Source organism: Dipteris shenzhenensis, chromosome 5 (genome assembly GCF_047967505.1).
Source record: "Dipteris shenzhenensis isolate YYH24624 ecotype China chromosome 5, Dip_SZ_1.0, whole genome shotgun sequence".
NCBI lineage: Eukaryota > Viridiplantae > Streptophyta > Polypodiopsida > Gleicheniales > Dipteridaceae > Dipteris > Dipteris shenzhenensis.
This window is the reverse complement of record NC_141600.1, coordinates 39999376-40071464: the sequence shown is the minus strand read 5'-3', so window position 1 is coordinate 40071464 and position 72089 is coordinate 39999376. Positions and strand designations below refer to the sequence as shown.

Here is a 72089-nt window from a genome sequence, read left to right as displayed (position 1 = left end):
GCTTGCTTTAAGCCATAGAGACTTTCCTTAATATGGCAAACCTTATTCTCCCTTCCTGGTTCAACATAACCTGCTAGTTGTTGCATGTAGACTTCCTCATCTAGATAACCATTGAGAAATAAATGCATTCTTGACATTGAGCTAGTACACATTCCATCTATTGAGTGTTGCTAGTGATATCAAGAACCGTATGATAGAATTCATCTTTGCTACTGGAGCATAAGTCTCATCATAATCTTGATCATTTGCTATGCAAATACTTTTGAAACTAGTCTGGCTTTGTATCTTTGAATACTTCCATCTAGATTGTACTTCACTTTGTATACCCATTTGTTTTCTATGGCCTTTTTTCCTAGTGGAAGGTCGCATAATTCCCAAGTATTATTCTTATACAAAGCATCCATTTCTTCGTTCATAGCAGTTTGCCATTCTGGCTTGTCTACTACATCTTTGAAGTACATTGGCACTTCTATAGCCATGATGGTAGTCATAAGAACATAGTTGGTGGTTTCAACCTGAATTTCTTTGCCTTTCTGAGCATATGTCAATCTGTCTGGTGGTCTGCTTTCCTTGGTAAACCATCTAAGATGTTGTGGATCCACTTGGAGTGTTTTTGGCAAATCTTGCTCTTCTTCATCAACCATTTCTGTAGAGGATTGTAAAATCGATGCATGTATCTCTTGTGTATTTGAGGTTTTCCATTTTGATTCCTCATCAAAGATTACATCTCTAGAGATAATGACCTTTCAGTTGATGGGACCATACAACTTGTATGATTTGCTTTCTTCACCGTAGCCAACCATGATGCATTTGTGTGACTTTGCATTTAATGATCATCATGTATGTGGGCATATGCTATGCAACCAAATCTATAGAGATGCCCAATGTGTGGCTTATGTCTAGTGAATGCTTCATAAGGTGTCATACCTTGAATCGATTGGGTAGGAATCTGATTAAGAAAGTAGTTTGCTATGGCTATTTCTTTTACCCAATACTGATTTGGAAGATGCTTCTCACTAAGCATTGCTCTAGCACTATCTGCTAAAGCACCATTCTTCCTTTCAGCTCTTGCATTCTGCTTAGGAGTATCTACACAAGTGAATTGTCTTTGAATGCCGTGACTTTTGCAAAAGTTCATGAATGTTGAAGAAATATATTCACCTCCTCTATCTGCTCTCATGACTTTGATGTTTCTGCCTGTCTGGTTTTCTACCATGGCTTTGAGTTCTTGAAATCTAGAAAACACTTTAGATTTCTCTTTCAAAAAGTAGACCCAACAATATCTGTTGTAGTCATCGATGAAAGTCAAGAGTAAAGTAAACCATTGATGTTGCAGGTCTGGGCATAACCCCATACATATGTATGTATCAAATCAATAATACCTCATGCTCGAGAGGCGCTTCTGCTGAAGTTGGTTCACTTTTGTTTGTCGAAGAAGCATGCTTCACAAACTTTTCCAAGAAATTGTAGCTTTGGAATCCCAATTTCCATATTCTGATTCCTGAGATCTAGTAAGCTCTTAAAGTTGACATGACCATATCTCTTGTCCCATTTTGCGAATAGTGGCATCTGTTGTGGTTGAGCTTACATGGCATGCATACTTGGTACTATAGCTAGCATTTTGTACAAGCGTCCTTCCTTGACACCTTTTCCTACTAGTAGCTGAAATCTTCTGGATTTGTCTTTGATAGTGCATTCATCTCCGTTGAAGATGACTCATTAGCTGTGTTCCATCATTTGACCTACTGACAAAAGGTTCTTGCTGAGCTTCAGAACATAGAGTACATCTTTCACCAATCCTTTTGTACCAGTGATATTGTTCATAGGGATAATGCCTATCCCTTGAATTGGATTTGGGTATTATCTGCTATGTAAATGAAATTCTTTTGACCTTCTAATGGTTTCAACTCTGTGAACCATTCTTGATGATTTGTCATGTGAGATGATGCATCATTGTCGATGTACCAAGGATCTTGGCCTGGTTGGTCAACTTGATAGTTGAAATCCTCTTTTGGATTGCAATCAGTGTCTAGGTACATTGTATCAATATTCCGCATTTCCTCATTTGCAAGAAACATATTCCCATGTTCATTTGCAAAATGATTGTGACTAGAATGTCCACCACGATGATTTCCTCTACCGCAAAAATTCCCTTGATTACTATTGGATTGTCCTCCTTGGTCGTATTTCTTCTTGCAACAATCTCTTTCATAGTGTCCAAACTTATGACGGTAGTTGCACTGGATGTTTGACATGTTGGTGGATGCATTCCCTCGTCCTTGGAATCTTCCTCGATTGGAATAATTTCCTCTTTATTGATTCTGATGTTGTTGAGGATGATGTTGATGCTGATGCTGACTTTGCTATTGATGACCACTTCTCTAGAACGATCTACCTTTTCCTTTGCCTTTGCTTTTGTCTAAACCTGTGAATGCCTAATCATTAGAATGACCTTTGCGTGCATGAATGGCTTGAGTTCTGAGTCCTTCACCAAGTAAGACTGACTGAAGTTCTTCCAGTGTTGGAATTTGCTGTTGGATGGCAATACTCTGGATTAGATTCTCATATCCCTCTCCTAGTCCATTTAGGATGAATTGAACCATTTTTGCTGGATTCATAGCCTCTCCTGCTACTTTGAGTTGATTGTTGTAGTCTTTGATCCTAAGTACATAAGCATGACCGGTTTCACTATTGCTATTGTTGCAAAAAATCTGGTTGATTTGGTTTCTCAGTGTGAAAATCCTAGATGTGTTCTTAGACTCATGGAGAGTTGCGAACATATCCCATGCTTCTTTTGATGTCTTGATAGTGTTGAGATGTCCTAGCATGACATCTTGCACATTCTGCGTGATCAAATGATATGCATACTTATCTTTCTTATCCCATTTTACCTGAGCTTGGGCAATGGCACGATCTTCTACAAGTGCAAAAATTATTTGTGTAGCTGGAGATCCCTCTGGTGGTGCTGTGACAATAGGTGGAGTAGAACTACTACTGGCTGGATCATCCAATGAAGAAGGAAAGAGTTTGAGGGGAAGAGAGCGCTCCTACGCCCATCACTACAGCTAGCGCTTAAGGCGCTAGCTGCAAGCAGGTGTAGATCCATCGACATACTCCCATTAGTCCTGAAGTACAAGAATGGTCTCCATTTTGTATTTCCATGTGCCATAATTGGAGTTGTGTAGCTTAGCAAATGCCTCCAAATTAAGGTTGCTAGTCATAGACATGGTGCAAGAAACATACTCAAAGTGTCATGAAAATCATTGTCTGAATAAACTGCAAAATACTGACTGTGGAAAGTGAAATTTGAACTGTTGTAATGAAGGTAGTACTACAATATATAATCCAATATGAATTACAAGGCTTGTGGCAAATTATTCTGGGAATATAAGAGGCTTTTCAAGGTTGAAATGATGTGCACAATGCCGTGAAATACTTGAATAGGTTTTACAATGATGGCATGTGTGTGTGAAATCAAATCATATGTTATCTACCCACCACTGATCAATCAATAATGCCTCTGAACACTCTAAAGTCTACTCATCACTGAGCTGATGAACATCAGGTTTCAAGTAATGTGATGATGTGAAACCATATGTAAGCGTAGGGACTGACCCGAGTAGGAACTAATCGAGAATTTTGGGCATGGCTTAGAATGGCAACTTGGGGAAATTCAAAGCGTCCCCTCTATGGCGATATAGTCCACTCTGATCTAGATCTATACCAACCATCGATCGATGAAATAAAAGCAAATAATTTCTTTTCTTTGGTTCTTTTTATGTCATAGGTCAGATGCGTCAATGTAGAGGCTGATGTGCATGTAGAAAGTGGTTTTAGTGAGGCTTAAAAGTAAGTGATACTTGCATCAAAATATGTGTGTGATGTGACGAGCTTGTAGAGCACAAAAAATCAATCGATTTTCCTTTTTGGAGTGCCCTCAAATTCTTTTTGGATCAAGAGATACGACTTGATCTACGTGGAGGGGCAAAAGGAGTGCAAATGTGCTCAATGATGATGTGGCAGTCAGGGTCACCTGCAGGGGTGTGCCTGCCAAGGGATGTGCCAGTGGAGCATTGATGATGTGGCACCTATGTACACATGTAGTGCTAGTGGAGCAGCAATGATGTGGCAACTATAAGAAAACAATACAACGTCTGTGCTCAACAGATAAAAGGATCTCGTATGCAAGAGAGAAAAGCAAATAGTATGGAGAATCAAGAATTTGATTACTGTAAAACTGATACACTAGATGGTGCTGCCTCCCAGCCATGCACTCCTGTGAAAGAAGCTTCAATGGCATGCTGGAAACAGTAGAGGACGGAGGCTGGATGCTAAAAGGAATCAGGGTTTTTGTAGCCAGTGATGAAATGGGCTTCATGGGCTTGCTCTTATATAGCCACCAGTCGTAGTCGGTTAGACCCAATTGGGTGACCGACCTAGTCCACCCAAAATGGCCGATTGGGGGTCGACCAACCACATGATAGGACCGGTGCGCAAAATAGAGCAACTAACCTACGATCTCCGTTCGGCCCAGAGCCATCCGAGATCATCTGAGGCTCCAAACGGGCCCCTCAACCCGAGAGTGGGCTATCTTGGGAAATGCTCCATCTACCCTTAGTGCGGTCAGTCATGGGATGCCTTCCCGCACTTGCATGTAGCCTAGTTGGCAGTGTGCCAACTCTGTCCAGCAGCCATCAGGCCACACATGGCCCCCATCTGGTGTCCAAACCAGGACCTACCGGATAACCAAGCTACTCAAATGCCTTCTCCTCATATGGGGGGATTACAAGTAGAGTTATCTGGTTCCCGCCTAGTTACATGAGAGTGGAGCATTGATATCTAACACCCCCCCTCAATGTCCACTCGCAAGTGAACTTACTTTTTCGGCCTAATGCCAAGTTGATGAAGATGCCTCTCTAGCAAGTCTCTTCCAAGAGCCTTTGTGAAGATGTTCGTAGTATTCTTTGTAGTCGGACAATACACCAAGTCGACTTCTCCATCCATGATGAGCTCGCGTACAAAGTGATATTGAATCTCAATGTGTTTTGTGCGAGCGTGGAACACAGGGTTCTTTGCAATCACCATGCAACTCTGATTGTCACATGATAACTGCATTGGCTTGTTTTGCACCCCACCCATGTCCCCTAAAATCCTCCTCAACCATACTGCCTCGCAAGAAGAAAAGCATGCTGATTTGTACTTAGCCTCAGTAGAAGAAAGAGCAACTGTGGGTTGCTTCTTGCTGACCCATGACACAGCTCCAGATCCAAGTGAGAAATAGTAACCTGTCACTGACCTCCTGCTATCCACGTCCCCTGCCCAATCTGAGTCATAGAATCTGGTCAAGATGTTGCCCTTGGTATAGGTGATGCCATAATCAAGTGAGCCTTTGATGTATTTCAACAGCCACATCATTGCCCTCCAATGGTTCTCCCACGGCTTATTGGAAAACCTGCTTAGTACACCAATCGCAAAGCTGATGTCCGGCCGTGTGTTGCACAAGTAAATCAAACTGCCCACAAGCCTTCTCTACTTCACTTCGTCCACTAGTGATGATGAATCCTCGTTTGAAAGCTTCACGTCAACCTCCATAGGGATACCAACTGTCTTGCACTCAGTCATGCCAAATGCCTTCAGTATCTCTCTAGCATGCTTCAGCTGTGAAATGAAGATCTCTTTTGGCTCTTGCCAAACTTCAATCCCCAAATAGAAATGCATTAGCTGTCATTTCAAACTCTCTTCCTATCAAATGCTTTGTCTGCAAGATCTTCTCTTCACGGTTCCCTGTTATGACAAGGTCGTCCACATAAAGGACTACAATCATACACCTGCCTCCTTCTCTGAAGATATACAAATTTGCATCAGATGGGCTCCTCTTTAACCTGTTTTGTAGAAAGTAGGCATCAATCCACTGGTACCACACTCGTGGGGCCTGTTTTAGCCCGTAAAGTGCCTTCTTCAGTTTACAGACTTTACCTTCTGAATCGGGGATCACAAAACCTAGTGGTTGTTCCACGTATACCTCCTCCCTGAGATCTCCATTCAGAAAGGCATATTTTACATCCATCTGAAACACAGGCCAACTTCCCTGGGCTGCTAAATCCAAAACACTGCGAATTGTGGTTAGTCAAGCTGTGGGAGCAAAAGTATCCTGGTAATCAAAACCATGTACCTGTGCGAATCCTTTTGCCACGAGCCGAGCCTTGTACTTATCTAGCATGCCGTCGGACTTGTACTTGGTCTTGTACACCCACTTGGTGCCGATTACCTTGTGTTTTGGTGGACGATCCACAAGGTCCCAAGTGTTGTTTTTCATTATGGAGCCATACTCCGACGGCATAGCCTCCATCCACCTGTCATCACCCTATGCCTCTTCAAGACACGGGTTCATCAGCACGAATCACCTCTGTCATCAAAGCATAGTTGACCAAGTGTTCCTGCGCCCTTCTTTGCTCCTCTAATCTCTTGGACCGGCCGTGTTTGGATGGTTCCTCCTCAATAGCTAAAGGTTCTCTACCATCCAAAAGCTGCTTTACCCACTTCGGGAATGGCCATTACTGTTGTGGTTCTGCAGGTCTTCTTCCTGTTCTTTATCTTGAATCCTCCCAAGCACCGTTGGGGGAGTTCGGTCTGCTATTGGTGGTTGTACTGGATGGATATCCTGGTCCTGGTTGTCTGGGAAGGAAGCATCCCCCTCCAATTGATACAGCTGTTCTGAGAAGACCACATCGCGACTTACTATTACCTTCTTGGTAACGGGGTCATAGAGACGATAACCCGTTGCCTCTTCACTGTAGCCTAAGAAAATACACTTTCGGCTCTTCGGTTCCCATTTGGTCCTGTTAGCATCAGGGACATGCACAAAACAGTCACATCCAAAAACTCTGAAATGTGTAGCTGAAGGTTTCTTACCAGAAAAGGCCTGCAGTGGAGTCATCTCATTCACAGCCTTCATGTAGCTACGATTCAGAATGTAAACTTCCGCGTTACATGCTTCAGCCCCGAAAGACTTTGGCAAATCTTTCCCTTTCATCATACTCCTGCCCATTTTGTAGATGACGCGCATCTTGTGCTCTGCTACTCCATTTTGCTCTAATGTATGTGGCAGGGGTTTTTGCCTCTTGATCTCGTGACTTTTGCAGTAACTTTTGAATTCACTTGATGTGAACTCTCCACCTCTATCTGATCTCAACTTCTTCACCTTCCTCCCCGATTCTTTCTCGACCATTACATGCCATTCCTTGAACTTACTAAAAGCCTCGTCTTTAGTCTTCAGGAAGTATATCCATATCCTTCTACTGTAGTCGTGGATCAGCGTCATGAAGTAGTAGGAACCACCCAAAGCTTCTGTCTCCATCTTTCCACAGAGGTCCGTGTGAACGAGCTCTAGAGGAGCCTTTGCCCTACTGGCCTCTTTAGGAAAGGGCTGCCGATGCTGCTTGCCCATCATGCAAGCTTCACATACATCGGGCAGTAGATCTATAATTTCTGGTAGGTCTGCAATCATTCCACTTTTACACATCTCCTTTAAAGAACTAAGGTTTAGATGACCAAACCTCTCATGCCACAGCTTAGTGTTCTTCACATCGGCTCGAGCACTGAAAGCTGAGAGTTCGTAGATGTTGTTGCGCTGTGTACCTTTACCAACGACCTTCCCTTGAAGATCCAAAATCTGTGCACCATTCTTATCGAAGTGAACTTTGAGGTCTCGATCCGTGATCATAGAAACGGACAAGTTCCTCTTGATATCTAGCACATAAAGGACATCGGACAACTATTTTACAACTCTATCTGACTTGAGAGCAATTGTACCTTTTCCTTTTGCTGGACATTTTGCATCATTGCCGACTGCTACCAGGATGTCATTCCCTACCGGATGTAGAGAGGTATACTAATCCTTCCGACTGGTCATGTGGCATGATGCACCACTGTTAATAATCCAAGGTTCATTCGCAGGTACATGAACTGCCTCCGTGCAAATCTCCTCAATTGCTACGAACAACTCTACTGGTACTGCCTACATGCTATTGTTGGACTCTTTCTTTACTCCGTTCTTCTCATCTGTAATCTTCTTCCGGCACTCATTTTGCTTGTGCCCTACCTTGTTGCAATAGAAGCACTTGATCTTCTTCTTTCTCTTTTTATCATCAGAAGAAGATGGGTTACCAGAGTCCTTACCCTTACCTTTCTTTGATCCAACATAGAAAGCCGAATCTTCTCCAGTCCTTGTCTTTTGATGCATCTCCTCCTCCAGAAGCATTGCGCTGAAATCCTCAAAGTTGAGGGGCAGATTTTTGTTTTGTGTATTCAGCGTCGTAACAAGACCGTCGTACTTTGGTGGGAGAATCCGTATGCACCTTCATGCTAGATTCTCACTGGTGATGGTGATGCCAATTGTAGTCATTTGATCGTGCAGATTCTTCACCCTGGTGATGAACTTCTCTACTAGTTCAGACTCAGACAGTTTCTCGTTCACGAGTTGAGTCTCCAGATTTTGAATCTGCATCTGATTCGTGGTCTCATACTGATTTTTCAAGACCGTCCATGGCTCCTCCACTATGGTGACATGTTGAATTAATGCCACGACAGAATCACTTACACTGCAGACAATAGAACACAACACATCTACATTTCTTCTTGTCCACGCTAGAATCTCATCCACAATTGGTACTATCTGTTGTCCTGCATTGGCTAGATTCGGTCTCGCAACCGGCCTCACGTCCACCCCAGTAGCAGTATCCCAAAGCTCGTATGTGCTTAGGATGGTCTTCATCTTCAAGCATTGGACTAGTTCAAAAAGATGCAACTTGATGGTGTCTCTCCAACTACGGTCATATTTGTTCAAATAGTAGGTAACACACACACACACACACACACACATTTTTTGGGTGAAACCACTAAATTTATAATAAGAAAGACTTTTTACAATGAGAATAACTTTGGAAAACAGGCTATTCTAAAAAATCAAATGTAGTGGGAAAACACTCCCGCCTAGCCTCTCCCTTGCCTAGCCTCTCCTCCGCCTAGCCTAGCTCCCTCGCCCATGCCTAGCCTCTCCCCCACCTAGCCTCTCCGCCCACGTTGCTACTGTTGGTGGCACCTCTGCTGCAGCTGTTGCTGCCTCGTCACCAACGCTAATGCCGCTGTTGCTACTACTACCCTGGGTGACCCCCGCTCAATCCTCCATCAAATTTAATATTTCCTCCTACGTTTAATGTGCAAGACAACATGAAGATAGCATTCTACTAGGAGAGTTGATGCCTTACTTGCTACATCTTGAAGAGGCCAATGATGTGCAATTGTGGAATAATGGCAGTGATTGGATTCTTCCCATTAAAGATATAATTTGACACAGTGCATCTTTATTGCAACATGGTAGAATGGATGAATCATTCACATTCACCACTGACTCAATGACGATGGCTAACATTACAAGTATATGTTTGTTTAGTAACTAAATTATAATTTGGTTTATTTAAAAATATATTTGTTGACATTTAGAAATAATCAGGTCCAAGCTCCAATGACACCATAGTTATTGGCCAACTTGCTAAAGATGGCATCTTACCTTGGGTGAATAAACTATTCTTTTGTCACTTTATTTTTTTTGCAATAAGTGAGATTTATTTCAGCTATGTATTAGTGCGTAAGATCGATTCTATTTTTTCTTATAGATTCATTCCCGATTCAACTTTTTTGTTCAACTCTAAGTTTGAGATTGTGTTTTTGGGGGATACATGCACCAATAATATTATCATATTGTTCCTTGACGAGTTGCAGGTGCTTATGGACCACAAAGGATCTTTTTGTGCTTCTTGGGATATGAAGAGCAGGTAGGATGGCATGAATCTTTTCTTGGGCTAAATGGAGATTACACCTATTAATTGAGACAATTGCTGCTCCCCCTCCATAGACTTTGAAAGTCGATAAGGGAACTTACTTGGAGGTGTCAAGTCCGGAAGTAGATCGATGCGATGGTCTTCCGGTCGGTTGGGAGGTAGCTGGGGTGGCAGATCGTCTCGGAGCATGATGTCTTTGAACTCTTGGAGTAGATCCACCATTGCTTGCCCCATCGGAGAAGCGGATTGAACTGCAGTGATCTGGCACTGGACATAGACAAGTGCACACATGGCACCCTTGCGGGCAGCGCGACCTGCTTGAATATGAGAGATTAATGGAATCCTTGGTATGCTCCGATCACCGTGTATCACGGCAGGCTCAGGTAAACCTTCCACAATCGTGAAGGTGTCTTGCCGCCAATCAGGTGAAGGAACATGCTCACGGAACCATTGAATCCCGAGTATCATGTCACACCCCATTAAAGGAGTCAATATAAAATCCCATGTAAACATGGCCTTCTGAACTGAAAAAGTGAACTGGATGGCCTTATACGTGATGTGTGCGGGCAAGCTGGGTGTGAACCCATCCACTGCAAGCTCGTGAGGCACCAAGGTGCACCCCACTGTCTTGGCAAGCTGAGAGGAGATGGCATCTTCTGAACTCTCCATATCGAACATGACAATAAACTGATACCCGTTAGCTATGCCGTATGCTCGAATGAGCACCTTCTTTTGATCTGAGAAGTCACCCTCCTCCTTGCCTTGAAAGACCACTGTGGGAACGGCGTTCAGAGTAGGGAAGATGGCATTCGTAGCTGAGGATGAAGGCGGGGCTGGAAGAGCCAATACATTAGCGACGGATGAAGTAGGTGCTTTCGCAGCCTTTTCGGCAAGCCACTTCGGACAATCCTTCTTGCCATGCCTAGCGATGTGGTGGCAATGAAAGCAGCGATGTTCTTGGTGGTACTGCTTTTGCTCGTCGGGTTGTAGATAGCCTCCCGTAATACCCGCTTTAGCCTTCTCATCCGGAGTCATCTGTGGCTTAGACTCCTTTTGACCAGAAGCTTGGCTTGGAATCTTTCGGGACCTACTTGAGCTTTCCCTGGTTCAGCATAATCTTTTGATTCTGTGCGAGAGTCAGTGCCTGCTCGTAATCCGGCGGGTTGAAGTTCCGAATGGTAAAACGTATGTTCGTGTCCAAACCTCGAATGAATTGCTTCATCTTGGTGTTCTCCGTCACGCCCAATTGTTGCGCCAGTGTGATGACCTTATTACTGTATGTCAACACAGGCAAACCATGAGATTAGGACTAGAGAGAGAATGTAGATGACACCAGAGTGGACCCAAATAGGGAAGATTTTGCTTTATACTTGGAGAAACGCAAAAGATACAAATGACACTCCTTCATAGAGCTCAGGATGCAACTTTGAGGATGACTCTTCGATACAGAGAGCTAATCCACAAATGTCTGAGAAGCAACCCAATCTCGACCAAGACCAACGCTACCGACACGAAAGATGTGGACCATTGTGCAAGGCTATGGAAACTGCACGATTAAGAGAGGATAGTTAGTGCCGTCCAACTTTCCGCTTTCGCCGAACGGTGGGATTCGCAGTCTTGTGGGCTGGGCCATCTCTCACAATCTGCTCGCAAACAGAAACACACTACCAAATCTTCTTGCTAAAGTCCAGGCTCTAATACCATGTAAGAAAACAATACAATGTCTATGCTCAACAGATAACAGGATCTCGTATGCAAGAGAGAAAAGCAGATAGTATGGAGAATCAAAATTTTAATTACTGTAAAACTGGTACAATAGATGGCGCCGCCTGCCAGCCGTGCGCTCCTGTGAAAGAAGCTTCGATGGTGTGCTGGAAACAGTAGAGTACGGAGGCTGGATGCTAAGGAATCAGGGTTGCTGTAGCCAGTGATGAAATGGGCTTCACAAGCTTCTCAGGGGGGTCACTATGTATAAACCCTCTATATCATGTGCGTTTAAGGCCTATATTTAAAATCTCTTATCTGTAAATTTTTTCATTAATAAAATGTACCCCTTTTCTATACAAATCTGTAAATTTTTTCCAAAACTATTTTAAATAGTCTCTTATGTATATTTATTTTTGTAAATTTTAGAAATAAAAAATATCCTTCTGTTGAACTCACGTGATAGGGTTACATATGATGAGTGACCCCCCCGAGATGAGCTTGCTCTTATTTAGCCACCAGTCATAGTCGGTTAGACCCAATTGGGTGACCGACCCAGTCCACCCAAAATGGCCGGTCCCGAAATAGGCCATCGATCACACGATAGAACCGGTGCGCAAAATAGAGCAACTAACCTGCGGTTGCCATTCGGTCTAGAGCCATCTGGGATCATCTGAGGCTCCAAACGAGCCCTGCAACCCGAGAGTGGGCTGCCCCAAGAAATGCTCCGTCTACCCTCAATGCGGTCAGTCATTGGATTCCTTCCCGCACTCGCACGTAGCCTAGTTGGTAGTGTGCCAACTCCGTCCAGCCATCAGGCCACGCATGGTCCCCATCTGGTATCCAAACCAAGACCTACCGGATAATTGAGCTACTCAAATGCCTTCTCCTCATATGGGGGGCTTACAAGTAGAGTTAGCCAGCCGCGTAGTTACACGAGAGTGGAGCATTGATATCTAACAGCAACTGTGTGCACATGTAGTGCACAGTGTGCTTCCAAAGGGATAAATGTGCTTGCAAGGAGTCAATGCTAACTGGGCAACTAAGGTGGCACAAGCTGACTAACCCCAAGGTCTGGTTGACTAACCTAGGGTCTAATGATGTGACAGATGATGATGTCAATAATGATGATGTGGTAGATGATGTGGATGTTGAGGTGTTCTAATGACATGGCATGCCATCGTGGTAGATGATGTGGCAGTGTTGACTAGATTGCTGACATGGCAATCGATTGCCACATGGAAGATAAGTGATGATGTGGCCTGTGGATAAGGTGTGCCATGCGGCACTAAGCTGACCAAACCTTAGAGTGTGGTAGCATTGACCTTGTGGATAAGATATCCTCCACGTGTCGATTGTGTGGAGATCGAAATCTAATGGGATTCCATCGATGGAGGATGGAGCCCATTTCTGTGGAGTTGGCTGGAGTTCGTGTTGGACTGCTGATGGAGCTGCGCTGACTGGCTCATTGGCCGAGTTGTCTGCCACTAATAATCGGGTTATGGAGGGCTCATCCGTTGCTGAAGGTGTCCAGCAAAGCCTGGCTGTGAGCTACCTGATTCTGGAGGGCTGACCTAAGAGACCGCTCAGAGCGCTCCCCTTTGTTGTAGGTCATTGAGGTGCTACTGGGTGGTCGACTACGTGCATAGATTCAAAGAGCGTGTCATTGAGGCGAGAGCCGTGAAGTTGCAAGCATTGATGGAGGAGCCTGTTGTTGTTGGGCTGTTGTAGTTTTTGTAGGTAGATGGAACAGAGCGCTGACGGAGTGATGAAGGCTTTTCGTTGAAGGTTGTTGGAAGGAGCGTGGATACGTAGTTCGTTGGTGGTGGCATTGCCAGAGCTCAGATGGGCCATCATCCGCAGTAAATGGCACCGTTACGTGAAGGCTTTGGAGCCAAGTCATCGTGGCTCTCAGTAAGCCGAGGTCGATGCTGCTCTGTTGATGTTTAGGAGCATTGGAAGGCACTATGATGAGAGGCGCTTAGTCGTAGGAGTGGGCACTTGGTTGCGTCTTTGGTGGCGGCGACTGGCGAATGGCTGTGTTATTGAAGGATTTCCAAAATATCGACGGCGATGAGCCTTTTTGTGTGATTAAAAACTCTTTTTATGGGCTGGAGTCTAAAGTCTACAAAGTGCTTCCAAAATTCAATGCGATAGGTCCTTTGTTACCATCAGCTTTCCTGGATGAGGGAGCACTAGGGCTTTGGTGAAGCTCCCATTTGCATTTTTGATGGAGCATAATGGTGTAAGGCTACTAGAGCCTTTTGTAGACGGTGCTGTCAGCCATCTTGGAGTGGCTCAAGGTATAAAAGCTTTGAGCCCATAGTAGCTGAGAGTAGCTGGGTGCCACAAAGCTCTCTCTTCCAACTTCTCGATGGAACAGAAGTGTCTCTTTGGAGACTCAAGATGCTCTCTCTCTCTTAAGCTTAAAAATCTCATACAAAAGAACCTTTCGCTCTTCAAATGGGAAGATGAAAATCCCACAAAGTGAAATCTCTGAAGGGTCCCCCTCTCATGAAAAATTTCCCCTCTCTGAAAGAACCTCAAGAATGAAATCTCACAAGAATCTCAAAGGAAATCTCACACATGAAATGAATGAAGTTCTGTCAATGGAAGAGAACATTCAAGATCACTCAAGACTACTCTCGATCTCTTGATCACTCTCACTCTCTCAAGAATTGCAATGCCTTAGCAGAAGGCAAGGGAGCTTTGATACCATGACAAAATATGAAGGGGGGAGAGGAGAAGAGTGGAGATGAGGAGAGAGGGCACAGCTAGAGAGCACACCACAAATGACTAACTGTACATAACTGTACACTAGATGTAGTTGAAAATGTAGAATAGATACAAACCCATTTAGGGTTGGGGTTAGGGCATCTAACCCTTTCCTTTATAGCACTCTATTGGGTTAGTTCTATGCACATATAATCACATGATGTTGAGCGTGATCTCTCAACAACACTGTCACATAATGAAAAAAATAAAGATGATATAATATATGTGGAACCCTAGGTGGGTTGCCCTAATTCATAAAGACTATTCACCAAGGAATTAGGATCCCTCTAGAGAACTCTATGATCCTAACAATCTACCCATCTATACATCATATGAACATATATCCACCATATATAGGTCGGTGAGACAATCCCAATGACCCATACACTTCAACACTTCCCCGTGATTGGATGGTCTCTGTGTCACAAAGAAATAAGTAGGATTTGAACTTGTCAAACTTGTCACTAGGCAAGGCTTTTGTGAATAAATCTATTTCATGGTCCTTGGAGAAATAGTGAGCTGGATAAATAGTTCTTCCAGTTGATGTCACATGAATGGTAGAAGACGTCAATGTGCTTTGCACTCTCATGATCATTTGGATCCTTTGCCAATGCAATGGCACTTTGGTTGTCACAAAAGATCATGGAAGCACCATCTTGCACTACACCAAGATCCTTCAAACCCATATTGCTTCACATGCACACCATGCAAGAGATATCTACTCAGCCTATAGTGTAGATAGTGCCACAGTGGCTTGCTTTTTACAATACCAAGTATACATGAGGTAATACATTCAAAATTTGTCTAAAGAAAAGACTACAAAGCTACATATACAAAGAAAAAACCAAAAAAATTGATTAATGGGAATTTCTATATTAAGGGTATTAAGATGGAGAAGCCAAATGTGCATAACACTATGGATAGTATCGTTATGGCTGAGGATGTTGCTGATGCTGATTTAGACAATGTGAAAAATAAAACATTAGTTCCTTACGATCTATGGAGTAGTCTAGCAAGTCTATGGTGGATGGAACCTATGTAAAAACACGAGGAAGAGAGCTCTCATAACATACAACTCAAGTTAATTAGGTTCCAAAATAGATGATTTTTTACCCATAAAAATAATCCTTAGTGAGTACAAAGTGCTTGATTGATATTACTTTCAAATGAGCCTCTCTTTTGTAGGACTGGATACATACTTCCATCTACTTGCTCACATGTGGAATAAATCCTCCATGCCATGATGGTAGCATTCTCTTTACACACCTTCCCCCCCCCTACATATGTGCTCATGGCACCACATCTCTCAACACATCCCCTTGGTGTCTCCTTGGTGCCATGAGTCCATTGGCTACTACAAGGTGATTAGATGTGAGTTTACACAAGAAATATCCATCACCTCCCCTTCATGCATACTTCTACTTAAGGTGGTCAATTGTGGTATTACAACATGATCAATACCTCCCTTGGTGCTTACATAGCTACTCTCAGGTGGTCAATCTAGATAATTCAAATCAAGGTCTACCTATTTGGAGACCTATACAAACATGGTCTAAGGTGGTAATATTTACTTCTTAATAAATTCTATTGTAACTATTATTCTTCTCATTGCTTGATGGCGACTCCTCATATTTGACTTGTTAGCGCTTCCATCTATTGTGTTCTCCTTTGTGTCTTAGCTTCTTATGATGGTTATATTTTGGCTTGCTCTTCAATTTGCAATGACTTTGATAGTGACCCATCCTTCCACAATGGTAACACTTCTTTGTTGATTTACTAAACAATGCTTGTTCTTCATGATCGTTACTATGTATTGATGTAGATGTTGATGTAGATGTCTTTAACTCTCTTTCTTTCTCAAATATAGATGACAAACATTCCTCAAATTTTGGATCCGTAAGATTCTTTAAGGTTGTTGTCAATGCATTGTATTATTTAGCCATACTCTTGAGGAGAATTGCAAGTGCATTCTTTTCTCCTACCTTTGCATTTATGCCTTCCAACTAGGTCATGATTCTTTGATCTTGTTCACAAATTGTGCCATGGATTCATTAAACTTCATGTTAAATCCATAGAATTAAATGTTAAGATGAATTTGTTGGTTCTTTTCCTTCTCTTAAAACATAGTGTTCAATTCATTCCATGCATCTTTCCCATGACCTTTAGAGTCTATGTGATGGATTCATTTTGGATGCACATAGGTTCAAGATTTTGTCAGCCACCTCATTCTCAATGTGAGCTCTAGCCACCTCATTCTCATTGTAACCTCCTTATTAGTTCAAGAACTTGTCAAGCATGCCAACAAGTCAGCCAGTTAGTGGTTCAACTATTGCAAACAAAGAAGAAGTGCATTTGGGCTAGAGAGTGCACGTCAATCGAAGGGATTATAGCCCAAAAGGCAATTGTTTATTATCTCTCTCCCTCTTCCCCCCCCCCCCCTCTCTCTCTCTCTCTCTCTCTCCCCCCCCTCCCCTCTCTCTATTGCTCTCTCTTTCTTCTTATTTTTTGAATTTGACCTCTGCATATGACTTTTGTGAACTGCAAAAGGTGGACGGATGGTCTAGTAATAGGGAACATTAGGGATGTGAGTAGTAATCAAGTGTTGTACGAGGTGGAAGGAGGCTACAATAAGTAAGTTCCCTTGTATTGATTTGTTTTTTTGCTTCACATAGATTGTTGAGATAGTCGATCGGAAGCTCCTCTTCTTATTTTTTGAGTTTTTCCTTTGAGCCATGTGAAGCAAACATGTCTCTGAAGAAAAACCTAAAGTTGCCAAGAAAGATCATCAAACCCAAGAAACAGCCTCAAATCCTCTCTCTGACAAAGAGAACTATAACAAAGGAAAAGGGCAAGGGCAAGGAACTTCAAACCCTCCCAATTCCAACCTAGGTGATGCCTTGGTGGAAGTTTTGCTTAAAGCTAGGTCAAAATTCTACCACAACATGGATAAGTGGATGCAAGTGCTTGGAGCACCCCAAACAAGGCAAGCCAACGAGGCTAACACATTGGAAACCTCAAGAAAGAATTTGATGAAGACTTTATTTCTTTATATAGAAGGATATACTAGACTATCACAGTCATGAACAACGAGGTGGGCACTATATTGGTGCAAGCATATGCTGCATGTATTCACATCACTAAGGTGGATTGGGATGATTTTGTCTACCATCAAGAAACCAATGTGAGGAATGCTAGTCATGACAACACTTGTATCAAATAGAATCATGCTGCTATAAGAATCTCATTGGAAAACCTTACAAAGGGACACCCTATGAAGATGGACCTGAGTACTACATTGTGTGAGACACTAACCGATAATCCGTAAGTGGTCTTATTTGATTGGAAGAGAATGGTAGGGGAGGAAAAACAAAAATTGTAGTTAGACTTAGAAATGCCTACTGCACATGAGTCAAAAGCCACAAAACAAATTGACTCTATGAAACACATAGCCAACTAGGTTCGTACCAAACTCAAAAATGGCAGTAGCATCACGCAAGATGAGCTGTTAGCACATTTAGAAAAACTAGAAGCAGAGCTACAATGCACCATAAAAAATTTTGATTTGGTGAGTATGCACCATGTCTGGATCGCTGAGCAGTTGGAGGCAGTAGTAGCTACATCCAACATTCATATGTAGCCATTGATGGAGCAGCTAACAAAGCATGGGTTGCTCGGGGGGTCAATCACCATATGTAACCTTGTCACATGAGTTCAACAAATCAGTCTTTATTAATTCCATTACTTACAATTTATATATACATAAGGAAGTAAAGTAAGGCCTAAATGTTAAAATACAAAAGGGTAGTGTAAATTACAAAAGTCTCAAAAGCTTGAGAGAAGCTCCAAGCATGCAACATGGATATTTGCAAACTCTTTAGGAAGAGTGGTTAATGTCCCGTGACATAAAATCAGACCAAAACTTTAAAGAAGGGTTGAAATCCCTACCTTGTATTGTTTTGGTGATATGTAGTCTTTAGGTTGTGTCAAATCAGTGAAATTTTCCTCTTACACTGTTTCTATAGGAAGGCAACATCCAGGGAGGTATTTTTTCATTATTTGCATGAATAAGCAAAAGATTTATATGTCTTGAAAAAGTTTTTATCAATGGACAATGGATTTTTATGTTCGTATTCAGTTGATTCATCTATGGAGCTTGTTGTAATTTGGTATGAGTGTGCCATACTAGTTAATTTGTTGTGGATGCTGAGGGGTTTAGCAAGATAGTTCTAAAGTAAGCCTCATGATGTTAATTAATGGATTGTCAAGTCTTCTTAGTAGATTATTATGATCATATTGAGTAGACTCATATGCAATATATGTCATAAATAGTTGGGTGCATTGGCAATTGCATGCAAATCAATCTTCTAAGAAATCCACACTTCACATATACATAATTTAAGTATATGCAATGAACAAAAAGTAGCTTTGTAAACTATGAAAGCACATAGTTGTAGAAACACCTCAGATTGAAACCAAAATACTTCTATTCATTAACAATTGACTCAACCACTAACTACACATCACCTCTATCAAGTTTTTTGGCTGTTGCAAAGCTTATAGACTCAACTGTGGACCCTAACAATGATATGCAGTTGCTCTACTAGGACGTTTCTTCTATAGACTTAGGCTCACAACACTCTAGATCGTGGCTTTGACAAAAGGACCGATTACATCGTTGAGACAATATTTTGTAGGAGTCATTTGGATCTAAGGCTCACCACCATGCATCGCCTTGCCATGAAACATCTAGTTTCTTCTTACCACACTGCCAAGTGTCAACACGATACTCAACCCTCCAATCATGTCTCACTTCATGCATGTGCCAATCACAAATTGTTGGCCAGCACATAACAACCAATCCATGCACACCATTCAAATGTTAGTCACACTAATGCCCCTATGAGGATCATTCCTCCAACACCCTCCCTTGATCTGAATAGAGAGAATCTCAAAGAGAACCAATTCAATGGACATCATAGTCCTTAACAAAACCAAGCATCATAGCCCAACAAAAAGCCCGAGCATCGTCGCTCACTATTTGGCATCAAAACCAACACACAAAAACAATATTACTGAGACAACTACCAAATTGCTACATAGTGCACTTTATGAAAACCAAATCTGATTTTAGAAAGACCAATCTGGCAAATTGTTTGACACAAGCCCCACCATTTCATTTGGTCGTGAAGATTCCACAACAACACATGCTTTGTTCTTCTCTTTCTTTATACTCTCATCCTTTGGCTTCTTGGCATAGAACCTCTTGGTGTGGCCTAACTTGCCATGGTAGTATCTGCTCTCAACTCTATGGTTTCTTTTTGTTCATCTTTTGCCATATAAGTAGTATCACCAGAAATTAAATTCCCTTCATGTTTCTCCTCGCTCATGAACAACCTGACACAATCAATAAAGTCAACTTCATCATCTAATCTCATAATTTGAGTAGTATCGCTGTACTTGGAGGGGAGACTCTTCAACATTATTGCTTTCTAATCCTCATCCTTGGCCTTGGAACTGAGTTCATGGAGCTATTTCAGCAAGGCTTGCATATGGATCATCAGAAATGTCAGTAGGTCTTCATTATCATTCACTCATCATTCATAAAGTTGCTTCTTCGAGTTTGCCTTGGAATGACACGTCTTAATGTCGAACAAGGATTCTAAGATTGTCTAGTTGGCTACTGTAGACTTTGTGACATCTAAATGGTGAAAATAGTCTTCTCCTAGGGCTCTACCCATCATCGCGATAGCTTTGTCACCACTATCCTTCTTGCACATGTGTTTCTCAACTTCACCGATAGTTGTTTCTTTCTTCATGCTAGAAACAATTCCCATAAGCCCTTTTGTGCTAATGCAGCCACAACGAGGAGGAAAAAGCCATGATCAAATAATATATTTATGTCCTCTTGGAAAGGCACGGTCAAATATTTCAGAACAATAGATGGTAAGAAAGGTATTGAGGAAATACTAGTCGAGCATGTATATATGCAGAATGAACTTGTGCTACATGATTATCCATATTATCTTCCATGGCACATGTCCAATTGTGAGTTTTTAACCCTTTCAATTTTGGAATGGTAGTTTTGAACATTTCTATTTTCAACATAAACTAAAACGTGTTTTGGTTTTCAGATCTGTATCCATCATCATATGAAGAATGGCAGTTGGTGGAGTGCATTTTGGGATTCTTGGATGTCTTGCATGGAGCAATACAAAAATTACAATATCAAGGTAGATTTGCAACTCAATTAGCATAGACAAGTATCTTCTTCTATGACCATTTTTATGAATTGTTGGACAAAGAAAACACTCCCGGTGTGTTGAGGAAACAAGATCTTATGCCATGGAATACGATAGAATGGCCAGTGCCCCCTAGTAGTGTGACAGAGACATACAGGGCTAAGATATTCACATAAGTTCAACAATATTTACATCCAAGCATTGCTACAAGAATTGTAAAAATCAAAGTATGCATGCCAATCACTGTTTTTGTTGACCTATGTAACAAGTATCCATTCAAGGTATGCAAAACAATGCTTACCTACAAAGCAACTGGAAATAAAGAGAACTTTGACTTATTGGATGATGGTTGGGATAAATCAATATTGAACAAGGTCTACTGTGAGGTGGTGCCAAGTACAGTTACCATTAAGTATATGATTGCAAGCCATAATTTTATATTTTCTTTTTTCTACAAACACAGTAGGTCCATTGCGGATAAATTAGTTCCAATGGACCGAGACCTTAAGTTGTTTGTCCCTGAAAACAAAGTATTGGAGATCAAGGTCTATGAACATGGAATATTGGTAAGTGTAATCTCAACAGGAGAATGTTGTACGCTAGCCCAATTGCATCATGACATTCATATGGAGATAGAGGACAATATTTCAAAAGAATTCTCATTCATTATCAACAACAAAAACGTGCATAGAATGCTCTCACAAAGTGGTTCTTTTGTATCTTCATTTGTTATATTTACATGATTCATTCATTGTCTTCATTTGTTAGTAACAAAACATACAATTATTGTGTAGGAGGGAGAGCACAATTCAATGCAAAAGCATCACTGGAGAGACTGTTTATATTACTTCTCAATAACAATGTATAGGATTTTGCATGATTTTTGTACATGTATAGTACTTCTCAACAATGACTTAGTGAACAATAGCCACACTGATCTTAGTGATTGTATACATGTGTCGATATCTACCACGGTCCAACTCACAGAGAAGGCTGATCCTCATTCGCAGGCCACTTCTTTTCTAGTTCTTGTTCTAAATGCAATTTTTATTGCTGGCAGCGATGGATACTTTTAGCTTCTACTATACCTAGACATTCCTCAAGACGACTCCGATGCAACTAGAGCATGTGATGCACTTGAACAATCCTCTATCGTCTCCTTATGCACCAACTCTTCCTGTACCATTTGCTCCTCTAACATCTGCTTCAACATCTCATCGTCATCTCTTGTTGAGCTATTCGAGAAGCAACTAGAGAACCTCTGCTACTAGTCTAGCTCTGTACTCTCAATTATTGGGGAAACATACTAGAGAAGCTATGCTACTAGTCTAGCTCTAAGGCTGTATACATAGTTTGCATTGTAACATTCCTCCTTTAGTTTAAAAAAATAGTAATGCAAACTGAGTTTTTTGATCCTATATGAAACTTTTTTACATGAATTATTCATAATGGAAAGTTTATGGCTTTTACAAGTGATAAGGTCTCGATCTTTGGTAATTTTACTAATTTTCCATATGCTATCTTTAAAGCCTTGTAAGAAGTTACCCTGGATTCTTGATTTGAATTCATGTTACACTAATGCTACATCTTATATGCACTGCAAATAAGAGAGAATAATTCTATGTAAAGAAATCATTGAGAGAAATCAAAACTCATATTACATGTCAATTGTATCAATACAAAAATTAGTAATACATCAGCAGAGACATCCCAAATGGGATTGTTTAGACAAATAAAAACTCATATTACAGGTATTGTACAATGCAATGAGTGTGTCATAATCAAAATCTAAAGTCCAACTATGATGATAATATGTAGCTACTCCTATGCAGATGAAGTCAGAGGCTACTATGAAGGTTGCTCACATCAGGATGCTCTGTGAAGAAGGCTATTGATCAAGTTGAGGCTGCTCATCAGGCTACGACTGGTCATTAGGCTACTATGAAGGATAAGGTTGCTCATCAAGCTGTTGTAAAGGCTGAGGCTGCTCATCAGGCTGCTGTGGATCCTCATTGAAAATCTTATCTTCCACTTTGGGATTTTCCTCAGCTATGATGGTTTCCTCACCCCCCTGCTCCTTCCCTTCAATAAACAGTAGTAGGCTCCTTGCTTCTAGAAGCACTAGCTTTATATCTCACTCTGTGTCTCCCTTGGGATACTTTATGAGAAAAAGTTAATAGCTTTTCGATGACCATGGATCTATATCCATTGACATACACTGATGTAAAGCTATCCTCTGAAACTTGCAATCAAGAAAAATAATAAGAAAGGTTAGATTATATTTTGTTTCACAATGGCATTTGTACAATAGTCATTATGAATATATAGACTTGTATACTTACCCTGTCTAGTTGTTGCAGATCTTCAAATTCATTTTCTAACAAATACTTGGCATGGATTATTGTCCTCCACACACATGAATGGGGATCATCCTGTTGTGGTGCTTGCACAAACTTAACAACCTTAGGATATGGTTTATATAATTGAGGCCAAAAACATCATTGAACATCCACAAATGTCCTTACTTTTAAGTCAAAAATCTGAACACTATCTAGTAGGTCCACATTTGGAGGACAATGATCCAAGACATCCAATAACCTTTTTAGGCCTCTGCAAGATAAAATTCTATTATTAGCAATGGTGAAGTAACAACTTGGAGCTTTAATTATATAGGGCTACATTAAAGAATGGAAACATATAGATCAAGGTTTGTATGTGTTCGATAGAGAGAATTTATATGAAAGACTTGTTTTTGTTAAAGATCAATACACACTAGGCTCCAATGGTTGCTGCAAAAAGAAGACAGATACATCAATCAACATTACAACAACAAATGATAGAAGAAATGAAGTAAAATGTATTATTCACTTACTCAAAGTGGTAAGGTAACAGGATGAGAGTGATCAAGTGTGAAGATAGTGGGAGAGAAGGAAGGAGTCTCACTTGCGGCTTTCTCACATACACAATGGGGGAATACACACAAAGGTGGAGGCTGAAAATAGTTTTCCTCCTCTTAGTTGTGAAAGCCAGAAGAACTCTAGTACAAAGAAATAGAAGAACCCTATATGTGGGTCTTAAACCAAACTCAACTAACTAGGGTAGCATACTAACTGAGCCACGAACTAGAGTACATAAGGATAGCTGTCATCTAGCTATTATTCATGGGCAGTGTACCAACCGCATCTGCAGCTAACAAGTCGGTGACATAAATGCACAACGGTCACCCTGGCATATCACGAGTGGAGCTCGATATCTCAACACTCCCCCTTGAGCTCAATCCCAATTCCTGCACACCAAGACATAGCTAAAATCTGGCCTGGTAATAGTCATATAAATCAAACTTTCTACTATGCATCTGTACATAGTAGGGTCTTCCAGAAGCTCACCTGCATTTGCACTCAACTTCACATTCTGCTCCAAAGGAACTGAAATAGGCTTACAGCCTGTCATCCCATATTTGGACAGCATGTCCAATCCATACTGCCTCTGCAAGAGCCGTATCCCACTTGGTGATCTAATCACCTCAATGCCCAAGAAATAACGCAGCTCTCCCAAATCCTTCATCTCAAACTTCTGCTTCAATAGCATTTTCACATTAAGGATATCTTCATCACTATCACCTGTGATGATCAAATCATCAACATAAATGACAAGCAGCATAATACCTTTGTTTTTCTCACATAAAGTGAGAAATCTACCTTGGAAATTTGAAAGCCAATAGTGACAAGATACTATCCTATCTTGTCAGACCATGCTCCAGGTGCTTGCTTCAAGCCATACAAGGCTTTCTTCAACCTGCAAACAAACTCAGGATGAACAACATGAACATAACCTGGTGGCTACTCCATAAAGACCTCTTCTTGCAAATCACCATGCAAGAAGGCATTCTTTACATCCATCTGATGTAAAGACCATCCCTTTGATGCAGCCATAGCAATGACTGCTCTTATTGTTTCCATCCTTGCAACCGGACTGAATGTCTCTTCATAATCAATGCCATATGTCTATGCATACCCCTTGACAACTAATCTTGCCTTGTATCTGTTCACAGAACCATCTGCATTGTGCTTCACCTTATAAACCCACTTACAGCCAATTGCATTCTTGTCTTTAGGCAAAGGCACCAATTCCCATGTAGCATTTCTTCCAAGGCATCCATTTCTTCATCCATGGCTTTCTCCCATTTTTCTTTTCCCATGGCTTGCTCAAAAGAAGTGGGTTCTGGTTCCTGTATCACTTTGACCATATAAGCATAGTGAATGGCTGTAAATCCATCATATTTCAGCCTATCCATAGGATACCTAGCTCTGGTAGACCTGCGCAAAATAGGCTCACTTCCAGATGCTTTCAAAACATCCCTGGTCTTCCTTACTCCAGGTGTAACAATAGAAGGAACACCCAACTCATGATCAATGCTCTGTTCTGAGCCACTGGATTGACTATCCACATAAGAGTGACCTGCATTCACATCAAACATGGGTTGATCTACTTTCTCTTTTCCTTTTTGTGATACCTGCATACCACTATCTGCATTGCTTTGAGGAGATTCTCCCGATCTCAATCTGCCTGTCCATGGTGAAGTATGTGAACCACTGCTAGAGGACACTGCAAGTCCACTAATATTTTGTGATTGCTGCTGCGAATTCTATGCAGCATTACCATTTTGTGCATCTACATCAATCATCACATTTACTGGTTTATACCAGCTGCTCATATCATCAAAAACAACATCTCTGCCCACTGTAAACTTACGAGTAGAAGGGTTATAGCATCTATACTCTTTTCTGCTGTAGAGAATAACCAATAAAGATGCACTTCTCAGCTTTTGGATCCAACTTGGACCTCAACTCATCTGGCACATGCACATAGGCAATGCAACCAAAATTTTTCAAATGAGAAATATCTGGTTTCCTACCAGTATACATATCCTCTAGCGTCATGCCATGTATTGCTGTAGTGGGAGTCCTATTCATTATGTAAACTGCTATAGCAACTGCTTCAGCCCAATAATGATTTGGAAGGTCTTTTTCATTTAGCATGGCCCAAGATACCTCTCCAATATGCCTGTTTTTCCTTTCTGCAAGTCCATTTTACTGTGGGGTATGACTGCATGAATATTTCTGCTTTATGGCATGCTTCCGCAGAAACCTTACAAACTCATTTGAGAGGTACTCTCCCCCTCCATCTGACCTTAGGCACTTTATTTACAGACCTGTTTCTTTTTCAGCCATAGCTTTAAAAGCTTTGAAATGCCCAAACACTTCACTTTTGTTTTTCATAAAATGCACCCAAATTTTTCTATTGTAGTCATCAATAAAAGTGACAAAATAATGACAGCCTCCAATAGATGCAGCTTTAGTAGTCCACACATCATAGTGGATTAATTCCAATGGCTTCTTACTCTCTTAAACATGTCTAAGAAATGGTTTCCTTGCCTGTTTTCCAAATTGATAGGCTTCACATACCTGATGCATTTCTGCAACCTTGAATTTAGGCAATCATGCAACAATATTTTGGGCCTGCATTGATTTAAGTCGTTGTACATTAACATGACCAATGCGTTTATGCCATATATCAATATTTGCAACTACACTGGTCCCATGTGCAAACATTGCTGCACTCAATTCAGGCATGTCCGCATCCAACATAATCCTGCCCTTCTTCTTTCCTTTTGCTATCAAGCGACCATTATTTTTCATATCCTCAACAAAGCATCCATGAGGATTAAATCTGACCTGCAAGCCCTGCTCAACCATTTGACCAACAGAAACCAGGTTCTTGGTGATGTTCGGGACATGAAATATATCAGAGAGGTATTTCTTTTTCCCATCTTGCATAGACAAAGGAATTTTACCAATCTGCACAATAGGATGTGCAGTATCATCACTAGTCTCCACAAATCCTAGTCTTTCCATTTTCCTTACATCCTCCATCCATTCTGCATGACCTGTCATGTGGTTTGATGCACTGAGTCAACATACCACACATATTGCTTTCTTCTGCACTTCTCACAGAATTGGTCATGTGCTGCAACATAAACACATGCTCATTTCTGTCATCACCCTGTCTACTAGAAGATGCATAATTCCCTTGCTACAATTTTCCATTCATGATGTCATTCTACTTTTTGTAGCAATCTTTAGCCATAGGACCCATTTTACCACAATAGTAGCATTCATCATTGCTGTTTGCATTTTGACCTCTCTGCCATCCACCACGACCTCTTTGGCTCCCCCTGCCTCTAGAGTTACCATGTCCTCCTCCATAGAACTGGTTTTCTTGAGTTTGCTCCATATTCTGATTTCTACCATGGCCTCCAGATCGGCCTCCTTTACCTCTGCCTCTACCTCTTCCAACATTTGAGTAGAAGACAGTTTCTTTTGAAGTTCCTCCTGAAGAAGATGCACCACCACTTCTCTGCTCTTCAGAAATTAGAAGAGCAAACAACTCCTCAAAATCAGGAAATTTTTCATGGACGGCAATGGATGTCCGAAACTATGCAAAATCCTTTCCTAGACCATTCAAGGTCACATAAACTAAATCATCATCTTCCACTGGCGACCCAATGGAAGCAAGTGCATCTTCAATTTTCTTCACCTTCATGTGGTAGTCATTGATGCTCATATTTTCTCTCTGCACATTGTGCAACTCCTCCTTGAGCTGCATTTTCCTGGCTTGCATATTTGTGCTGTACATTTTTGCCAAAGTATCCCATGCCTCCTTTGGCGTACTTGCATCCTGAATATGCACAATCATAGAATCTGAAATACTGATAGACAGCCAATACATAACTTTTTTGGCTCTCTCATGCCATTTTTTAAATGCCTGCATTTCCTGTTGATTGGGAACATTAGGAAGAACTGGTTCTTCTTCATTTCCTGTAATGAACTCCCAATAGCCTTTTCCCATAAGGAAATTCGTCATTCTAAACTTCCATGCTTGGAAGTTGTTCTTGTCAAGCTTTTCAGTGACAATCTGTGAAAGAGAATCAGACGCCATTACAGAACACTGCAAAATATTCTTATCACTACAAAAAACACAGCTTCTGCCTCACACGAACAAATCTGCAAAACTGACGAAACTGGCATTTGACCACATAGTCACTTCCTAGTGACGATTTTGCATCAACAAGCAACAAGGATGATTCTGTAACTCCCAGTATCTCTGCGCACAGGCATATGATGCAATTTTTATGGCAACTTTTCACCGACCTGCAGAGCAGTGGTTGCACAGCAAAAACAGGGCCTTTTTCTGAGTGCCTGCGAAGAACTTCCGCCTTCAAAACGGGCCCCGAAATGGCCTCGAATCAGAAAAATAAAGTCACCAAGGGCCTTGCCCCTCGCACAGCATATACTGCCCTCTCGCCACACCATGAAGGGCATCTCAATCTGAGACAGTGCACTCTTGCACTTTCGACTATGCTACCTACAGAGATTTGCTCCCAAACTCGAAAAAGGAAAGCAACACTGGTCCTCTTACCAGGACACTGTGAACTTGGTTTGCTTTCTTGAGCTCCTTACCACGAACTAGGCTCTGATACCATGTGAAGATATTGGGAGACAAGGAAGGAGTCTCACTTGCAGCTTTCTCACATACACAATGGGGGAATACACACAAAGGTGGAGGCTGAAAACAGTTTTCCTCCTCTTAGTTGTGAAAGCCAGAAGAACTCTAGTACAAAGAAATAGAAGAACCCTATATGTGGGTCTCAAACCAAACTCAGCTAACTAGGGTGGCATACTAACTGAGCCACGAACTAGAGTACATAAGGATAGCTGTCATCTAGCTATTATTCATGGGCGGTGTACCAACCACATCTGCAGCTAACAAGTCAGTGACATAAATGCACAACGGTCACCCTGGCATATCACAAGTGGAGCTCGATATCTCAACAATCAAGGTGGTCACAGTGTTCAAACCACTTGACAAGATCATTTGTAGTAACCTTTGGATTTCTTAGTAAGGGAGATATGCAGGGATCAAGTACATGAACCTCAAGTTGTTTCTGCTCTTTTAACCCTCATTTGTACATGCTAGTAGAAATATTGTTATCAGTGCATTGTATAAGAAACTCAGTCCATATCATCAATTAATCAAGAAACTCAACCATATTCATCACCTAAGCATGTAGATCAATTACCTAAAAATAGAAAAAATAATTGTATCAGTCACCCACTCTCCTCGTGACATCAAAGCATGCAAACAATTTTGGGTCAATGTTATATCTCTCACAGAAGTGGCATCTTGAAACTTGAGGATAATATCTGATCCCAACTGCATTATCCTTTGATTATTTATAAGGTCCCTTTTGCCCCTTGTATCCTTGCTATGTGTTACCTCCACTATATTTATACCTTCATCCTTTGGTTTCCTTGCTGGTGGCACAAGTAGAATATCCCTCATTTTAAGGTTCACCAAATAGCAAGGAAAAAGGGGTTTATCGTATCTATAACAAAATCTCTTAAGTGTCTCAATATCCTTCACCATCAAGGTGACCCTATGACTATGTGCAGCAACAATCATGCAATCATGGAAGAATCCTAACATCCAATCCTCAGCTACCTCTTGGAGGGCCAACAATGCAGACCTATTCCATATATAACCTAACTGATTGTCATTACAGATCTCCCTCACAAGCCTTTGAAAGGGAGCCTTTGGTATTGCATATCCCATGGCCTTTTGTGCCTTTCTTATCTCCCTAAGCACTAAAACCTTTTGAGAAAATCTCATATTCTTTGCCTGCTTGAGGATATGCATGGACTTCCCTTTCCTCTTATGAGATCCTCTAACACTAGCACTAGCAAAATGGGCAGTGGCAGCTTGAGCAATAGGAGGCCCCAACCACCCTAGCTATCGGCTTTGTCCTTTCCATGATAGTCTTCCCCTACAACTAAGAGCTTCGTTAGAGAAGTAGTCCCTATTGGCTCTATAGAGGACGAAGAGAAAGACAAAACCTGTAACAAGTGGATATGCACAAATGTGCTTAAGAAAGCAATTTCGACAGTTGGGAATTGTCCAACAAGCCAAATCTCTTTCTTAAGCACATTATTGAAAAACAATACCAAAAAACCTGTTTCTCTCTCACATCCCACAAAATTTATACAATGTCCAACCCAAATGAGAGATAACACAAGCAGCAATGTAGAAATTAAAGTAGTCCCTATTGGTCCTATAGAGAAAGAAGACCGAGACAGAATATGCAACCAGAAACATATGCAAAATTGTGCTTAAGAAAGCAATTTGGAGGGTTGGGAGTTGTCCAACAGGCCAAATCTCTTTCTTAAGCACATTACTAAAATTCTATCCCACACAATCTGTTTATCTCTCACATTCCACTAAATTGATAAGAATGCCAATGCAGCAATGTATAAAATCAACAGTCTCTTAAAAAAATTCAAAACATTGATTAACACAATCATATATGATTCCAACATAAATATATACTAAGAAATGGATGCCCCTACTTTAGAACAAACTACCCTCATAACACAATTTATAAATGTGCCTAAGAAAGTGATTTTGGGCTTCAAGAGAATACCCAACATTCCAAATTTCTTTCTTGATCACATACTACCTATTACTCCGGATTTCTACCTAGTGTTTCAATTTCCAACTACCTTTTAGAAGCTTGAAGGGAATAGCATCCAAAATTCCAAATGAAAAAGCAACCGATGCTCCTACTTCAAAACAAACTACCCTTGGAACAAACTTCATACATGTGCCTACGAAAGCGATTTTGAGTGTTGGGGGGATGCCCAAGTTCCCAAATTGCTTTGTTGAGCACACTAGAGCTATGTCTCCAGATTTTTCCAAAGTGTTGCAATTTATAAATACACTCATAATACTCCATAGAATATCCCAAAAAAAAACTTTGTGTACAAGTGTGCTTAAGAAAGAGATTGACAGACTAGGTAACAGGAACCAACATGAGCACATTTCCAATATCATCTACCGAATTTCAAATACATGTGAATTTTATGCCTTGTCTAAAGAAATTTTTTATTTGTGATTAAGAAAGCAATTTGGAATGTTGGAGCGTAGCCCAATAGCTCAAATCGCTTTCTTGAGCACACTTTACTACCAAATTTCCAAACACATGTGCATTTTGTGCTCTTACCAAAGACATTTATGATTTGTGCTTAAGAAAGTGATTTGGAGTGTTGGCCAACAGCAACTCAAAACGCTTTCTTAAGCACATTTTAATATCTTGGTATATTTAGAACAAGGGGTGGGGGGGGGACTTCACCATACCAAGCCTATAGGTCGATTTTTGTAGCATGGAGAGAGTGCGGTTGACGGATGTGGAGTGCACGCGATGGGAGGAGATAGGATTGGAGACATCAGATTGAAGCAGGAGCAATGGTATGAGACAATAGAGAGCTTAAAAAAGCAAACGACTGAGGTACCGGGAGAGTTATATGCACCCACCTCCAAAAACGATCAAGCCACCTTGGAATCTATGAACACATGTGTGTCATAAATAGAAGGACTCCCTATTTAGCACCCAGGTATGGCCACCGTACATGCCATAAATAGAAGGAGTCCCTATTTATCCCCCAAGTACGACCACCATACATGCATCATCATCGAGAATCGTGCCCTTCAATGGCTGTAGCACAGACATTGAGAGTTGTGCCCATAGGTATACAAGGCTAGAAAGGCTTCAAAAGTTGTGGATGTGTCGTGCCATTGATTCCCACTTTCCAAATATGGAGTATATTCTTCTTCATGACATTCAAGCAATATTTGATTTGAGGGAAGATTATGCACTGGCATTGATTTCCCAATCTTGGCATTTGGATTCCCAGATCATTGAGGAGGGTGAGCCTTTCCACAACATGGAAAAAAACTTCAACTCATAGGAATGTCTATCCACAGGCTTTGAGGAAGCTTAAAAATGTATGGGAGACTATGACATCGATGACGAGACGTTCATGAAGATTCAAAGAGACTTTAACTTTGAAAAGGTCCAAAAAAGGGAGGAGCAAAACAGAGTACCAAAAGATATCATTGTTGAGAGAAGCATATTCCTTTGGAAGGACAAGGATCTAGAGGCAGATGAGAATATGAAGGTGAGTGATCTTGTCTTTTGGTAACTCTACTCTCATTTTCATTTGAGTGATCTTGTCTTTTGATATTTATGTTCTCATGTTGCCTTTAATGGTTTGTGCAACTGTATGGTGAAGATGATTCCTTCCTTGTGAGGTTTGGTGGGACCAGTGAGAGAGGTTTTGGCCAGCTTGCCAGCCTCTCTCAGTATATATTAAGAGGCTCTCTTCTGCAAAACTATTAATATATCACTGGCATTTAAGCAACGATGGTGAGACAGTCTTTTGGTTCTTCAATTCTTTGTCAGAGTTCTTGGGAGGTGATCAAATCAACTAGCAGAAGGACAAGATCATTCTTTTGGAAAAAATCTCTGCTTACAATATTTTTGGTTACATCCTGGCAAGATCTACTCTAGGGTAGGGTATTATCTTGCTTACACTACCTATGCCTTTGCACGTGGCATTACAAGCCCTTTGAACTTAGATGTTCATGTAAAACACCATCTTATCAGGTTTAGAGAGCCCGCTTTAGTGCATAAAGCCATTCAATCTAAAGAAGACAATCTAGAGAGGCAGCAGGCAGAAGATGAAAAGGCAGAGGTGCAAGACAGTCCTATTGATGAGATTTCAAAAGATGCCAACTAAAGTTGCAAAGAGGGCCTTTAGTCTTAGCTAGAGAAAGTTAGTTCAGTACAGTGCAAAAAGAGGGCCTTCAGTCTTAGCTAGAGAAAGTTAGTTCAGTACAGTGTAGAAAAAAATCATCATATAGTCACTGTTTTGACTATAGTAATTGTACAAACGTTGTATTGTTAGTAAGCTTTCAAACTCTTGCAAGGTGTAGCACTGATTTTGAATCATATTGTATCTTTGCTTTTGATAGTGGTTGTATTGAATTTCAAACCTTGCATCATATACATTGTACATTTTGTTACAAAGTCGCTAAGCTCTATCTATCCACCTATGGTTCACAAAAGTCTTTGATTGTCTCCATTCCGCATGTCTCTATGCAGTAGTTTAGTTACCCAAGATTTGCCTTCTTCTTTCTTTTTGGGCCATCTTGAATGCTAGTTTGACTTTTGATGTCGCGACTTTTTTCTTACATTGCAACCTTTGTAGCATACATCGATAGAGCTATTGGAAAAATTCTTTGAGGCTATTTGCCTTTTGTGCTCCTCCAAAATGTTGTATATGTCAAAAAAGTGCATTTCGCGCTGTGTAATGAGACTTCTCCATTCCCTGATTTGACCAAATTGCAGGGCATCCATATTTTTTTACAAAATATGGAAGATGGTTGTAGATACTATGCTGCATTTACAATAAACAAGAAGTCACATTCTATTGTTAAGAGATAACATAAGAAAATGCCAGTAAGAAAAGAATGAAATTTTATTACCATGTAATGTGTTATGTTGCAAGTTGTCCAAGCTTCTTTCATTGACTTTCCAAAAGTCTTCAGTTCCTCCTCCAATGCACGGTGATCATTCTTGGTCCAAGTTTGTTTATTAAAAAGTATGAAAAGCTTGTCTAAGGATTTCCATGCTTTTGTTTTAACAGTTCGTGCAATTCCTTCTACTTCATGATCTTTAATTGCATTGTGTACGTGCTTTCAAATGCCATACTATACTCTTGAAACATAGCGTGATTGTCTGCTTGGTTTTCTCTTGCCCTGTGGTGGCTATGATAAAAACCTTCTAGCCTTCACTCCACCAATAGATGGCTTGATGGGCACTTCTGTTCCATTTTTTGATTTTTTAATCTATTGTGATATGAACATCTCCTCCATCATGGAGACCAATGTCCGACAATACTTTCTCAATTGCTTGAAGTGCATCCTTCCTACACTTTTCATGACGAAGCTTCCAGGAAAAATCAATATACAAAAATACCAGCTTCTTGATGATTCGACATAAAGTGTGTAATGTGCAAATCTCTATTAGGTGCCTTCCTTCGCCATTTTCAATCCATGACATATGTTGGCTCCCTATAATAAAGGCATGGAGATTTTAAATTACCTCCTTTTCTTATGTTGACCATACACTTGAGGGTCTTGAGGTCGCCTTCCATATGCCAATCAATCTGGAAATCACCAAGTTTGCCGCCAATATGTAAATACCCTTCTTGAATTTGATCTTTAATAACTGTTGGTATTTCTATGTGTTGGAATACTCAATCAAGAGTTTTGTGGTCCTTTATCTTAACCTAACAAGAGAAAATACCATTAAAGAATCATACATTAATAAATACATTATACTTCTAAAAAAACCACTTTCAATACAAGTGTGTGCTTACCTCAAATGCGCCTAGCCACCAAATGTGCTTTTTTGATTGCACACTCAAGTGTTTTGAGTCAAATGTTGTAATCGAGGGATCAAGAGCTCTATTCTTTAGAGTGATGGTCCCTTGTTCAATCTTTTTCTCCTTGACAATTTAACATTTGTCCAGCTTTTTAACACACCCCTAGAACTCTTCAAATGTCATATCATAAAACTCAACCATTCTCCTTTGCATGTGTTGAAGATCAACAAAAATGTTGTTAAAAGAGTTATATACAGTGTTCCCCTTCTTAATTTCGTACACTCCTTCAATATGCATACAATTTCCAATATAATCATCTACTTGTTGGTTGAGTAGGCCTCTTAACTTCCACACTTCCGCGGGCTTCGGCAAGAGTACATGTTTTATCCTCTGATGTTTCAAGGTTGTTGATACTACATTGAAAATGGAAGTGTAACCTTTCCTGCTCACTCCACTCTCATTGAGTGCCCCTTGGGTTATGTTCACATCAATTTTGTTTGTATCTACAAACTGTTGCACAACATTTCGTTTGATTGTTTAAAATTTTTTCTCCTCTAGCATACTTTTAGTTGATAGTAAACCTTTCTTTTTTTTAACTAGAGGGGCATTAGGATCAACATTTTCTTTATGAGGCTCAAGAATTTTCCTACAATAGGCACAAACAAAAGAGTTTTTCCAAGCTCAATTGCTATTATCATAGAGGAATCATTGTCTTTGTGTTGCATTCAAAATCGCAAAAGCAAAATAATACTTGCCTTGCTTCTTGAACTATGCGCTTGCATCCTCCACTGCCGACTTTTAAATTCGCAAGCTTGCAATTTTTCTATTTCTAACTCTATATCCTAAGGGTGTGCCTTTTCTTCCAGCTTTCCTCAACATTTTCTTTGTCATCATGTGTTCTTCAGTTTCTTTCAGTAGCTACTCTTTCAATTTAGAGCTTTCTGCTACCTATTGCAATTTCCTTCCCATCTCTTGTTGGTAAAAGCCTTTGTACATTTCCACGGCTGTAGATTGAGCTTTGACATATCCAAGTAGGCCCTCATTGCCATCACCCACAAACTTTAGTAGTGTTGTCAGATTGGAAAATGGAGGAGTAAAGTTACTGATTGGACATCTTGGGTAAATGATTCCATCACACCATAAATCAATATGTTGTAAGCCTTCTATCCTCATGTTCTCTCTTTGCATTACAACTACTTTTGGACCCTTCCATCATTTTTGCACAGGTGCATACTCTTCTTCTAAATCAATGTGGAGGGGCTAAAGTCTCTTCTTGCTGGATTGTTCTTCAGTGGCATGGTCGCATGTTGCCATTTTTCTTAGCAACATTATCCCGTTTCTTCACACCCTTGTCAACTGTTATAAAACAAAGTATTGGCAATGGACTTGCCATGATGATAAATCCATGTTAATCTTTCGCATGGATGTTTAAAATTTTTAAAAACAAATATTCTTAAAGGTTAGTTATGAGTTTCTGACCACGGAATCTTGTAGCCCACATAAGTTAGTAACCATAAGTCCATATTTACCGTGATAAGTCCATGTTTATCTTGTCATGCGAAGGTTTAAAATTTTGAAAAACAAAGATTCTTAATCGTTAATTATGAGATTGTGACACAAAAATCTACTACTTTCATGAGTCAGGATGACACGGAACCCACTTTAAAGAGAGAATATGATAGGAGCACTTAATGCCAGTTCATTTTTGTAGATTTTGGAGCAAAGAAAAATAAGAAACTAGCGGATTTCTTACAGGGCCCCAAAATGAGTTTCCTTTTTTCCTAATGTAGACTGCTAATGCATTGTTTCCCTAGAGTTACTTACATAAGCTATTTACTGTTATACAAATATGTGCATAAAATTATGTGTCCGTATATATATATATATATAATTTTATTTTATTATATGGTTATAAATTTGTATGTATAAAGATACAATTATTTATATATTCTATCAATTTGATTGAATTAGAACAAAGTTTGTTTTTTATTTCTCCTGCTCTTACTGCTTTCATTGATATAGTTGTTAGAATATTCAAAAAATGGTAACTTATACATATATATAATATATGTATGTATGCATGCATGCATGCATGTATGTGTGTGTGTGTGTGTGTGTGTGTGTGTGTGTGTGTGTGCACACACACATACATTTAGATGAGTTTACTCATGATTGTATATGATTATGCTAAGTAGATCTACATATATGTTGATTGCTAAATTTTTAATAGCAATTGGGACCTTCTTAGTTTACTTGCTTTACCGATAGGCATTAATAATTGTTTTAGGTTTTATACATACAAGAGTTTATAACATATCCATGATTTTATAATGTGTTAGATCTACATGGAGAGTTATATGGAATGTAGGTGACCTTTTACTTAAAGCTGATCATATGACTATTTTGTATCGACGTAGTGTCATTTTTTTCCTTTCAACACAATATGTTGCATAAGTTTGCATTTTGACACTTGGTCGTAATACTCGACTTTCAATGTCGCTATAAGGACTCCTTCCTCTTGTTTGAAACTATCTCAACACTTGATTGTGCCATTCGGTTGGATGTGTTGTTCACTAATCTTCAAACGGTAATAGGATTCAACACTTGGTCGTTTATTCAGTTTTTGGTGTTGTTTTCTTAGGTAAATTTTTTGTGAAACAACTAGTCTTTGACACTTAGCCGTTCATTTGGCTTTTGGTATCATTGTATATATCATAGAAAAATTGTTTAGACTTCAACACATGGTCATTTATTTGGATTGTGGTGTCATTGTAGCTTGTCACAAAGTATAATGGTCTAATCTTCAACACTTGGTCATTTATTTGACGTTAGGTGTTGTACTTACAATTCTTAGTTGTAATTATATAGGTTTTGACACTTAGTCATTTATTCAGCTTTTGGTGTCATTGTAGCTTGGATATGAAATGGTTGCATGTGTTGTTTAATTTAAAATATTTTTGTTGTATGATTAAGATATATGAGTTGTGATTTTTATATTTCAATCATAAAGTAATTGCAATAAGATATAACACATGATGCTTTGGATTGGCTCCAAAAACTTCATCATCAATGTAAGCAAGAGGTTCTAGAGGAGTAAGAGAAGCAAGTAGAACTCTAAAAGGGAGACGAAGGTAAGGAGAAAAGAAAAGATTAGAATTTGTAAAAGGGAGAGGAAGGGAAGGAAAAAAGAAAAGAGTGAAAGAAAGGTGTTAGAGAGAGAGAGAGAGTCAATTTAGAGAGATTTATCTTCATCAAAGATTCTATATTAAAGCTCAAAAGTTATTGTGCTTCCTTAACATTCTAGGGATCTTCAATCCTCACATTCAAGGCCCACCTAGTGCTTGGCCAAGGGATTGGTTCTTGGACCCTATGCCCACAGGGTGATGGGACTAGATGGGACCACTTCTAAGGTGAGGTTCTTGGACTCTTTCAAAGAGAGAGGTAATGGCTTTTTGTGTTCCTACATAAGAAGCATGCCAATTTGATTTAAAGCCCACTCTAAGCATTCACATAGTCACAACCTCCCTCATATGCATTGCATTGAAATAAAGCTGAAAACTAAGTTTAGTTTGATTTAAAAGTCCACTCTATACATTCACATAGTCAAAACCCCCTCATATGAGTCTCATACAAGTGCTAGAGAGATAGACTTTCCCATAAATATTCACATGAGGTTCAAATGTGTCACATGGCAGTAGTGAAGATAGATCTTCATACCTTCGCTTAATCCCCACCCAGTGCTTGGCCAAGGGATTGGTTCCTAGCCCCTACACCCACAAGGTGATGGGACTAGATGGGATTGCTTTTAAGGTTAGTTTCTTGGACTCTTTCGAAGAGAGAGATAATGGATTTTTTTCTCCTACATAAGAAGCATGCCACTTTGATTTAAAGTCCACTCTATGCATTCTCACAAATTGGGAGAAGAATTCAACCTTAAAATTTGGAATGGTAGAGGAGCCAACTGAGCAAGATAATGGGGCATGGCAGTCCATACTCTAAGCCCATCAGATGATGGGGCTTGACGGGATCACTTTTGAGGCTAGGTTACATTGGAGTCTCTTAAAGGGAGAGTGGTTTTATCTTTTTTTTGTATGCATTCTGTAGCATGCACAATATGTTGTCTGCAAGTTGAATTAATATGTGGATTTTGTATATCCAGATATTATATTGGTTTTTCAGACTTCCACACAATTTTTTTTTAAATGCAGGGTTCTCCTAGTAGTAAGCATAAGCATGCATTAACAGTAAAACAACGCAAGCAAGTCAACCAGACACTTAGAGAGAAAATGCTAGAGAAAATAAATAGCTTGCATGAGAGACAGATGGAGACCATAATAGAGAGCAATGGGAGCTCGATGAGGTTTGATGAGAAGCTGCGAGGCTCTATGGGAGAGAGCGCTGTCGATCGTTTGAAGACGGAGATGCTAGAGGCTCGTGGACACTCATTGATGTGGGCATCGTCGGCTTTGTTGAAGGGCTAGGAGATGCGCTGCTTCATTTGAAGGTGCTGGTTGTGTGGAGGATGAGCCTTATAGGCCATCTACAATAGAGGCAGCTCACCGTAGCCGTTTAGATTTGTAGTAGCAAGATGAGGCATCATTGGCTGGCGTGCATGAAGGATGAGGTTGCTTGGGCTTAGAGCCGTGATAGAGTTGGAAGCAAGGAAGAGTTGGCTATTGTCATAAAAGCAACAGTCCATTGTTGCTTGTCGTACGTTGGTGGGCAGGAGAGGGTCATAGCGGGCTTTCTGTTTTGCTAAAGCCGGTTGCAGAGGAGCTGCTGTAGAGCATGCATGGAGGCACGTAGGAGGCTTGTGGCAGTAGAAGGTCGATTATTGAGGTTGCGCAAATCCACAGTGGGCAGCTCGTGGGCGGAGGCATTTGGAGCCGATGCAAGCTGCAATGGATGTCTAATGCAAAGAACTAGAAAGGTCAAATAACTCGAAAAATGCGACTGTGTCGAATGTGCTTGATGCCACATTCCTCAGAAATACAATCCCTAAGGACATGTGATGGAAGGGCCTACCAGAGGTGCAAGCATCTTCTTTTACCTATATGACAGTGGAGCTATCTTCTGCGTTGCTTTTTTTGTAGCCTCCATCTTCCTCCCTGCTCTTGTCTCTGACCCTCAACCTTTGCTAGACTTTCGCATGGCTAACAGTAGGTGTTGTATTGTAGTAGTACCTGTAGTTGTGCCTTAGGAGATGGGGCGCTCTAAGAGGGCCTTTGCCAACCACCGTGAAGGAAATGCCATGAAGTCTCTCATTTGAGCTTGTAGCTGCCTTAGTCATAGATGAGTTGCCTTTGCTCTCAAAGGAGTATCAGAGGATATCTATCTTTCTTAATAGGTTGAGTAATTTCAAGAAGAAGGTCATACATGCCACAAAAAGGATGCTAGAACAAGATGTTAAAACCCATGAGCTTGCCAACATTGTGAATTGGGATTTTGATGCATTGCTTTGGATTGAATCCCAAACCGATGATGCTCACACATGATTTAAGAAAATCTGTGCTACAATATCAAGATTCACCAATGATGTTAGCACATCACAAATGGAACGATGGGATGTATTATGGGATGTGCATAAAACTAAGGTCCTACGATCTGATAAGAACCTTAGAATTGAAAGATGGGAAAAGAAGCTAGTGTTAAATTATGTGATGATAGAGGAGCGAGCTGAGAAAAAGGTAGGAGGCACAATAGTAATGAAAGGAAGGGTGCTTAGAGATGATATGCAAAAGCTAAAACAACGAGATAGCCACATAAGAAATGTTACTTTTATGACATGTATCACTGAGAAAGAGATCCTTGTTGGTGAAAAGATTAGATCTGGAATATATGGGTCTATTTATCGAGTCCGTCTGATAGGCTATCCTAGTTTCTTACAACACATGTGGTACGCTGGCAAGTAGTATAGGGGAAATGCTAGTGATCATAGACAAGAAGCACAAAGAGAGTGGGGTATGCAAATAAGACTCCCTATTCTTGTTCAATGTATTGTTGCTACTCTAGAGGAGTCTCTTTGGACCATCACGCCATACTTCAATGGTGGGATCTTGTCTCAATTTTTCCTTCCATTACCATTTCATGAAGGTCCTTCCGGCGTTACTTTTATACGCATTAGAAGGGAGGAGTAGAGAAGAGAGCACTAGTATAAGGCAAGCTAGAGGATGAAATCAAAGGCTTATGAGATGTGACTTGCAACCCAATTTGTACCAAGCATACATGAGTATATTTTTTATGCACTTAGAAAGAAAAGCATGGGATCGTGTCAAATATTCCCTTCATATTATGGGAAGATGAAACTGCCATAAAGAAGAGGAGAAAGTAATCATATCAAGATCTTTTTCATGATAATAATTTTCTCAATCTAAATTTTCTTTCAAATTAAAGAGAAATTGCAAATTAGCTTACTAACTCATGCTCATTACTACTTGTGGGTGTAATCCAAAAGATGACACGCTCATGGGTTTTGATGGATATAAATCAAATTATCGTGAGTGTATGACTACATGCATGATCAAAGTGGGAGAAGGACAAAAAGGATATGGGAATATTATTAAAGCCTTTCAAAATCTAAATTTTCTTTCAAATTAAAGAGAAATTGCAAATTAGCTTACTAACTCATGCTCATTACTACTTGTGGGTGTAATCCAAAAGATGACACGCTCATGGGTTTTGATGGATATAAATCAGATTATCGTGAGTGTATGACTACATGCATGATCAAAGTGGGAGAAGGACAAAAAGGATATGGGAATATTATTAAAGCCTTTCAAAATCTAAATTTTCTTTCAAATTAAAGAGAAATTGCAAATTAGCTTACTAACTCATGCTCATTACTACTTGTGGGTGTAATCCAAAAGATGACACGCTCATGGGTTTTGATGGATATAAATCATATTAACGTGAGTGTATGACTACATGCATGATCAAAGTGGGAGAAGAACAAAAAGGATATGGGAATTTATTAAAGCCTTTCCAAATCGTCTCATTAGCAGAAGTGCAAGAGTTTTCCTTGCTAACCCATTGCATGATGCCACGCTTGGTTTTTCCACTTCATTGCAATAGATTTGATGCAAGCTTTGTTCGCAAGCAATGGGATGCCATTGGCAACTTATGGAATGAGACGCTGAAGACCACGCTTGGTCCAATTATTGGGCATGCATCTGATGGTGATAGTCGACAAAGGACATTGATATTGTTTGATTATGTAGACAAAAAAGATAGTAGATTTAGGATCAAATGGCTTGGATGGCCACTCTCAACAAAAGTTTTAGAAAATGAAGTTTATGGGCTACACGATCAAGACTTTGTACATAATGGAAAAAAATTAGTCATTATTCTGGATAAGCCTAAGCGTCAGTTGGCTATTGGCAATGTTTGGATCACATTAAATCATGTTATTATTGTGTATGATGCTTTTTCCATCAACAAGTACGTGCTAAGGGAGCAAGATATTAGATGAGATGACCGCCAAAATTAGGCTAGATCAAAGGATATGTAGTAGACAAGTGCAATGGCGTTGGGGGAATTGGCAAACAATGGAATGCATAGAAAAGAGAGGAGCATGTTGGAAACACAAGCTTATCTTGAAATTTTTGGAGACTACATTGACATCTTCTTGTCTCCATCCTTGAGCCTTGTGGACCGAGTCCATCTTGTGAGCAAAGTTTTCTTTTCCTTCCAGATTTGGAGGTCTTGGATTGTTCGTCATACACACTATACATTAAATAGAAACTTCGTAACTAAGGACGCTTTCTTAGATGTACGTCTCTCATGCCATTTTGTGGTCTTACTAATAAAGTACTTTAAAGAATTATGTCCAAGCCTTAAGTGCCCTTTACATCTTATAGGATCAGATGCAGTTGAAATCTTCTTCAATAAGATTGGAAGCATGGTGGGACATGAACGTGATTATGACTTGATGGACATTCTACATAGTGATGGTAGCCTGAACAAGCTCGCACACTTTGGATGTAAAGAGAATAGTCCCTTATTTACAAGGACACATAAGAATCAAGAACATGTCTAAAGGGAATTGAATCTCAAAGAGAACATGCCAGAAGCTAATCTAGGAGACTATAATTACGTCTCAACTAATGATAAGTCATCGAAGCTTTGAAGAAAGGGCTGAAAAGTGCTAAATGTGTGAATGTTTGCATATGAAGACAAAGGGTGAGGACTTGAAGTGATGGCTAGAACCTTGGTCAGCTAGATTTACATGTTAGAAATGGACCTTAGTATGTGGTTCCAACTATTAAGAAAAACAAGAAGAGAGATATAGGAAGCAACCAGGAGGGAGCAGGGAGCAACTGTCTCCTCCACAATCAGCTCATATTCACTCCACACAATACAATTGAACACTTCTAAGGTCACAATACATATTCACTCCACACAATACATATTCACTCCACACAATACAATTGAACACTTCTAAGGTCACACCCATACATAGTAGATAAGAACTAACTATGGTTGAGTTAGTGTGACTCACCTTATTCACCTACTCACACAACAAGAACAATAACTAAGAGCTTGATTCCCAACACTCCCCCTCAAGCTCAAGTAGGGAGCATAACACCAAGTAGCTCTCTAAAGCATGTAAGCTTATCTCTACCCAATGACTTGGTAAAGATATCTGCAACTTGATCTTCGATCTTCACATGTATGAGATCAATCTTCTTTGATAACACCATCTCTCTGATGAAATGGTAGTGTACCTTAATATGCTTAGTTTTAGCATGATAAACCGGATTACTTGCCCACTGCACACTACTCATGTTATCACAATAAAGTCTGACTCGTTTTTCCACATGCAGTCCCGAATCCTGCAAAAGCTTCTGAAGCCGAGCAATCTCACATGCAACCAATGCTGCACCTCTGTACTCTGCTTATGTACTAGACAATGCCACTGTGGGTTGCTCTTTACTACTCCAACTCACCACTGCACTACCAAGGCTGAATACATAACCACTGGTGGATCTCCTGTCATAGGCACATCCTGCCCAATCTGCATCTGTGTATCCAACCAGTTCTATATCCTTTCCATACTCATAAAAGAGTTCATACTGATATGTTGCCTTGACATAGCGCATAATCCTCCTCACTACATCCAAGTGAGGCTTCCGTGGCTTCTTCATAAACTGACAAATGAGTCCCACAACATATGCCAAATATATTAGAGTGGCTAAGAGGCCCTTGGCAAGTGCAGGTGATTGGAAATGGGATAGAAATCCCATATATAATGGTGGCACTTGAGATGTGTGTGGCTAGGAGGCAGGGGTGTGGGACCCCCCGTACACGATGCTTCCCTTGGACACGTGACAACCATGCAGAGGCTGCCTACATTACAGATGCATATGCATAAGAATCCGATTTCAAAGAAGAAGATCAACAAGCAGATCATGTGTTAAATATAGAGAAAAATGACAATGATGCCTCCACAAGTGAAACTAGACATTTGTTTGATTCTCTCCTAGATGAGAAAGAAGCAATGAACCAATTGTTGTAAGACTCTATTCAAGTCCACATTGGTAAGCCAACTTAATGAAAATCCCACACTCTCTAGCTATAAGGAAGAGATAGCTCTTGCTACATCAAATACGCAGCACTGCCACTATTGCGAATTCAGATCCTGAAGGAGGATTCATATTTGAGGGAAGTGATCATAAGCCTTAGAAGTGTCTCTAAGGTGGATACAGCCTGCCTGGCTTCTTTTGGTGAACTTGATTGCGTTGTAGGAGAAGGCCAAGACTCCAAACCTTGGATAAGCAAATCCAGCATGATCCTCATGTTATTGTGTTGTCAAGTCTAGATAGAATGATGTGCCAAGTCAAGGCTAAGCATTCTTCGAGTTCATGACAGCAACTGTGATGCATTGGATCACCATGAGATCAATCAAGCCTTTATGTTAGAAATGACAATAGAAGGTATGAGACTGATAGAATAGCCCAAGAATTCACACAGAAGTGTTATAGAATGGAATCTTTACTTTGTGTACTCAAAAAAAAAATAGAACCAACAAAAGATTTAGTTCCGTGCTCAATGGACACAATACAAAAGAGCCCAGAGTCCCACCAAATCGTGTCAAGCTTCTGTAGACTTTAGTCTCTGTGCCTTGAACCCTGCACCTTGTTGCCCTGAATACTAGCCTAGGTGACAGGTGTGCAGCCCCTTCCTCAACTAAGTCTGCAGCTCTTCAGCCCCTCTTTGTCCTCCCGGATGTAGGCCCAAAGACTGGTCTGCTGCTCCAGTCTGCTCCTGATCTACTGCTCTGGTGGATCCTGGATGAGCCCCCAAGGGGCCTCTTTTATATGGGCTGGGAGCCCCTAAAACAGCTGACTGGTCAGCCCTAGCCCAACCCTGTAAACTGACGCACAGCCCTATGCATGGGTCTGTGGGGACACCCTATATGGGTCTGTGTGTTGTCCAACCTGGTTGGTCAACCAGCCAGCCAGTCCAGGCCCTATATAAGGGCGAGGGGACTTCCCATTGCAGCCCCTTTCGCTGTTCCTTCTGGCCTGCAGACTTCCCTGCCTCTGTCCCCTTCTGGCCGACCTGATCCAGAGCCTTTCTCTTGCCCTGATCTGCTCCAAACAGTCCACCACCTGTGCACCTGTGTCTTGGGACCTGCTCCAGCCTTTGGACACTTGTCCTAGGCCCGTACCACAAGCTTCTCTGCTCCGTACTGTTGCTGCAGACCTCCAAACAGCCGCATGGCAGATCCATACTGTCCTAGGCTCCAAAGAGACCCTGCCTTGACAAGTAAGACCTAGGTGTATAGCCCACGTGGCAGCCTGTGTGATGCCCCTCTCTTCTCAGTTTGCTACCCACATGACAGCCAATAAGCTGCCCATGTCGTAGTCCTAACCCTAAGTCTACCTCCCCCATGCTCTCCTCATATGTAGGCTTATAGATGGGGAGGTGACTCTTCCAACACCTCCTCTCACCGACACATCTTGGCCTGATGCCAACTCGTCGATGAAGATGCTCCAGCAGCTCTCTCTGGAACAGTGTGGTGTCGTCGTTGATTCATGGCTTTTCAACCAGTGGCTCCTGCTCCACCAAGTCTGGTCACACAAGTAAACCACCCTGGTACACATGTCCATCTTTGGTAGCACCACATGGCACCACCTCCTTCGATCACATTCCCGCCTTCGAACTCCAACAATCGAGGTACCAACATCCTCCAACTGTCCCCCTTATGATGGGTGAACAGCCCGGAGTCTTCCACGCACCAGGCTCTCAAGAACCTTCGTCCTTTTATTTGAGCCCCGCTTTGTTGTTCGATTGAAATTTGCTTCAGCATTAGTTGAATCACGGGGTTCAACACTTTCCCCAAATTTGTTTCAAATAGCAGTGTTGGTCATGCTACCACTTTGGTTATGGAACAAGAATCACGGGGTTCAACACTTTTCCCAACTTTGTTTCAAATAGCAGTGTTGGTCATGCTACCACTTTGGTTATGATGTTCCATAGTGTTCACCCATGATTTCTTAAAGTTTGAATCCCTTGTGGACCCTTTTCTTGATTGCATACTTCCAAGCTTATTCGCTAGTCATGTGGATGGATAGTGTGGTGGGCGCCCTAACTGCTATTGATCCTTCCCCCTATGCTTCATGCTTAGCCTAGAACCTTAATCTTTGAGGTGAGGGTGGTGTTAGGGCGACATCATCACTTAGATCTATTGACTTTTGTTGCATCAGAGTTTGGATGAGTGCTCGCTCCTTCTGCCTTTGGTCGACTATGCACCTCACAATGGACTCCTTCCCCCTGGCATGCTTTGTGAGCCTTGGTATCGGGCCTCAATAGCCTATTTCATCCTCCTTTCTGATGATGATGTTTTTTCATTTAGCACAACCTTCTCAATAATTTGTTGACTAGATTCTGTTGATATGGCTTTATCAGCCATTGCTCGACGGCTAGATTTGTCAACATCTGGCCGAGTGATCAGCAGACTCATCGACATGGGAATGATGGCAATTGTCCCTCAATTTGCTTATAGTATTGAAAGAGGACTCCAGTCAATTAGGGAGGATAGAAAGTCCCAATCATAAGCTCCTACAACGAGTGGGGGGTGAGGCTTATATATAGTCCTCCCCCACATCCTCCTTTATAGCCCCATGAACTTGGCCTAATTTCCCTTTCTTTACATTTGGCATGGCTACACTCCACTATCTACCTAGGCCTAGAGCAAGAGCAAGTTAGCAAGATCAAAATCTGCCCACGCAGGGCACCAATCAACTTTGCCTCTCTCTCAACCTGTTTAAAACTAGGATAAAGCGTGCCATCAAAGAAAGACCATCTCTCTCATCAAAGGAGGTGATCATCCATTGAAGGATGGCTCAAGCAACAGCGTTTTACATCCTCCAGTCTAAAAGATGTTCTAAATGTGCATTTGTAGCTTGCTTGCTTGCTTAATAGTATACTGAACTTTAGTAGAGTTACTTAAATCTTACGGAAAGTTCCCAATTTCATTCAAAACTGCCTCTCATAATCAAATTAAAAAGAACAAACATTGTTATCATATACCGTATGTTTCTGCAGGCGATGGGAAGTCCAAGAACCTGTATGAACCAAAAAGTAAGTTAGCTACTAAATTTTGTTCAAATTCGCCTTATAATGTATATGCGATTCAAAGCAATAAAAGTTTACCTGAAATAGTTGCTTATTATCCTGTTCTGCTAACTTGTTGAACAGATGACACTTCTCTGAAAAGACTTCCGACTCTATGAACATGGGAGTCGTAGCGTGGAAAAGGATATTCCGATCATGGATGTCCCCATGGACTGCCCCACAGGCATGGATAGTCTCTAGGGCGGAAAGAGTCTTTGAGACCAAGTCTCGAGTGCGTCTTCTTTGCTTGATACTGTCTCCACAATCTATCATTGCTATGAACGGACAATTTAAATGGTACTCCCACTATGACGGGAACAAAAAGCCCATGCAAGGCTTGGAGCTTCTGCTTTTCTTTCCAAAAGCCATCTTCGGCACCATGCTTCCTCGGATCATATACTTTCAGAGCAAGAAAATTTCCATCTTTAATGGCCTGTAATACAATGCCATGTCTGGAATTAGCAATCACTCTAGAAGTAAGTCCTATCGAGGCCAGGTTAAAAAACTTGATGCCCTTCCACGACATGGTCTCATCCTCATTTCCTTCCTCTCCTCCCTGGTTAAAAAATACCCGAGGTGGAGTGACTGGAACCAACTCCCTCTTCAACCTGTGTTTAGAGGCTTGAGACGCGGAGACTGCTAAAGCTTTGTCTTTGGGGTTTTGTCTATTTCGATCACAGCGGAGACTGCTAAAGCTTTGTCTTTGGGGTTTTGTCTATTTGAGACTGCTAAAGCTTCATCTTTGGGATCTAAGCTTCTGCGGAAAAAGATGGGGTCTAGGCAATCAGCCATACCCCTGATTGCTTGCCTTTCCGTTCTTGATCCTTGCGTTAATTGCTTTTCCAAACGATCAGTGTGCTGCAATAAAGTTGCTTCTGGTCATCCATTCTCAGCTGTTTGAATTTGAGCATCGCTTCAGTCATGGCTTCTGTTCACGGACAAAGAACTAGCTTTCTGCCCTTTACCACTATTTGATCCACGAAAGAAACAACAGGTTCATTCACGTAGTGCGGGTACATGGTGATGGATGAGTGCCGATAGGGTTTTCTGTCCAATTACAGGAGAACCATCTTTTTCCGCAGAAGCTTAGATCCAAAGACAGCTTTAGAAGTCTCTCCAGTGATAGAAATAGACAAAACCCCGATAAAATATTTCCTCCACTCTCACCAATCCACTAAACGCGCTCACTTTCGAGCGTTTACACGCCTGGGCAAATTTTGAGAGTGAGATTGTCAGTGTCCTAGATAGGCTTGATAATACTAACGCCCATGGGGTTCTACACTCGTAATTTCATGACCACGGCCCATTTTCCCATGTGGAGGAGCTTGAGGAGGCCGCCAATGCCACGTGTATGGTTTTAGATCATTGGATGAAACATGATCTGATGCTGCACAGAGATCGTCTTTTAGATCATCGGATCTTCATGAATCATCGTGAGAAGAGGCATCCGTAGTCGTCGGATGCGATAAGATCCAATCTTACAAAAATTATATATATGTATATATATATATATACTATATTGGATATTGCAATGTGTGAGAGTCCTAGAGTTTTGTGGGTGTGAAGAGTCCTTGTGCAAGGGGACCACTTGTTCAAGTAGACTAAGTCTTAGATTAGATCCTATGTCAGCTCACCTATGAGGTGTTCATGTACAGGCCTAGCCCAGCCTATAAATGAGGCCCCTTTTGTACTTGCTAATCACCCATCTATCACATCATATTGTGCCTATATCCCCTCTCTATCCAATGTCCCATCATGTGATTGCTTCTATCTCCTTCCCTCTGACCATGGATTCTAACATGGTACCAAATGAGGAACTGTTGAGATATCAAGCTCCACCCTTGATGTATCTCCTGGGTGACTGTCATTAATGTCATCGCGCGACATGAGTAGTTGTAGTTGTGGCATAGTGAGCTAGTCACGTATGCTGGTTTTGGTTCATACATGAACCATGTACTTTAGAGATAGACATATAGGGTATACCCTCTCTCATATTGTTATGTTGTTGTGTGCTATTTGCAACAACCAAGAGAAGAAGAAGATACTTCAACCTCCATCTTGTGTCTTCCCTCTTGTGTATGTTTGTAAGAAAGCTGCAAGTGACTCTCCTCTCTCTCTCTCTCTCTCTCTCTCTCTCTCTCTCTCTCTCTCTCTCTCTCTCTCTCTCTCTCTCTCTCCCGCAATCTCTTCATCGTATCAGAGCTGAGTTCATGGTGAGGAGGTCCAGCAGCAAGCAAAGGCAAGCGAAGGTCGCAATACTCGAGTAAGAGGATCAGTGTCTTCTTTCTTTTCGGACTTTGGGGAGCATACAGGTGCAGGTACACAACCACAAGTGCAAGGTGCAAAATCTCCGATTGAGGCACCCTTTGGTACGAAGAGAAGTGGCCGTGTTTGATTGTGTATGCCTGTTTTCCACTTGTGTGCAAAGTTGCAATAGAAAGGTTGCTTTGTGCCCCCTGTATAGAGATTCTAAGAAACGCAGGCCAGTTTTGGGTTGCTATGTCTATGCATATTGTCACTTGAAGTGACTTGAGGTTGCTTGCCACTGCCCTGGGAGGCATCAGTTTTTGGGGACTGCATAAGTTTTTGTTGTGAGGCGTATTCTATATTTCAGGTTAAAGTTGCAGCTGGAGACTTGCAAAAATGTTTGAGAATCTATCTACCATTGTCAGTGAGAAGCTGGACAAGGATGAATTCCAAGCATGGAAGTTCAGGATGAAAAAGTTCCTTATGGGAAAGGGAATTTGGACATATATCAGTGGCACTGAGCAAGAGCCATTCTTTGTTGCGCTTATTATTGCTGAGTTGAAGGAGGCCTATAAGGGATGGCATGAAATTTCTAGGAAAGTCATTGGTTGTCCGTCAGTGTATCAAACTCTATGATTGTGCACATACAGGATGCAGAGATGCCTAAAGAAGCATGGGATACTTTGGTGAAGATGTATAGAACCAATACCAATGCTCGAAAGATGCAGCTCAAGCAGGAGTTGCATAATGTGCAAACAGGAAAGTTGAACATCAATGACTATTCTCTTTGCTCAATTGGAGCACCTGTTGATGATGAGGACTTGGTGTCCGTGACCTTGAATGGTCTAGGAAAGGATTATGTAAGTTCCAGACGTCCATTGGAGTTCGTGAGACATATCCTAATTTTCAAGAACTGATTGCTCTCTTGTTAAGTGAAGAGCAAAGGAATGGTGGTTCTCCACAGGGACATTTCAAGAATCTGTCCTCTATTCAAATGCAGGTAGAGGAAGAGGCCGTTTTGGTGGCCAATCAAGAAATCAAAACCAACAACACGAACAGGAAAACCAGTCCTATGGAGGAGGACGTGGTAACAGTAGAGGCAAGGGCAGCCAAAGGGGGCGTGGTTCATGGCAAAGGAACCCAGCAAGCTGATAACAATACAAAATGCTATTACAGTGGGAAGCCTAGACATAAGGAGAAGACCTACTATAAAAAGGAGAATGACATAAAGAGTGGGAAGTTGCAGTAGAGAAAACTATGCATCATTAAGCAGGCAAGGGGATGATAGAAATGAGCACCTTTTGTGATGTAGCACATGGTTAACTCCATGACAAGAGATGCTGCAAAATGCAGCAATGTTTGGTATGTTGATTCAAGTGCCTCTAGCCACCTAACCAGTCATGGTGATTGGTCTCGTGATTTAAGAAATTTGGACAGTCCAGGTTATGTTGAAACAATGATGATACTGCACATCCAATTGCACATGTTGGCAAAGTGCGACTAGCTATGCAAGATGGCAAAACAAAGTACCTGTCAGATGTGCCTCATGTTCCAAATATCACCAAGAATCTGGTTTCTATTGGCCACATGGTTGATCAGGGTTTGCAGGTCAGATTTAACCCTGATGGATGCTTTGTTGAGGACATGAAAAATCAGTGCCACTTGGTTGCAAAAGGCAACAAAAATGGCAGAATGTTTACCTTGGATGTTGACATGCCTAAGGTGGAAGCTGCTATGTTTGTGCATGGAAAAGATGTCATTGCAGATATTGAAATATGGCACAAGCACATTGGGCATGTGAATGTACAAAGGTTGAAATCTATGCAAACATAGAATATTGTGGTAGGATTGCCTAAGTTCAAAGTGAACACTATGCATAGAGTGTGTGAGGCCTATTAATTTGGAAAGCAGGCTAGGCGATTGTTTCCACGTAGTGAAACGGGAAGTAAGAGACCCCTTGAGGTTATTCATTCTAATGTGAAGTCTACCACGACACCATCTCTTGGAGGCTGTAAGTACTATGCCAGCTTCATTGATGATTACTCAAGGAAGATGTGGGTCTACTCCATGAGAGAGAAAAGTGAAGTGTTTAGCCACTTCAAGAGCTTTAAGGCTATGGTTGAAAAAGAAACAGGCCTACAAATTAAGTTGCCGAGATGTGATGGAGGGGGGAATATTTCTCCACGGAATTTAGTGAATATCTATGTGAACATGGTATTAAGAGGAAATACTCATGCAGATCCACTCCTTCGCAAAATGGGGTTGTAGAAAGGAAGAACAAACATTCTGCAGAAGTTGGGCATGCATTGCTCAATGAGAAGAATATGCCATATTACTATTGGGCTGAAGCAGTAGCAACTGTTGTTTACATTATGAATAGAACCCCAACTGCAGTTGTCCATGGCATGACACCTAAAGAAATATTGACAGGTAGGAAACTAGATACTTCTCCTTGAAAGTATTTGGTTGCATAGCTTATGTTCATGTTCCTGATGAGAAAAGAACAAAGTTGGATCCAAAAGTAGAAAAGTGCATCTTCATTGGGTATTCTCTACAGCAGAAAGGGTATCGGTGTTATAACCCTTCCACTTGCAAAATGCAGGTGAGTAGAGATGTGGTCTTTGATGAAATGAGTTGCTGGTGTTCACCAGCAAAAGTGTCAGGAGATGTAGATGCAGAAAATGGTAATGCTGTAACAAATGTAGAGCAACAATCACAAGCCTTGAGTGGACATGGTGAGTCCTCTAATAGTGGATCCAATGCATGGACAGGAAGACTATGATCTAGTGAATGTCTCATGGCAGCCCAGATAGTGGTACACAAGTATCATGCAAAGGAAAGAAAAAAATGGACCATGCAACTATTTTATATGTTTCTGTTGGTCACTCTCATGTTGTTGGAGAGTCAAGTGGCTATGAAATGAGTCTTGATGAGGAACTTGGGATTCCTTCAATTGTTACACCTGGTGCAAGGAAAGGCAGGAATGCTTTGAAGGCTCCTACAATCCTATGCAAGTGTACGTAGGTCCACACGTGTGAAATAGTTAATAGGCTAAGATATGATGGGTATGCATCCCATCACTATGCTTACATGGTGAAAGTGATACAAGAATGTGAACCCACATGCTTTGAGGATACATTTGGGTAGAAGAATTGGGAAGCAGCCATGGATGAGGAGATGGCAGCTTTGGATGCAAACCACACTTGGGATTTGATGCCTTTACCTCAAGATAAGAAGGCGATTGGCTGCAAGTGGGTTTACAAAGTTAAGCACAATGCAAATGGGTCTGTGAGCAAGTATAAGGTAAGATTGGTTACCAAAGGATATGCATAGACATATGGCATTAATGATGAGGAGACCTTCATTCCGGCTACAAGGATGGCTCCCGTGAGAGTAATAATTGCTATGGTTGTTGCAAAAGGATGGTCTTTGCATCAAATGTATGTAAAGAATGCCTTCTTGCATGGTGATTTGCAAGAACAGTATATATGGTGCAGCCACAAGGTTTTGAGGATGATGCACACCCCAATTTGGTATGCAAGTTGCGCAAAGCCTTGTATGGCTTGAAACAGGCGCCAGAGGCATGGTCAGACAAGACTGGACAGTATGTTGTCACTATTTGATTCCATATTTCCAATGTAGATTTTTCACTTTATGTGAAGAATACTGATAAGGGGATTGTGCTTGTGGTCATCTATGTTGATGACTTCATTTCTTGGCATTGAGGTTATTAGATCCCCAAGTGGGATATGGGTATTGGAGAGGCAGTATGGTTTGGACATGTTGTCCAAGTATGGGATGACAAGCTTTAAGCCTATTTCTATTCCATTGGAGCATAATGTGAAGCTCAATGCAAGTACAGGTGAGCTTCTTGAAGACCTTACTATGTACAAATGAATAGTAGGTAGTTTGATATACATGACTATCACCAGACCAAATTTGAGCTATGATGTGGGGTTGGTGAGTCTGTTTATGAAGGTGCCAACAAGGAAGCCACATTTGGATGCGTCTAGGCCCATATTGAGATATGTGAAGTCCACATTGCATTATGGACTATTTTATGAGGCTAGGAGCCCTATTGAGTTACATGGGTACATAGACACTGAGTGGGCTAGTAGTATCTCAAACAAGAGATCTACTAGCAATTTTATGTTTTCTCTTGGGAGTGTTGCGATCAATTAGAGCAGCAATAAGTAGTCGACAGTTGCCTTGTCGAGCACAGAGGCTAAGTACAAAGGTGCAACTATGGATGCATGTGAGGTGGCTTGGTTACAGAAGCTACTTGTAGATATGGGCCAGTTATTGCAAGGAGAAGCTATCATTTATTGTGACAACATTAGCAGCATTATGCTAGCTAATAACCCAGTCTATCATGCTAGAACAAAGCACATTGAGGTGTATTATTACTTTGTGAGGGAGAAGGTTCTAGTAGGTGAGGTTGATCTTCAATATGTCAGCACCGAGAATCAGGTGGCTGATGTTTTTACAAAGGCATTGGGTACAGAGAAGATTTGTAGATTTAGAAGCTTGCTTGGTGTAGTTGAGTTGGATTTGAACTTAAAAGGGAGTGTTGTGATATCAAGCTCCACCCTTGATGTATCTCCTAGGTGACTATCATTTATGTCACCAACATGGGTAGTTGTAGTTGTGGCATAGTTAGCTAGCCACGTATGTTGGATTTGGTTCACACATGAACCATGTACTTTAGGGATAGACATATAGGGTATACCCTCTCTCATATTGCTATGTTGTTGTGTGCTATTTGCAACTAAGAGAAGAAGAAGATACTTCAACCTCCATCTTGTGTCTTCCCTCTTGTCTCTCTTGTGAGGAAAGCTGCAAGTGACTCTCCTCTCTCTCTCTCTCTCTCTCTCTCTCTCTCTCTCTCTCTCCCTCTCCCGCAATCTCTTCAGAAACTTCATGTCCCCCGCTTCATGCCTTTTCTCCTTTACATCGCCACCATCATCTTCACACCTTGCTATGATCTATAGCTGCAAGATTCTACTGGCCGATTTACACATTTAGTTCTGCTATGAAGAGTTATCCTCTTGATGGTGCACTCTCCATTATGCACTCTACAGTGCATCTTTTAGAGGCAGGAAAACATTGGTTCAGCTAGTAGTTTTGTTTGAAAATCATCTTTTCTAAGGTGTGTCCTTTGTGCTATAGCCTACAAAAATGCTTGACTCATTTTATGTTTTCGGCTTCTCATGGAGTGGCTGATGTTGGTATTTTATTCACTACATTATTGAAATATGTCCACAGTTTATTCCATTGCTTTATCTCTCTTTATCTATTGCTGCTAATCAAAACGGAGCAGCCGTGGGAAGGACTCTATTTCTGTCATGGGTTTCAAGCAAATAGTCTTTAGTATTGATGTTTATAAGAAGTGACGAAACCATATAACATGTTTCTTTGCAAGATGGTCTTCTCTTCTAGAAGCTCCTCTATACCTTTAAGGCTTCCTCATTATGCATCATGACCTTCTTATCGAAGCTTCTTTCTGAACTACGGATTCATGCAACAGATTCACAAATCATTTTCTTCTCAGAAAATATTTTCTTTTCTTGTTTAAGGTTTCAAAGGTCTTATGTATTGACACATGGTAGTTTAACAAAACCCCCCTTATCTCATTTGTTTTAAGCTTATCGAAAGTGTAGTCACCCAAAGTTGTTGACCTCATTTTTTGGAGACTTTGACAATAGAATATAGCAGGTCGACCTGCAAGATCAGCCCCTCCACACATTGGCCTAATTCATGTGTAAGTAATATTTATGCATGTTGCTACCTTGATTCCTAATCTTTGAGTGAAGCCCCCAGGGGGGTCACTCATAAACATGTAACATATCTTGTTACTACACTGAAGAGTATTTTTTAGTAGAAGGACTTACATGGCTTTTACGTGTAGGAGGGGTTTTATAAAATAGAAATCTAATGTAATTTTTATGTGTAGATTTATGGAGGCGTTTCAAGATTTTAAGCTTATACATGCAAGATGGGTTTAACCAATTACATTAGAAAATGTAAAAAATGAAAGAGTAGGTGTATTTTTAGTACATGCTTGCTCGCATGTGCTATATGTGATTTATGAAGAGTGAACCCCCTGGAGTGAAGCCTCATCCAACACACCCCATCAGATGCTAAGGAAAAAACTTTAAGTTCATGGACTTATTATTAGTCTCCGCCAATGGACCTTCTCTGTTTGCTTCTCAGATCAAGAAATTATCTAGTACAAACTTTACACATTGGTAGACCAAGATACGCCTCGTCTTTATGTAGTACATTGTGTCAAAAGTTGTCAAGGGGACCAATCCCAAGCTAAAAGGAAATTCAATTACACTGATTGCATGGAATGACAAAAATGATCGAGCTCTTGCCATTATTGGTTTGGTGCATACAATTATATTCATCATCTCGATCTTGATAGTACAACAAAAGAGATATGGGACATTTTGAATGATCTTGTTGGAGAAGATCTTAATAATTCCAAACTCCTTTTCAAACAACAATTTCATAAGATTTCCATCCTTCAAGGACCATCTTAGTGCTTTAGGTGTCCTCGTGCAACTACTCACTACCTTGAACTCTCCAAACGGTTAGTCGATGGTGCACCTCGTGGGGGACATCCCACCTCTCAGGTTCCTTGCACCTCCATGGGTTCAACTCACGTACATATTAGACTCCTTGGTCCGTGTTTCAAGACAGGTCGAATGGAAAGCCCAAAATGCCATCTCAAGCACATAGGTGCGTAAAGTCGAGCATGCACTTTGTGCCTTGGCTAGCACAACGGCATAGGCGGACCATTGAAAGCCCGCTCTTGTCCCACGTACGCATCAGCCTGCATTGACCAATGCCCCGAGTCAAGCAGCAAACCAGATTTCTTCATTTCGCATTTGATCGAGGTGCACCCGCAGCCTCCATTCACTTCCCTCCCAACAACTTCGAGCACTTTTTAACTCTCTTTTCAAAGTCCCATTCATCGTGCGGCGAGGCCGCATGATTCTCAAGTTGGGCTCTTTTCGGTTCGCTCACTGCTACTAGGGACATCCTCATTAGTTTCTTTTCCTCCACTTAGTGATATGCTTAAACACGGTGGGTAGCCTTGCTTGATCTGAGGTCCGTGTTAAAATTCAAGGGAGCACGTTAGCACCCCCTATGACCCAATCTCGGTGCACGCAACTTCAGGTGATTCGTTTGCAAATTGCCGCCCTAGGAGGGGACGGACCACACCCTTGTAGAGCCTTGCCACTCAATGCCACCAATCCATTTTAGCCGACCATGCCACCCCCGAGGGAGAACCATGGACGACCAGCTCTGCCAGCCCCCCCTTGAGGAGGAGGGGGAGGGGCATGGTTGTGGTGAGGATGCTCAGGTAGGCATGCCCTTGGACGAGCTGCGAATGCAAGTTACATTCAAACAGTTGATGATTCGTGGAATTCTACAATTCACACTCCGTATCCCATTTCGTTGCATTCTTCATCGTTGCAAGAGACAAGATATCCACTGTTGAGAGTCATTTTTACTTGTGTTATGTCCTCCACAAGGGAGGGAGATCAGACCGTTGCATTTCTTTGGTGGCTCGCACCCCTTGAGGGGGGCAGAAGGTTTATCATGTGGCCCCATGCCAAGGCATAAAGGAGTGGGGCTGCCCATGGGGAGAGCGAGCGAGGATCCCCATGCTAGCCCTAGGGTCAACAAGCCGCCCCGGCTCGATGGCATGCCCACTATCTCTCAGCCTTAGTGAGGGGCTTAGCATCGATGGTGGCCATGTCTCTGGGTGTGACCCCTAGACATTACGTCCACAGTTCACAGTGTTTCTCATCACGGATGTGTGTCAATGATCCTTCCGCAGGTTCACCTATGGAAACCTTGTTACGACTTCTCCTTCCTCTAAATAATAAGGCTTAATGAACTTCTCATGTCGTCACCGACGGTGAACCATCGACGTCGTTCACAATCCAAAAACTTCACCAGACCATTCAATCAGTAGGAGTGACGGCTAAGGTGTACAAAGGTCAGGGGCATAGTCAATGCAAGCAGATGACTTGCACTTACTAGGAATTCTTCGTTGAAGATCAATAATTGCAATGATCTATCCCCATCATGATGATATTTCAGAAGATTACCCAGTCCTCTCGGTCCAGGTGGTAAACTCGTTGAATTCATCCATGTAGCATGCATGCGGCCCACAACATTTAAGGGCATCACAGATCTATTATTGCCTCAAACATCCATGGCCTAGATGACCATAATACCTCTAAGAAGTTGGCCACGAAGAGGATCTTTCATGTAACTAGTTATTAGTAGGCCGAGGTCTCGTTTGTTAATGGAATTAACTAGACAAATGATTCCAACATGTAAGAACGTCCATGCACCACCACCCATAGAATCAAGAAAAAGCTCTCAATCTGTCAATCCTTACTACTTATGGACTTGGTAAGTTTTTTCGTGTTGGTCAAATTAAGCCGTAGGCTCTACTCCCATCAATTCCTTAAAGTTTCAGCCTTGCGACCATACTCCCCTAGAACCCAAAAACTTTGATTTCTCATAAGGTGTTGGTGGAGTCATCGAAGTAACATCCTCCAATCCCTAGTCGTCATCGTTTATAGTTGAGACTAGGATGGTATCTGATTGTCTTCGAGCCCCCAACTCTTGTTCTTGATTAATGAAAACATCCTTGGTTTTGTTTTGTTTTGAGTGCCGGGTTTTTCTGCATGTGGTGCTAACACCTCACTAGACAACTCATGAACTCTTTCTCCCCACCTTATTTATTCGGTGCCACCTCAAGTGTGGACCCCCTGCACTCAAACTTGCATCCGGCCCCATGGCCCTCAGCTCACCTCCTAAAACTACATTCTTGATGGGTGCTTGATATAATAAGAGCTTCCATACCCATACTAGGCATCGTCTCAACGGTGGTTTCACCAAGTATTTAGAGTCTCACCCACCTCTTCATGCCTCGCAATTAATGTGTTACCCCCACGTATTTTCTCGGGGAGAAGATCATCACTTCCTTTTGGATCGGATTTTTATTTGGCGAGATGGAGCACTTCCTTATACAAAGGCAACACATTGCCGAGGAATAGAGTGGCTAAGATGAATCCCGATATCGTACTCCTTGAATGCGGCGAATGGAGACCCAAGAGGGACTCCCCACCCCACGAATCTGCCCACCTAGTAGAATAAGGTACCCGTATTTTTTTATAGTTTTTGGGTTTAAAATCCCCACATGTGTGGTTGCTCGCATCAGTGCAATCATCAGTGCCAACAAAATGTGTTGGATTGTGAGTTTCGAACAATGGAAAAGGAGGTGTGAGCATATCCCTCCCTCATTTTTTTAGACACAAGGGGCAAATATAGTCCATCTCGATAAGGTGTTCAGTTCCCAACCCACCAACACTAGTAAGCACCAGATATCTTTCCCAGCTAAAAGGGTTCAAAGTTTCACAAGCTGCTTGGTTTATGAATCCACGAGTAATATCCAATTCATGAAGTTTTACATTTTTGGCCTGATGAACCATCTAGTTTTTTGTAAAGAAGATGACTAAGTGCTGGATCCAATCTTGCTTTAGTTTCCTACTCAGCAAAACAAATGTGCAGAGTGGAAGGGATCGATTCTTGCCGCACTTAACCCCCAAGATTGTGGATAGGAATTGTGATGCTTCCTTGAGGCGAGGGTTAAGGATGGTGTGAAGTAATATGCTGTCCATATGGAACAGTGTGCCCTTGGTGAGGAGAGGCTGTACTTTGAGAAATTTTGCATCGGCAGGCCATGTAGGATATTTGGCACCTTGTGTTGGGAGTGAGAAAGCCCTTTGAATGACTATACTATCAAGGATAATGCTGAGTGGGCTCTGATGTATAGTGATTCTATCGTACTTGCCAACCTGTGCATTGCTGGAGTGGTAAGAATGGAGAAAGTCCGTGATGTATGTGGTCGACCATTGTAGGACTGTCCTCCAAGGATATTAGGCTCTCATGCAAACTCCCTAGACCCCTTTGTTCTAAGTAAGATTTTGTTTCCTTGGAAAGAGCATAAGTCGATGTAGGTGGCCACACAAGTTCTAGTGACTGGGCCCCATCAATGGTGGTGTAGGCTAGTGGTGACTGGGGTAGCATTTGTTCTTCTTAGTCATGCACTGAATCCTCCTCAAAGCTATCGCTCTAGACCATAAATGCCTATGGTTGCCGTGGTTGAGAGGATGTAGATGGTTGTGAACTCAGGAGGGGGTCTCGTGGGGTTGAGTCAGTGGGCTCTTTTTGCACATCCTCTTTAGTGGCAACATTTTTTCTGAACCTGCATCCATGTGCATGTGGTGTACCATTGATCATTAGATTAGTTGGCATGCAAGTATGACCTTTGTGTGTGTTTGTGAGAGATCTTATTTTTATACATGCTTTGAGAGTGTGGAATGAAAGTGTGTGGCACAATTATTTATGCAATCATCTATGTGTCTAAGTGAAAGCATGTGAGTGTACTTGACCTAGTAGCTAGGTAGGGACTAACTATATGGTTTTTGTTGTTGCTGGGATTTCATAAGGCAACTAGAACTCAGGCATCACTTCTGAGCCCTAGGTTGAAATTGATTGATGCTACCTATATGTGCGAAGACGTACATATGCAAATGAGTGCTTGTGATACAATCTAATCCTAACTAAGGAAGACTTGGGTTTCCCAAATCTTCATTTTTGTTGGGGATGGCTTGCGTGTTGAAGTAGTAGCATTTCAGTCGGCTCCCATTTATTGTTGTGTTGAATTGGACTCCATCCAATGTTTCTAGTAGCACAGCTCTAATGGGATTCATCTTTCTTACTCGGTAGGGTCCTTGACCTAGATACTTCAGTTTCCCCTTATGTACTTTGGCATTGTATAACAAGACCAAGTCACATTCCTTGATGTCGTTAGCTTTAAGATTTCTGTCAACTATGCCTTTCTTCTACGTTTTTTTGTTGTCATGGCATGGTAGGTGACTAGTCTTGTCTTTGTATGCTTCTCCAATTGATAGAGTCTTTGTTTCAAGGATTTATGACCTCCCATGCATTCCTGTATTGCTATGAGTAGGCTTGGTATTACAAATTCTAGTGGGACCACAGCTTTAAGGCCGTACACCAATTGAAAAGGTGTATTCCCTATACTGACCTTGAGTGTGGTTCAGTATGCCCATAAGGCTGCATTTAGTTTTTTTGCCCAATCAGAATGCTGTGGTTCTACTACCTTGGTGAGAATAATGCATAATATTTTGTTGGTGGATTCGGCCTCTGTCCATTCCCTTGGGGGTAGTAGGATTATCATAAAGCTAGACAAGAGTTCTTGGATTACCTCATTGACAAAATGTGTGCCTCTATCCAACACAATATCAATGGGGCATCCGAATCGGTTGATCACATTCTTGTATAAGAATCTTACTGTGCTTCTGGCATCTGCCTTTCTTACTGCTTTAGCTTTAGCCCATTTTGCAAAGTAATTAGTGGCCACAATGATGTAGCATGCATGTGTTCCCTTTGCTGTTGGATGGATAGGACCCACATAGTCAATCCCCCATTTTTCAAATGGTTTTTGTGCAACAACTATTGTTAGGGGATTGAAGTCTTTGTGTTGTGGTTTAGTAGTCTGTTGGCATACATCATAGTCTTTTACATATTCATAGGCATCTTCCCAAAGTGTTGGCCACCAGTAGTCCCAAGGAGGACTTTTCTTGCTGTGGCTTCCCCTTGGAAGTGTCCTCTTGGAATGCCTTCATGGAATTCACTCAGGATTGGCATGATCTCATGAGGCATTACACATCTTCTTAATACCTGGTCCTTGTCCATCTTGTATAGTTGTCCTGTAATGAGTTGATAGGGTAAAACCTTTAAAATTAGTTTTCTGGCATCCACTGCTTTCTTTTCAAGGGATGGTCTTCCTGCCATTAAGTACCCAATGATATCTCCACACTAATCTAGAACATCTATCTGAAATAGTGTGGCATCTAGCAAGTCATCTTCTACTCTAGTGGCTGCTTCTCTTGACTTGACACGAGACATGTGATCGGACCACTCTTTTGAAGTTGAATTCTTGAAGCAAGAGGAGCCATCTGGTTATTCTTCCTGTTATACACATATGGTTCACAAGATAAAGCAATGCTTGATGGTTGGTGTAGAAGAAAATATCATTTGCTAGTAGATAGTGCCGAAATTTCTTAACACTAAACACCATTGCTAGGGCTTCTCTTTCTGTGGTGGTATAGTTGATCTCTACATCATTGAGTTATCGACTGGCAAAGTAGAATGGATAGTCTTTCTTATGTTCACCAAGTTGACAAAGCACACTGCCAATTGCATACTTGGATCCATCACTATGAACATGAAAATCAATATCCCAATTGGGAAATATAAGGATGGGTGCTGTGATTAGGCACCACTTTAAAAGCTCAAAGGCTTGGTCGCACTCTTCTATCCATAAGAATTAATAATTTGTAAAGTGGTCTGGCTATCATGGCGTACCACAATATAACTATTCTATAATAGCCGGCATGTCCCATAAATACCTATACACCTTTGGAATTTGTAGGAGGAGGCAATTCCCTGATGATTTTGATTTTGTCCATGTCAGTTGCAATCGCATGTTGAGAAATGATGTGTCCCAAAACAACTTTGTGGGTGACCATGAACTAGCATTTTGTTGGATTTAGGGAGATGCCATACTCCCTGCATTTGATTAGTACTGCTTCAAGACATTTGAAGTGGTCTTTTTTGTTTGAGTGGATGCACAAATCATCCAAGAACACCTGTAAAAACTTATTCAAAAATGACTTGAAAGCTGTGAACATGACTCGCTGGAATGTGGCTGGGGCATTGCAAGGGCAGAATGGCATGACTCTATATGCAAAAATACCCCATTCTATAGAAAATGTTGTTTTTGATTGGTCTTTAGGAGCAATTTGCACTTGGTTATAGCCATTGAAGCCATCTAAGAAGCTATATATTTCGAAACCTGCCACCTTTTCCCAACACTGTTTCTGTTAAGGTTAGGGGATAGTGATCCCTAATTGTGGCAGCATTCACATTCTTTAAGTTTACGCATATTCTGAGCTTCTTGTTGCATTTAGGGACAATGAAAATGGGTGAAACCCAATTAGTGTGCTCTATCTCGTAGATGAATCTGGCATCTAAGAAATTTTCCAACTCGTTTAGAAACCATGGTGCCATACTTAGGATTTGTGCGATAAGGTCCACATACCTTAGGGTGGGCACCTTCCCTTATAGGTATCATGTGTACTGCCATGTTGGTGAAATTCCTTTCCTCTCTTTGTATGACCATGCTAGGTAGTCACGGTATTCCATTAGGAGTGCTTTGATTTTGGTTTCATCTTCCTGTTAAAGCTATTGGTGGGAGGCCCCATTCATCGTAGAGCTCTTTTGATAGGACATTTACACCTGCTCCACCATCCAATATGGCTTGGACTTTATTATATGCCTTATGGATCAAAGGCACAATAATGTTGTGTGTGTCATCTCTCTCACCCATCCACACAAGGATATCTTCGATGTCGTCCATAGGTGGAGGGGGATTTGTGAGTTCAATCTAGCCTTTGAAACTCTCCTAGAGATTGGGACAATTATGTAGGAGGATTCTGATAAGAATTGACATGGGGCAACTCAGGATGCTAGAGAGTGCAACTCCTTCAAGTTGATGTGGTGGTACATTATGTTGTGGAGTTTGTTGTTGGAACAGAGGCTCGAGTACAATATCAATACTTTGTGAGGCCAAGTCATGGATTGGATCTTGAGATTGTTTCTCAGCCTCAAATTGAGCGTGTTTCTCAAACTCAAATTGAGCTTATTCCTTTTGTACCCATTGTTGAAGTGCTTGACAACGAGCCTTCTCCACCTTTGCATTTGGGTATGGAGCTTCTTTTATTTGAGGCTCAGGAGTTGATGTGGATGAGCTCGGCTACTCATTGCTTGGTGGAGGTGGAGGCACTTGTGCTTTCTTTTTAAGAAGTCATCTAGGTTGGATTGGAATGTTAGGGTCCTTGGTGGCCTCTTTTTGCTGGCATGTAATTACATTCACAGGTTGTGATATTATGCTTTCCGTGTAAAGATAGTGGGAGAGAAGGAAGGAGTCTCACTTGTGGCTTTCTCACATACACAATGGGGGGATACACACAAAGGTGGAGGCTAAAAACAGTTTTCCTCTTCTTAGTTGTGAAAGCCAAAAGAACTCAAGTACACAGAAATAGGAGAACCCTATATGTGGGTCTCAAACCAATCTTAGCTAACTAAGGTGGCATACTAACTGAGCCACGAACTAGAGTACATAAGGATAGATGTCATCCAGCTATTATTCATGGGCGGTGTACCAACCGCATCTGCAGCTAACAAGTCGGTGACATAAATGCACAATGGTCACCCTGGCATATCACGAGTGGAGCTCGATATCTCAACACTTTCCCTCGAGCTCAATCCCAATTCTTGCACACCAAGCAGGTCTCTGAACTTGCACAGCTTCTCTACACCCAATGCCTTCGTGAATATGTCAGCTACCTGATCCTCTATGCTAACATAAACTAGATTAATAAGACCTAGTAAAACCTTCTCTCGCACATAGTGATAATGCACCTCAATGTGCTTTGTTCTAGCATGATAGACTGGGTTATTTGCCAAGTGTATACTGCTCATGTTGTCACAATAAATGACAACTCGCCCATCTGTAGGCTGATGCATATCATAGAGTAGCTCATGCAACCAAGCCACCTCACATGCAACCATTGCTGCACCCCTGTACTCAGCCTCTATGCTCGATAAGGCAATTGTAGGCTGTTTCTTGCTGCTCCAAGTGACTATAACACTCCCAAAAGAGAACATATATCCACTGGTAGATCGTCTATCAGAAATACTACCAACCCAATCAACATCAGTGTATCCATGCAATTATATCTGAACCCCAGTCTCATAAAATAGTCCATATTGCAATGTGGACTTCACATACCTGAGTATGCGTCTAGCCGCATCCAAATGTGGTTTCCTTGGAGCCTACATAAACTGACTTACCAATCCAACAGCATAGCTCAAATCTGGCTTGGTAATAGTCATATAAATCAAACTTCCTACTATGCGTCTGTACATAGTAGGGTCTTCCAGAAGCTCACCTACATCTGCACTCAGCTTCACATTCTGCTCCAAAGGAACTGAAATAGGCTTACAGCCTGTCGTCCCATATTTGGATAGCATGTCCAATCCATATTGCCTCTGCAAGAGCCGTATCCCACTTGGTGATCTAATCACCTCAATGCCCAAGAAATAATGCAGCTCTCCCAAATCCTTCATCTCAACATGACAAGCAACATAATACCTTTCTCTGTTTTTCTCACATAAAGTAAGAAATCTGCCTTGGAAATCTGAAAACCAATAGTGACAAGATACTATCCTATCTTGTCAGACCATGCTCTAGGTGCTTGCTTCAAGCCATACAAGGCTTTCTTCAACCTGCAAACAAACTCAGGATGAACAGCATGAACATAACCTAGTGGCTGCTCCATAAAGACCTCTTCTTGCAAATCACCATGCAAGAAGGCATTCTTTACATCATCTGATGTAAAGACCATCCCTTTGGTGCAGTCATAGCAATGACTGCTCTTATGGTTGCCATCCTTGTAACCGGACTGAATGTTTCCTCATAATCAATGCCATATGTCTGTGCATACCCCTTGACAACTAATCTTGCCTTGTATCTGTTCACAGAACCATCTGCATTGTGCTTCACCTTATAATCCCACTTACAACCAATTGCATTCTTGTCTTTAGGCAAGGGCACCAATTCCCATGTAGCATTTGCTTCCAAGGCATCCATTTCTTCATCCATGGCTTTATCCCATTTTTCTTTTCCCATGGCTTGCTCAAAAGAGGTGGGTTCTGGTTCCTGTATCACTTTGACCATATAGGCATAGTGAATGGCTATAAATCCATCATATTTCAGCCTATCCACACGAGCTCTAGTAGACCTATGCAAAATAGGCTCACTTCTAGGTGCTCTCAAAACATCCCTGGTCTTCCTTACTCTAGGTGTAACAATAGAAGGAATACCCAACTCATCATCAATGCTCTGTTCTGAGCCATTGGATTCACCATCCACATAAGAGTAACCTGCATTCACATCAAACATGGGCTGATCTACCTTCTCTTTTCCTTTTGGTGATACCTGCATACCACTATCTGCGTTGCTTTGAGGAGATTCTCCTGATCTCAATCTGCCTGTCCATGGCAAAGTATGTGAACCACTGCTAGAGGACACTGCAGGTCCACTAATATTTTGTGATTCCTACTTTGAATTTTGTGCAGCATTACCATTTTGTGCATCTACATCATCAATCACATTTAGTGGTTTATACCAGCTGCTCATCTCATCAAAAACGTCTCTGCTCACTATAAACTTACGAGTAGAATGGTTATAGCATCTATACCCTTTCTTTTGCAGAGAATAACCAATAAAGATGCACTTCTTAGCTTTTGGATCCAACTTGGACCTCAACTCATCTGGCACATGAACATAGGCAATGCAACCAAAAATTTTCAAATGAGAAATATCTGGTTTCCTACCAGTATATATCTCCTCCGGCGTCATGCCATGTATTGCTACAGTGGGAGTCCTGTTCATTATGTAAACTACTTCAGCCCAATAATAATCTGGTAGGTATTTTTCATTTAACATGGCCCGAGATACCTCTCCACTATGCTTGTTTTTCCTTTCTGCAAGTCCATTTTGCTGTGGGGTATGACTGCATGAATATTGTTGCTTTATGCAATGCTCCTGCAAGAACCTTGCAAACTCATTTGAGAGGTACTCTCCCCCTCCATCTGACCTTAGGCATTTTATTTGCAGGCATGTTTCTTTTTCAACCATAGCTTTAAAAGCTTTGAAATTCCCAAACAGTTTACTTTTCTTTTTCATAAAATACACCCAAACTTTTCTGCTGTAGTCATCAATAAAAGTGACAAAATAATGATAGCCTCCAATAGATGTAGCTTTAGTAGTCCATACATCAGAGTGGATGAATTCCAATGGCTTCTTACTATCTTGAACATGCCTAGAAAAAGGTTTCCTTGCCTATTTTCCAAATTGACAGGCTTCACATACCTTATGCATTTCTGCAACCTTGAATTTAGGCAATCCTACAATATTATTTTGGGCCTGCATTGATTTAAGTCGCTGTACATTAACATGACCAATGCGTTTATGCCAGATATCAATATCTGTAACTACACCGGTCCGATGTGCAAACATTGATGCACTCAATTCAGGCATGTCCACATCCAACGTAAACATCCTGCCCTTCTTCTTTCCTTTGGCTATCAAGCGACCGTTATTCTTCATATCCTCAATAAAGCATCCATGAGGATTAAATTTGACGTGCAAGCCCTGCTCAACCATTTGACCAACAGAAACTAGGTTCTTGGTGATGTTTGGGACATGAAATACATCAGAGAGGTATTTCTTTTTATTATCCTACATAGACAAAGGAATTTTACCAATCTGCACAATAGGATGTGCAGTATCATCACCAGTCTCCACAAATCCTAGTCTTTTCATTTTCCTTGCATCCTGCATCCATTCTGCATGACCTGTCATGTGGTTTGATGCACCTGAGTCAACATACCACACATCTTTCCTTTCTTCTGCACTTGTCACAGAATTGGTCATGTGCTGCACCATAAACAAATGCTCATTTCTGTCATCACCCTGTCTACTTGAAGATGCATAATTCCCTTGCTACAATTTTCCATTCATGGTGTCATTCTACTTTTTGTAGCAGTCTTTAGCCATGTGACCCATTTTACCACAATAGTAGCATTCAACATTGCTGTTTGCATTTTGACCTCTCTACCATCCACCACGGCCTCTTTGGCTCCCCCTGCCTCTAGAGTTACCATGTCCTCCTCCATAGGACTAGTTTTCTTGAGTTTGCTCCATATTCTGATTTCTACCACGGCCTCCAGATTGGCCTCCTCTACCTCTGCCTCTACCTCTTCCAACATTTGAGTAGAAGACAATTTCTTTTGAAGTTCCTCCTGAAGAAGATGCACCACCATTTCTCTGCTCTTCAGAAATTAGAAGAGCAAACAACTCCTCAAAATCAGGAAATTATTCACGGACAGCAATGGATGTCCGAAACTGTGCATAATCCTTTCCTAGACCATTCAAGGTCACAGAAACTAAATCATCATCTTCCACTGGCAACCCAATGGAAGCAAGTGCATCTTCAATTTTCTTCACCTTCATGTGGTAGTCATTGATGCTCATATTTTCTCTCTGCACATTGTGCAACTCCTGCTTGAGCTGCATTTTCCTGGCTTGCGTATTTGTGCTGTACATTTTTGCCAAAGTATCCCATGCCTCCTTTGGCATACTTGCATCCTGAATATGCACAATCATAGAATCCGAAATACTGATAGATACCCAATACATAACTTTTCTGGCTCTCTCATGCCATCCTTTAAATGCCTGCATTTCCTGTTGATTGGGAACATTAGGAAGAACTGGTTCTTCTTCATTTCCTGTAATGAACTCCCAATAGCCTTTTCCCTTAAGGAAATTCGTCATTCTAAACTTCCATGCTTGGAAGTTGTTCTTGTCAAGCTTCTCAGTGACAATCTGTGAAAGAGAATCAGACGCCCTTGCAGAACACTGCAAAATATTCTGTCATTGCAAAAAACAGAGCTTCTACCTCACAAGGGCAAATCTGCAAAACTGACGAAAGTGGTATTTGAGCACGTAGTCACTTCCTAGTGACGATTTTGCATGAACAGGCAATAAGGATGATTTTGTAACTCCAAATATCTCTACACACAAGCATACAATGTCATTCCACTAACCTGCAGAACTTTCCACTAACCTGCAGAATAGTGGTCGCACAGCAAAAACAGGGCCTTTTTCTCAGTGCTTGCGGAGAACTTCCGCCTCCAAAACGGGCACCGAAATGGCTCGAATCAGAAAAATAAAGTCACCAAGGGCTTCTCCCACTCCCACAGCATATACTGCCCTCTCGCCACACCATGAAGGGCGTCTCAATGTAAGATAGTGCACTCTTGCACTTTTGGCTGTGCTACCTGCAGAGATTTTCTCCCAAACTTGAAAAAGGAAAGCAACACTGGTCCTCTTACCAGGACACCGCGAACTCGGTTTGCTTTCTTGAGCTCCTTACCACGAACCAGGCTCTGACACCATGTGAAGATAGTGGGAGAGAAGGAAGGAGTCTCACTTGTGGCTTTCTCACATACACAATGGGGGAATACACACAAAGATGGAGGTTGAAAACAGTTTTCCTCTTCTTAGTTGTGAAAGCCAAAAGAACTCAAGTACAAAGAAATAGGAGAACCCTATATGTGGGTCTCAAACCAATCTTAGCTAACTAGGGTGGCATACTAAGTGAGCCACGAACTAGAGTACATAAGGGTAGCTGTCATCCAGTATTATTCATGGGCGGTGTACCAACCGCATCTGCAGCTAACAAGTCGGTGACATAAATGCACAACGGTCACCATGGCATATCATGAGCGGAGCTCGATATCTCAACATTATGACCCCAGACTTTGATGGTCCACCCTAATGATGCCGATTGGGATGTCAGGCTTAAACTTTGTTTGTTGTGCGACCTTATTTTTCATGGGACAATCCATATAGGCATGTCCTATGCCACAATCTCTGCAGAGTGGTTGGAAAGTAGCGAGGCTACCATGATGAGGGCACTCTGCGATCCTGTGATTTTCTCCAAAACAAAGCATGCTCGATATGTGTTGGGTCGAACTTGATTTGCATAGATTGGTATTAGAGCCTCTGCACCTTCTACATAGTACACTGGGTACTTTGCTTCATACTCGAATGGCGAGTCTACTTCTTCGGCTTGCAGTTGTTGTATTGGAATTGCTTGAGGAGTTGGATTTGGCACTCTTGGATATGGTCATGGATTTGGATTCCTAAGTAATTGTGGGACTTGTGTCCGAACAAGAACACGATTTAGCCTCGGAGTTGGGGGTGCTTGTGCAAGTGCCGGTTGCTTGTACATTGGCATGAGTGCTGGTTGGTATTGTTGAGGTTGATGCGGGTTGTTGCGCATGTTGAAGATGCAACTGTTTTCATCATGGCCACTGATGGCGTAGATATGGCACCACAACCTTGGTGGTGGATTTGCTTGTGCAGTGATCTTGGCAAGTTGAGACTGGGCTGTATGATTAGCCATGCTAAGTCAGAGGTGGCAACTAAGACAATTGAAGCTTTTGTTCCATGGCCTGCATCATGTCTCATGGTCATGGCTTCTAGATGATCTTCATTTGATGTTTTGGCAGTGGACTTGGATTTGCTCTTTTTTGAGCGCTTATCTCATGCACTAGATGTGCCATCGTCACTGCTAGTGTCAGAGTTAGTCATGCCATCCTCGATGTTAATGGCTGCTACATGAGTAGCACTGAACGTTTCATAGCTACTAATCTGTTTCATATCCTTTTGGATTTTCTTCCTTAGTCCTACAATGAACCAGGCTGTGAGGTACTTTACATTGGGGCATGGGTCACATTTGGCGATTAATCTTTTCATCTTGCCCAGGTACATGTGTACATCTTCTCGACGGCCTTGTTCGATCTTGCTTAGTTGGAGAGCGGGATCATCTTTTAGTCTCTCCGTTTGAAAGTGTCTTTTGAATTCTATTTGAAGTAGGTCCCATGTGCCTCTCTCTTCCACTAGGAGGTCTAGGTACCATTCAGGTGCTTCATCGGTTAAGGCCATGGGAAACCAGGTAACCTTGGTTTCATTGGATTGATCTCCACTTGCTCGGCATGCGGCATTAAAATTTTGGAGGAATCGGTGGGCTGGATCTCCCTTGACATTATATTTGGGAAGTTCTAGTTTTCCCACGGGGTGCCTGCCTTGATTGTTATTATTTCTACGATTAAAGAAATTGTTAGCCTCTGCATCGAGGTCAATATCCCCATCATCATCGTCGTCGCAATGCATCCAACAATGTTCTGGCATGAAGGAGTCAAAGGGATTTCTTGAATTTCAAGGGGGAATTAGGGTAGAGGATTGTTGGAGGCGATGGTTGCAGTGGAGTTATATGCGGATTTCATGAGCGTTGGAGTCAGAGGCATTGGTCGGAGCGTAGCTGCATGCAGATTGGGTGAGAGTTGCAAAGGGTGTCTCTGCCCACAAGTGTGGGTGTTGAGGTAGTTGTGTTTGGAGGGTTAGAGTTGTGACAGTGTTGTAGGGACCGTTGTGTTAATAATGTGCCTGAGATTGTGCCACATGTGTAGGAAAATGTGCCAATGCAGACAGATCATCAATCAGAGGTCACCACGTAAAGATAAGAGTGAATTAGTGCAAAACGAGGCCCACACATGGGCACAAATGAGCGAGTACTAGGGATGCCAAAATGGTGTGCAATGGTTTGGAAAAATGCCTCGTAGCATAGTGTTTTTGTGTGTGAAATTTTGGTTGAAACGGGGTCCAGTTTGGGTTCCAAACAAGCATGATACAAAGTGTTGAAGTAGGGGTAAAATTGGCCTTTTTTTGGGGGGGGGCTTGGTCTTAAGGTTAGTGTGAATGTGCTTTAAGTTTAACTGAGGGTGAGAAATTGAGGTACTTCCAGTTAGTCTAGCTAGCCTGTCCAGTTATTCTAACCAAGTTAGCCTAACCTAGATTAATCTGACCTAACCTAAGTGTGGATCAAACTGACTATAGTTAGATAAACTAACCAAGGTTAGTTGAGCTAGCCTATCTATCCAATTAGTCTAACTAACTAGCAGTTAGGCTAACCTAACTGCAACTAACTAGCCTTGAGTTAAACTGACTAACCTAGGTTAAATCTAACCTAACCTAGGTTTAAAGTAATCTAACTAGGGTTAGTCCTGGGGTAAAGTTAGGTCAGTTTTTTTAAAAAATATTTATATTAATAATTAATTAATTTAAAGTTAAAAAAAATTCACGAGGGCAGGGGGGGCATTGCATAGCAGCCATCGGGAGGGAGGTTTGCGACCGAAGAAGGGGGCTGTGAGGATGGAGGAGAGGGGGGAGAGGAGTGTGAGGGGAGAGGGGGTTAAGAGGATAGAGGGTGGAGGGATGGAGGAAGGAGGGTAGGAGGCAGGATGGAGGAGGAGGAGGGAGGAGGAGGAGGAGGAGAAGGGAGGAGGAGGGAGGAGGAGGAGGAGAGGATGGGTTGCAAGGTTGGAGGAGAGGGGAGGAGGAGTTGCAAGGTTAGGACATGCTTTTGGATGTGGAGTGCAAGGTAGCATGGACACTTGAGATAATTGCTTGGAATATCAAAGTAGAACTCAACACAATGCCCCAAAGAGTGTGGGCTTCATTCCATTATGGAGCATTTATACAAGTTGGAGAGCTTCTCTCTCTGCATGTAGGAATTGTAAGACATTCTCTCTCTACATGTAGAACTTGCATATTGCATGTATGAGTTGTATGTAGAACTCGCATGTAGAACATGCATGTAGGAATCGCATGTAGGACTTGCATGTAGGAGTTGCAAGTAGAAGTTGCATGTAGGACTTGCATGTAGAACTCGCATGTAGAACATGCATGTAGGAGTTGCATGTAGAACTCGCATGTAGGAATTGCAAGTAGAACTTGCATGTTGAGGATTCCTAAGAGAGATTATTCCTAGCCTTATGCAAGTACAAGCGGAGCTTTGCCTGCTACTCTATACACATTTTGTACTACCTAAGTCCATGTTGGCACATAGACAACACTAACTAGTAAGTTCTTCATAGCCAAATCGGTAAAGAGCTTTTCGAGAAACACCAACAAGCTCTTGGTTTGACACAGAGGAAGGACATTCCCATTAAAGGGGTGTGATGGAATGTAATGTTCAGTCCTTCTTTGATTCTCTAGAATCATCATCAAGAGGGAAGGCCTACTTCATGATGTTGATCTTGAGGGAAGGTGTCGAGAGATCATGCTCAACATCATGTGATCATATGTGCATAGCACTAACCCAATAGAGTGCTATAAAGGAAAGGGTTATATGCCCTAACCCTAACCCTAACCCTAAATATGTTTGTATATATTCTACATTTTCAACTAAATCTAGTGTACCGTTAGTCATTTGTGGTGTGCTCTCTAGCTATGCCCTCTCTTGTCATCTCCACTCTTCTCCTCTCCCCTCTTCATATTTTGTCCTCATGATGCTCAATGCTCGATATCTGAAAGCCCGTGAAGAGACGAAAATGGAGCCTAAAATTTTGCGGATGGAATAGGTAAAACTTGAGAGGACACTATGTATGAGAGATCTACAAACTTCTAGAGAGTTCAAATTGAAGAAATGGAAAATGCAGGTATGTGGGCG

The 72089-nt window shown here is 41.5% G+C and overlaps 1 protein-coding gene and 3 pseudogenes across 1 annotated transcript; 1 reads left to right on the top strand and 3 right to left on the bottom strand.

Annotated features, from left to right (window-relative positions):
• Nucleotides 1-40610: 40610 nt before the first annotated feature.
• Nucleotides 40611-43673, top strand: LOC147902013 (uncharacterized; annotated as a pseudogene).
• Nucleotides 43674-46376: 2703 nt separating this feature from the next.
• LOC147902012 (uncharacterized) lies at nucleotides 46377-47692 on the bottom strand. The gene is made up of 2 exons (XM_087374403.1): nucleotides 46558-47692; nucleotides 46377-46469 (listed from the first exon to the last, which is right to left on the bottom strand). The coding sequence occupies exons 1-2, from the start codon at nucleotides 46789-46791 to the stop codon at nucleotides 46377-46379; spliced, it is 327 nt and encodes a 108-aa protein (XP_087230529.1). The 5' UTR covers nucleotides 46792-47692.
• Nucleotides 47693-56127: 8435 nt separating this feature from the next.
• Nucleotides 56128-56280, bottom strand: LOC147902011 (5.8S ribosomal RNA; annotated as a pseudogene).
• Nucleotides 56281-56608: 328 nt separating this feature from the next.
• Nucleotides 56609-57287, bottom strand: LOC147902010 (18S ribosomal RNA; annotated as a pseudogene; the record flags this gene model as incomplete).
• Between the last annotated feature and the right edge of the window lie 14802 nt (nucleotides 57288-72089).

Bases quoted from the DNA above. Each gene is read 5' to 3' on its own strand.
- LOC147902012 (XM_087374403.1), bottom strand. From the start codon at position 46,791: ATGATAGATTGTGGAGACAGTATCAAGCAAAGAAGACGCACTCGAGAC. The intron at 46,470-46,557 runs GTAAACTTTTAT...TGGTTCATACAG, and splicing joins ATAATAAGCAACTATTTCAG to GTTCTTGGACTTCCCATCGC.